The following is a 71,317-nucleotide window of genomic DNA, read 5'->3' on the forward strand; positions in this document are numbered from 1 at the left end:
ACGTAACTTGCACGAGGGAAAACCATAGTTACTTAGCTAATCAGATTTCATGTGGATTTGGAATAAAAACCAACCATAGTTACCATGAACAAATAAAAAGTAAAAGAAGAAGAAGAAGAAATGAGGAAGAAGATGAACCAAATCGTAGTATTTGCCAATGAATTTTTTCTTTGGTAATTGTTGTCGAACATTATCAACGAATTTGCCATTGGTAATTATTGACAAAACAAAAATCTGTCGATAAATTTTATCAATGACAATTTTACTAATTTTTTTTACCGTCGATAATTTCAATCTATAGACGAATTTTAAGCATTAACAGTGAATTCTAATTGTCGATAATATCAATTTTTCTTATAATAAATATGTAATAGTATTGTCATTTAATCATTAACACTTACAAATTAAGTTTCAATCATTAGTTTTAATAAACTAATTTAACATGTAAATATAATAATTTTTTATTTATTCAATCAAAAACATTAATTAATCAATTAAAAACTTAAAAATTATTTGTATGATTAAATATGGTCTTAATACTTATTTATACGTGTATATTATAAACAAATTTTAAAAAAAAAAAAATAAAACTAAAATAAAAGTGATGAGTTTAGCTGTAGCCCATCATCGTATTCTATAATGAGATGGGTTATAGTTTTTGTACAATTTTTTTGTGACAAACTAGTCTATCCTGACTACTTTTTTATTGACCAAAAGAGGATCATACCAAATCGGGTAGCACAAACCTATTTTGTCATCTCTACTCTCATAATACAATAAATATGTAAAACATTAAAGCAAAATTATTATTATTATTATTATTATTGTGTGAATTTGTTCATGGGTTGGCCCTCAAACCCCACGGGCCATTTATTCATTATACAAAACATATCAACAAAACTAGTTTACAATTCTTTTATGAGGAGAACTCAATTAGATCCCTTCTTTACATGTCAAATATAGGATGAATAAATTAAGAGAGATTATCCACCATTATCATTTCTATTTAAAATCAATTATCATTTTATATTAAATATAATATTATTTTATTAATAATAAAACGTTACCTATCCTAACATGAATAAACATAAAATAAAATAACCGTTATATAATTCAAATAAAAAAATATTTAAAAGAGAAACACCCAATTAAAAATTATAAAAAATTATGAGTACATGATATAAAATAAATTAATAAAAACTTAATTGAAAACCATAAATTATTTGAAAATTTTAAAATATAAATAAGCCAGAGGAAATAATATTTTTAAAAATGAAAAACATTAAATGTATTATTTATTACATGAAAATAAATTTATTAAGTATATTGCTTTTATAATTTAAACAGTAAATAATAATTAATGGTATTGAATATATAAATTAATACTTATCTATACTATTATATATAAAAATAATTATTTTTCGGACGTTTATTTTTCAATTTTTTCTTTTAATGTTTTTTTTAAATTAAAATAATTTTTTTACAAATTTTATAACCTCTCTGTTTAAATTTATAACTGTCTTTGTAAACTTAAATTACTTTGAAAATTAAAATAGTCATTATAATACAAAAATTACTTACAAAATAAATAAAAATTATTTATAAAAAACTTACAAAAAAAAATATATTTATTTTTTAATTATAATTTTATATTTTTAATAAACAAAAATTAAATACATATGAACATATTTTCTAGTTATCTTATGTTTTTACTGGTCATTGATAAAAGTGAGATGGTAATAATCTTGTAATTTTTTTGAAGTACTTTTTTTTTTTTACAAGTTTAAATATACGAACGAATAAAATAGTGATACATAGTTTATTTTCCAAAAAATTATTAAAAAAATAATTATTAACATTATTGGAAGTCTCGTATCGACTAGAGATGAAGCCATTTAAGTGTATATAAGTGGGTGCAAACCTCATCCTACAAAACGATTTTGTGGGGTTGAGTTAGACTTAAACTTCACTTCTAACATGGTATCAGAGTCATGATTGAAGCCTATCCTAACGATTTCTGTTGTCATTGGGCATGTTGTTTCACCCGCTATCGGGCCGTTATCGGACTATCCATTAAAAAATCTAAACCCACGTTTGAGATATATATATCTCGGCGTGAGGGGGTGTGTTAGAAATCTTACCTCAGCGTGAGGGGATATGTGGGGTTGAATTAGGCTTATAATCCACTTCTAACAAACATAATAATAAACTTTGTACTAAAACCTCTTCACCTACAAAACCAGAAAATCCTTATTGAGAAAAGGAAAAAGTTTGAAGAACCGAAACCAATTAATGTTAAATTAATTATTTTTTTCTGCAGCTCAGTACATCTGTTCTGTTCTTGAAGTTATTAATTATTTGCTTAGCTGTTCCTCCTCCGGCTGCTATATATTTGAGTAATGAACCTGACTCAAACCCTCAAGTGAACTCATTGAAACCGGCAACATTTGCACACAGATTTTCTTCTTCTTTGAAAGAAAATGACGTTGTACAACCCAATGATAGATAGCTGCAAGGGTCTGCCATCTCTGACGGATTCCTTGTCTGTAACGGAGACAGTGAATGGAACACACAATTTTGAGTTGAAGGGTTACTCTCTAACGAAGGGAATGGGCGTTGGAAAATTCATTGAAAGCGAGACATTCACAGTAGGAGGGCACCAGTGGGCCATATACTTCTACCCAGATGGCAAGATCCCCAGTGATAATGGTGTTTATGTTTCCATCTTTGTGGCCCTGGTTTCCGAGAGCACCGATGTTCGTGCGCTGTTCGAACTCAAGTTGCACGACCAAAGCGGCAAAGGGAATCATTTGGTTTATAGCCACTTTGGTCGCAGCCTCGAGAATGGCCCTTACACTATCAAAAGCCGTGGCTGCATTTGGTTAGATATATCTTTTTTCTTGTCTCTCAACCTTGTGATTTTTTGGATGTATATAATCAGGGAATCAATATTAACTATTAATGTTGTTTTATGAAGTAATGATGAATGTGATGCAGTGGTTTTTCTGTCTGTGTTAGGGGATATAAGCGGTTTTTCAAACGAAAAGACCTTGAGACATCAACTTTCATCAAGGAAGACTGCTTGAAGATCAGTTGCACTGTCGGTGTTCTGGTGATGTCTGATTCTTCTACGTTAAACGCAATTCATATTCCTGAATCTGATATAGGAACAGATCTGGGAATGCTGTTAGATCATGAGGACTTATGTGATGTCACTTTCTCCATTAACGGGGAAAGGTTTCGTGCACACAAGCTTATTTTGGGTGCTCGATCAACAGTGTTTGAAACCTGGTTTTCCGATGGGTTAGGGAAGGATAATAGGGAGATAGTTCTCAATGACATGGAGCCTAAAGTTTTCAAGGTATAGCATGTGCTACTTAATTCAGTTTTAATGTGTAATCTCATACCATTTTTCTTCATTATCTAATGATTCTCTTGCTTCTCTTAGGCTTTGCTTCACTTTATATACAAAGACACTCTGATGGAAGATCAAGAGCTGTTTTCGTGGCAATCATCATCGTATTCTTTGATACCAGAATCGTTTCCTGCAAAGTTGTTAGCTGCATCGAACAAGTTTGCCTTGCCAAGATTGAAGCTCATGTGTGAATCAATATTTTGTAGAGGCATATCTATATATTCTGTTCCATATATTCTGGTTCTTGCAGATCGTTATCATGCTACTGAGTTGAAGCCCATCTGTCAAAACTTTTGTGCAGAAAACTATGATGGTGAGATTTGCCACTTAACATAAGTCTCAAGTTCAGAATGTTTAATACATTATTTGTTAATGTTTGAAAGTTAATTCAAATGTTGTTTCATTATTGTCCGTTGCAGCTGTGGTGAAATCTGGTGGTTTGGAGTATATTAGGCAAAAATGTCCGTTTTTGCGAGCAGAACTGCAAACTATTGCTGCTGGTTTGGACAAATTCATTGTGCACTATGCTAGGAAAGAACCAAATTCAGAAAGAGGTGAAGAAGGTTCAAGCAGTCACATTTCTGATGCTGTTAACGAGAACAATGATCCATTAGGGATTAGTTTTAAGATTTGTAATGGTAAAGGAAATTAGTTGATTTCAAGATGAAGATGTACTCCTGAAATCAAAACAAAAGAGACATGTATGACATATCAGAAGACTTTTTAAATAAAATTTCACAATATTTCCTTTTCTTCAATCTATAATAATAGAATTAATATATAATATGAACTTTGTTTTCTAGGAGCATATTTTTAAACTAATCTATTTATTTGTAATCAAAATTTTGAATATTGTTCCTCCTTTAGTATTGTATTTCATAAAATAATTTCTCAAAGTTAAATGACCATTTTATATTATTGGTTTTACTCAGATTCTTGCTTCAAACAGACAATAAATTTAAGGAGTTGAAAACCAAATTTATTGATGTGGAGAAGATGCATTAAATTTTACATTCGCAGTTTAAAATTTTTCTTTTGAATAACATCACCCAGTTACGTTTTATTAAGTATATAGTGTGTGATCTTCAATGACATATTTGATTTAATTATCGTTAATAATTCAACTAAATAGATATTTCCATTAGAATAACAAGATTTTGCAAGAGATTAAAGATCTGGGCAGAAATAATGCACAATCACTAAAATGGTAGAATAGTAACTTGAAGATTAGCAAGGATCATAATGATATATTTTTAGATCGTTTTGATATACTGAATTATTCTAATAAATTGTGTTTTGATGCTAATAAATAGAATTAAATACCAGCTACCTATAGTTAGCAATATATAATACTTAAGTAAATGTTCTAACATGAACAAGAGTTGCCCACTCTTGTTTTATCTTCTTTCTGAACCACTGAAAAAATAACATAATTTGATTATGTATAGACATTAATATTTAAAATTTGATGTGCTTTATAATACGTGAAAAAAATATATTATTATCTTAATTCAATATTCACCAAATTCCTATTTGAATTATGATTTTTATCTAAAACATGACATAATAAACATAATTATATAATATTACAAAACTGTCACCAGCTATTGTCAAATGAGATGTGAACAATGTTTTTTGTGTTAGTGATTATATATATTAAGTTTGTGATTTCTTACTCACAAGATCTCATCCTAAGATAATTACCATAGTTAATCCATTTTAATAACATTACTAATACACTTTAGTTCCTTGACTTTTGTAATGGGAATAACATTATCTCAGCCTTGGTTGCTATATATGTCATAGACACTCATGAAATATGATGTAGCCGAGATACTCACTTCCTCATTTTGACGATGATTCTAACATCATAGACCTGATATCTTTCTTGAAATATGAGATGATCTCAAGCTTATCAAGTATATGTATAGATCATGTAACATTAACAAATTAACAAAGTAGTTTGTTATAATTATTTTGTATAAATAATAAAAAAGTAGATTACAATTTTTTTTTTATGAGTGAATATTTACTATTTTAGACAAAAAAAATTTCTGTAATATCTAAAATTCTTTTTCAAGAGAAAAAAATGTTATTAATAATAAATTTTCTTTATAAATTGTAGTTTATCAATATTTTAATCTAATTATGACATTGTTTTCTATTGTTTTTCATATTCTTGTGTTGGTGTTAGATATTATAATATATAGGAAACTTGAGAATAATTTCACACTAACAGGAATTACCTTTTTTTTTTGTGAATGTAAAAAAAATATAAGAAAATTGTTTAAACACATGATATTTTGCTATAAGAGTCTCTGAACAAAGTTAACACCATTTATATTAAATTGGATTTTATTCGCGCTGTACATATAAATTCTTTTGCTAGTTATTATTGTTTTACAAATTTTATTATATTTTTATTTTAATTTCAAAATTTATTTTGACTCTAGTAGATAAATTATTTAATAAGAATACTCTGATAATAACTTTTTGCAATGTAAATGTTTAAAGATTTTTTAATATTTAATTAAATATAAATTTTCATATAAAAATAATTTAATTATTTTATAAATCTTAATATTACCATATACTTTTATATTATTTTATCAATGAAATTATTCACCATTTATTTATTTAATGTAAACGCTCTATTTTTATCACTTTTTTTTTTTTCAATTCAAACATGACATGTAAGACAACTAATCAGATAAAGCCTAAAACATTACAACTGTTCTTTCTTGTGCTTTCAAATTACAATTAATTAATTAATTAATTCATTTACTACCGATATAGTAAATTACACGTTATAATCAGTATTATATACATTTTATATTATCTCTACAAACTATTTAATTTAATATAGATTATTAATATTATAATAATTATCATTATAACTCTCATTTTGAACAAACAAAACTCAATATACTGACTATTTATCTCAATTCTTACATGAGTTTGTTCTTTTTTTATATATAGATAAAAATTTTAAATACAGTAAATATAAAGAATAAATAAAATTTCCTGTCACATTGTAGAATTTCGTGAATATGATAAAATACTAATTTTATTATGATTGTGAAGCTTTCACTCACCTTTGGGATAAAAAGAAGCAAATTAAGGTAAAAAATATAATGAGTTCAAAAACAAATTTATTGATTTTGGGTAAAATAAACTAAATTTTACATTTATTTTCAATTTTTTTAATTTGAATAGTTGGTTTTCACTCTTATTATCATCCTATAATTACATACTTAATGCATTTATTAATAAGTAAAAAAAAGTATACAATTTTTCTACTATTAAATTTAAAATAAGTTAATAAACTTATTTATTATTATTATTAAACATCAACCCCTTTTTTAGAATTTTCTTAATCTTTTCATTTGCAATGAAAAAATAATGCTAACCTAAAATTTATATTTTCAATAAATTTATTTTTTCAGTCATTGTTTTTCTTTTAAAGGTGTTGATTTGAACTTTCTTGAACTTGACATACTCAAGAAAGAGAGCAACTGAAAATACATTTTTCCAATGAATCACTGAATGATATTTTTAAAATGACGTTATAATTAGAAAACAAATAGAAAAATGTTAAATATAAATAAGTTGTAAAATATTAACGCATATAAACTGGGACAAGGAGAATAAATATATATAACATGACAAAAACAGCTATCATATAAATTTTTTTAAAAAAAGAGACGTTCAATTAATTAAATTTTTACATGAAAATATTAATTTCTTTTATTTATTAATTATTTTTCTGAAAACGTTACTAGTTAGTGATAGACCATGCGTTTTTTATAGGTGTTCTGGTGTAGAGTTCAAGAAATGTAATAATAAATTATTTTTTGATTTTAGTAAAATATTTATTAAGTTTCCCATGTTATGTGTTTGGTTTCTACATCACAATAAATATAAATACATTAACTAATTAAATATTAAATGAATAAAAAAGTAATTAATGTTTTTTTGAATTTGAAAGATGATAATTAAATAAAAAATAGTAATGGAACTGAAAGAGTATTTATGTGAAGCTTGTAAGGAAGGTGAGCGAAAAATCCAGAATTATAATCTCCATTAGCAGAAGCACAGATCCAGTTACCATAAGCTAGAAAATGGCTGCTACGAAGAAAAACTCCACAAGTTCAGAATCAGTGACAGAAATGATAAAGGGTTCACATGAGTTCAAGCTGAAAGGTTATTCTCTGCTGAAGGGAATTGGAGTGGGAAAATTTATTGCAAGCGAGACGTTCAATGTTGGAGGGTATGAGTGGGCTATATACTTCTACCCTGACGGTGTAGACACCCAAGAACACGCCACAGTTTATGTCTCGGTTTTCGTTGTGCTCGTTTCCAATGCTAATGATGTTCGAGCGATGTTTGAATTCGCCATGCATGACCAAAGAGGACAAGAGGAACACTTTGTCCTTGGTCACTTTAATGACACCCTAGGGACTCAGCCTCACACTTTATCTAAGGGGGAAATGTGGTTTGTTTCATCTATTGTTGTTTTAACAGTGTTTTTTTCTGCATTATTATGATGTTGTATTATGATGTTGTGTTTGTTGTGTTTTAGGGGGATTCAACGTTTTTACAATCGCTTTCATCTTGAACACTCAATGTACCTCATAGATGATTGTCTACAAGTAAATTGCACTGTTGGGGTTTTGCCTACCATCCGAGATAATTCCATGACTATAGAACTTCCTGAATCTACCATTGCAACAAGTTTTGGGATGCTGTTTGAAGATGAACAATCATCTGATGTTACGTTTTGTGTCGGAGGAAACAAGTTTTATGCGCATAAGATTGTATTGGCGGCTCGGTCAAGTGTGTTTAAATCTCAGTTTTTCTGTGGAACTGACAAGGTTGATAGAGAGATACTTGTAAATGAGATGGAGCCTAAGGTTTTCAAGGTACTATGTTATTCATTTTGTATTTTCCATGATGTTTTATTCAGTGTTGCATATCATATCATATCATTGGTTTGGTTTGGTTATCTAATTTTACTCTTTGTCAAGGCATTACTTCACTTCATTTATAAGGATACTCTTATAGAAGATGAAGAACTCCATTTGTCAGTGTCTTCATCCATGGCTTCTATCTCAGAATGGTATGTAACAAAGTTGCTGGCTGCTGCACACAAGTACGATTTACCAAGGCTAAAGTTGATGTGTGAATCTGTACTTTGCAAACATATATCTATAGGTTCTGTTGCTGAGATTCTGGTTATTTCTGATTGTTATGATGCCACTGAATTGAAGTTCATATGTCTGCAATTTTCAGCAGAAAACCTTAATGGTGAGTGTTCTTGCTTAGTTGGTTGTTGTTTGACAAAATCATTTGATTGTGATGTGATTTCTGTCATTTTGTAGCTGTGCTGAAATCTAATGGTTTCAAGCATCTTAAGGAAAAGTGTCCACATCTTCAATTAGAACTGCTAGAGACTGTGGCAGCAGGAATTGGGTGTGTCAGTGTTGACAGTGATGCAACGACACCTGAGCCAAATGAAATAGAAGCTGAGAACACAAGTTATTATCCTTCCAGCGACGAGGAAAACCATCTGGGTTGGTAGTACAAACAAAACTAAAACACAGTAATGTTTGTCATTCTGCAATGTTGTAATGCTCAATTTATTTACTTACTTTTATAATTTTAATGTCGTTATTGTCTTATTTTATGTCTTTATCTTCTTTTATTTAAATTGGCAAAAATAAGACCTATGTTTCTTGTAATTTTCAGTTCAGAAAATATAACTTAAGTCTTTGGTTATTCATTTTAAGAAAATAGTTTACAAAACATTATTTCAAACAACACACACACACACTGATTATTGTATTTCCATTACTATTATTTTAAATAAATTGTTAAATAACACTAAATAGCTATAAAGTTCTTAATTTAGATTAGCACAATTTATAAAATCTATTTAAAGAAAATAGTAATAATAAATAATATACAGTATATCCCTTCTAGGGCTTAAATAAAGTTCTACTTTATTATAAAGTCGGTTGTTTAGATCAGAATTACTTAGTTGGAAATGGGAGGTTAATGATTTTTATTTTTACATTTCTATTAGGATTTAAGCAATAGAATTTGATAAAGAAGTAAAAGATTTAAGTCTTCTGACTGTTATGTTTTTCTCACTTTATGAATGGATTTAATAGTTTAAACTTGTATTTCTTTTCATTCAATTCACGGGTTCAGTATATCTATCATCATATCCAAAAGAGTTTTAGTCTTAGTTGTTTAAGAGAAACTTTCTTTTTGCCAAATTCTTGTATTTTAAATTCTTTATATGTAGCCATAAGTTCTTCGAAATTTTTTTATTATCAGTTCATAAAGATATTTGTAAATTTGTTGAAAATGAAAGTACTATGAGTAGAGCTCACAAGAGGACGAGAAATGTGTTTCTTTATTTTATGTATATTTCTAAAAGAAATTCATTTTTATTCCTATACTTAAATATAATGGATATAAAATTTTTATCTTATTTTTATTTTTATAAAGTAACGTTACGCACTCGTATTTATATTCATATTTTTTAGGGTTAAATATGTTTTTAGTCGCTATACTTTGAGGCAATTTTGGTTTTAGGTTTTAGTCCATTTTCAAACTATGATACAATTTAGTTCTTCAATTTTAGAAAACTCTGGTTTTAGTCTTTTTTACCAAAATTTTTTAACTTTATTTGTTGTTTCAAGCACGTTTTATTATAGTATTTGGATTGTTTACACTGTTTGACACATTTTTACTTCAATGTTAACTGAGAAATGCGTTTGAAATAAGTTAAAAAAATTTGGTAAAAAGGACTAAAACCAAAGTTTTCTAAAGTTGAAGGACTAAATTGTACCATAGTTTGAAAATGGACTAAAACCAAAATCGCCTCAAAGTATAGGGACTAAAAACATATTTAACCCTATTTTTTATTATTTCTTTAGATATATTATTTTTATCTTTTATCTTTAGTTAGTTTGTTATTATTTCTTGTTTATATTTTGGACTTAGTTCATATTTCTTCTATTATAAATAGAGTATTCATGTATATTCAACATAAGGGGAATTAATTTTATACATAGTTTTGACTATATTCAACATGGTATCTAGAGCTTAGGATTTTTTTGAGGAAAATTTTTTATTGCTTCTGCAATTACACTGGTCGTTGCCCGTGACGACACTATCTATTGTTGTTGGCAACACTATCTATCATTGTCGGCGGTGTCGTCGCTTATCGTCGTTGTCTACCATTGTCACAACTGAAATTTCAGTTTCGAACAATGATCACACATTTTTCATTAGAGCTCATGCACGCTTTCAGCACCTTTTAAAGTTGTAGATTTGCTCTGAAACCAAGAAATTTTCTCGCAGCCACTCTGAAAATGCATTTGTTCGGGTTCAGATTCATTATGTACTTGTGGACCTTCTCAAATACTTTGGATGGGTCCTTAACATGGTCTCAACTGAGCGGCTTCAGACGATCATTATCGTCAACATAAACATCCATGCACTTCTCTATTTGCTGACGGAAGACTTTGTCCATTAATCGTTGGTATGTGGCACCTACATTCTTAAGTCTGAGCGACATAACATCATAGTAGTAATTTTCTCGTTCGGTTATGAGAATCGTTTTCTTGCAATCGGGAAGGAACATGGGAATCTGGTTGTAACCAAAATAAGCATCCAGGAAACTAAGTACTTAGTAGCCGGAGGCCCTATCCACTAGGCCATCTATACTTGAGAGAGGGTAGGCGTCCTTGGGGTACGTCTTGTTGAGGTCCGTGAAGTCCATGCACATTCTCCATTGGTTATTCGCCTTTTTCACCATCACTATGTTGGCTAACCTAGTAGTATACGTAACTTCGCGAATAAAGTTGACCTACAAGAGCTTTTTGACTTCAATGTCCATCGCACATCCCTTTTCTTTACCCAACCTCCTCTTCTTTTGCACCACCAAACGTGCTTCTTTGAATAAAGCTAGTTTATGTGACATTACGTTGGGATGTATGCTAGGCATGTCAGCGGCAATCCATTCAAACATATTAGTATTGGCTATTAACACTTTGTCCAAAGCGCACTCCTGGTTATCTATTAAGCTTATCCCAATGGACGTTATTTGTCTTTCCGTCCTTCCTAGACTGAATGATTTTACCTCCTCGAAGGGTTCATCTGGTCCTCAGTATTGGTATGAGGGTCTAGGTCATCATTGGTACCTCCAAGCGCCTGATCTTTCGGTGGGGGATGAAGGGTTCAAATTTCAACCCCTCCATGTAACATTCTCTGGCTATCTTCTGATCAGCCTGTATGGTACAGATTGTTCCCCTATCAGATGGAAATTTCATGGCTAGATGAGAGGTTAAGACGATCGCCCCCAAAGAATTCAAACACGGTCGATCGATCAAGACGTTGTAGGAAGTGTTTGCTTCTACCACGATGTACCTTACCCTCAACTCTTTCGCATCCCTGTCTGTCCCCGATTGTTTCTTCAAATCAACATATCCTCGAGTATCTACCCACTCGCCCATAAACCAGATAATTTGCTCGCTATACGGGACGATCAGATCATTTGACAAATCCATCTTCTGGAAAGTTTTCTAGTAGAGGATGTTAACGAAGCTTCCTTGGTCAGTAAGTACCTTGCTTACACTCTATCGGGCTATTTCCACAATTATAACCATCGAGTCATCTTGATCGGGATCTGGGACATGGAAATCCCTACTCGTGAAGGTAATCAGAAGCATTGATCGTTGTTTCTTATCCACAAGGTGGACGGTCTTCAGGCCTCTTAGGTGTCGTTTGCGGGCGGACGAGGATGACCCTCCACTGGAAAATCTCCCAGAGATTGTGTTTATATGGTCACACAATAGGCAGTCACAACTTTGACTTCGGCTCCAGCTTCAGCGTCGATTATCGTATCGACGTTCGTCATGCCTTTAGAGTCAATCAGGGCTTGTTCTACGCCCAGGCTTCTTACGACACGTTCAGACTTAACATACTTTTGTAGATGCCCTGCCCGGATGAGGTCTTCTATCTTGTCTTAGAGTGTGGAGCATTCCTCAATTGTGTGCCTGAGGTTCTAATGATACTTATAGTGTTTCTTACAGTCGACATTTCTCGTGGATGGCATCTTCTTGAGAGAGGGAAGGAGGTCAACGTTTAATGCTTCTTCTATAATTCTAACCCGTTGAGCGTTCAAAGGATTGTATTGATTGGATTTAGAAGCCCAGTCAAGAACTTTTGGTTTCGATCCTCCTCCTTTGTCATCCCCACTAAGCCGTTTTTTGTCGTCCTTCATGTCTCCTCTAATAAAATGAGGCTAAAGTCCTCTTGTTGTTTTTTTTTCGAAAGGTGTGGATCTCTTTTATATGCATGAACTCAACTACTTTCTCTTGTAACTCATCCATGATCTTTAACAGCCTTGCACACAAACTAACTCAGACAAAAACACAACTAAGCCAAATCGGTTCAACCAACACGACTAGTACAGCCAACACAATTATCACCATTGGATTATTCTAATATATAATTTACTAATATATAGTTTTAATAGAAAAACAAAATAAGCAGTCCTATATTCTATTAGTTTATTAAAATAAAAATAAAATAAATTGTTATTGTGTTATATAAGTGATATATTTTAAATATATATTTACAAACATTAATTAATATAGATATGTTGTGCGCGTGTACGCGAACCATAACCTAGTCCTATTTTTCACATGGGGTGTTAGGATTTTTCTTTGTCTGTCTATGGAAGATATGATCGTCCCAATCCACTTGTGGGATATGTTAAAATTGTTGGAGTGCAAACAAAGTTCCACATCGAGTAGAAGAAGGGCTGGTCAAAGGTTTATATGCACATAGATACCTCCAATGATAAGAGACCTTTTGGAGTGGTGCCAAAAGCAAACCGTGAGGGCTTGGCCCAAAGCGGACAATGTCTTACCATGTGTGGAGATCTATGTGTGTGTCGAACCTCCCCAACAGTGGTATCAGAGCCCATGTTTCGGGTCTGGTGACCGGGCTCAAACGAGTACGCCCTCCCATGATCAGGTGAGCCAGGCAGGTAGCCAGTGGCGGATCGTCGAATGAATCATGAGAGGTGGGGAGAGCAAGAAATGCTCAAGTGTTGTGACCATGGATCGTGAAAGAGGGCAAAAGAGAAATGCTCCGCATTGACCATGGTGTACTCGGGATGAAAAGACCATAAAACTTCCGCAGCGAGGGAGGAAGGAGACCATAGTCCTTTGTTTGAGGGAGGATGTTGGAGTGCAAACAAATTTCCACATCGAGTAGAACTTCTGCAACGAGGGAGGAAGGAGACCATAGTCCTTTGTTTGAGGGATGATGTTGGAGTACAAACAAATTCTCACATCGAGTAGAAGAAGGGCTGGTCAAGGGTTTATATACACATAGATACCTTCAATGGTAAGAGGCCTTTTGGAGTGGTGCCAAAAGCAAAACCGTGAGGACTTGACCCAAAACGGACAATGTCTTACCATGTGTGAAGATCTATGTGTATGTCGAACCTCCCAACAAAAATAAGGGTATATTAATTTATTGTCATTATTCCTAATTAATATTTGTTATAACATTCTGTCTTTCAATAGTTTAGGTTATTTTTATTTTTTGGTGTGAGACTATAATCTCGTTTTAATTTTCAAAATAAATTTCGCAGTGAATAAAAATATTTTTGTTCAAATTTCCTAAAATTTGGTATAATTATCATTAAGTAAATAAGTGCCAGTTCTTAAAAGAATGTTATTTTTTTCATTTTAAAATTTTAAGATAATATTTTTTCTATTATACTTCTAAATTTAATTAATATAAAGAAAAGGAAAAGTTAGTAGTAATGTAATAGAAAAAGGTTTTAAATATGTTCGTTGTTCTTAAACTTTGATAAGAATTCCTTCTAAACTTAATTTCCAAATTATTAAAATCAATAAATATAATTCTTTTAACCCAAAGATATATTAGTTATTTTATTTGTTAAATAATATTTTAATTAATATTTAAATTAAAATCTATTAAATAATATAAACAACTGAAATGATAATTTAAAATATTATTTGACATGTAAAAATATATAAAACAATTAATTTAAAATAATTATATCTATTCAATTTTGAAACTAGAAAAAGAAAATTATATCAAAATTTTAAAAAAAATTAAATTCATACCAAAATTTAGAAACTAAAACATATTTATCCATAAATAAATACAATAACTCATAAATATACACTAGAGTTATAAAACTGAAATAAAGTATAATAAATAACTTTCTTACTTACTTGTATAAATAAACAAATTTTGATTTGTGAAGAATACATTGAATGAAAGACTATATAACTCACCCGTTTCAGAATACAATCAATAAATAACTAATTGCATTAGATACGTTATGCTAGACTTAATTCTTAATAATAAATTCCATTTATGATTTAAACAATGAATAATAATTAAAATCATTTCATGTTATGTATGATTTTGAAATTTAGGCAACGTTTATGTGGCACAATAGGAATTAATAGAAGTTATTGTTCAGTGTCAGTTTTTCATACAAGAGAATTATATTTAAAGAACATTAAGTTTAACTTTTAATTTTATTTTTAACCCTCTTTTCTCATTATTTAATCTATTATAATTTCTAGTTAGTTGATTGTCAAAAAATGTAAAAATGTATACAAATTAAATTTTATAAAAGTACTTTACTGAATATGTATATTAAGAATTTAAAATATTATGCAGGTCTAAAAACATATATTACTTTTAGTAAGCTAAATTCATCAAGATTAAGGTATACAAGTTTTCTCAAAATTCAAATTCATCATACATAATTAATTGATATTACTTTTAGTAAGCTAAATTCATGATGAAATTGTTGCACTAGTCTAACTAGATTAGTCTAACATGAAATTTTACAACAATGGTAAAATATGTCCATTAAAAGAAGAGTCGTAATCTAAAGTTTGTTAATAAGAATAAGAATTATTTTAAAATGCGGGAGTTTATTATATATGAACATAACACAAAAGTTTAAAATACATGCTAAGAATTGGTGGCAATAATTAATTTTACTTTTATAGTGTATACACTCTTGATTTATTCTTTTATCACTAATTGGTCAACTAGGAACTATTTGGAAGTGTGGCAACTCTACCATATGAGGGAATCCAAGCAATTAAAAGCTCAACAAAGTCAACCAATCATTTTTGTATCTCATTTTATTGTTTTTCTTATATAAATAGATTTATTTTTTTTTTCTTATTTAATGTCCATTTTATCTAATTTATAATGTAACATATAAGGAAATTTCTAATCTATAGAGGGTAAGAAAGAGGGTTGTATACTTTTTGAGAAGTGTATCTCTCTTTAACCGTAATAAATAGGTAAAATGAGAGAGATGACTTAATAATTAATTTCTTAATTGAGTATTAAATAATTCATAAATTTGAGTATTTTTAATTACATTTTTATTAATTTTTGTTTATTAAATACTTAAATTTTTTCTATTTTTCAACTGAGCTTCTATCCTTTAATTTTTCAGTTAAATAAATAATGTAACTGTTGTTTTATTTTATCATTTTCCTCAATTGTAAAATGTGATATTTTATAATTAATATAATACCATATTATAATTAATGAAAAATAAAAAGTATTTTTTATTATTTTTATAAAAACATGTTTGATAAGCAAGGATTATCGTTGTCACTTATATAAATAATAATATTAGTTCTATTAAAATGGGTTAAAACCCGTAAGTCAATCTGGCTTACCACGAGTTTAGATTGTATTTAGTTGAAAAAAAAATTAAAATTTTAATACAGACTAGTTTTAAACTTGATTTACTAAGAACCATACTCATCTAGATTGAACTTGTGGTGAGCTAAGTTGACTCAGTAACTCACATAATTTTTCTAATAAGTACTTTTTGTTAGGTTAGTCATTTAACAAAATATTGAAAGAGAGACTCATTTGAAACTATTTTTATATGAAATAATTAGACAAGAAAAATTTATAAATATATACTTACTAACTCAATTTTTATGCACAAACAAATTTGAATCGCTATGAAGTCAATAAAATTTTTGTTGATTAGACTTTTTGATATCTTTGTGTGAATGAAATCTTATGTTTGTTTGATCATAAATCTAATTTAAGACTTTTCCCTTTTATTTATATTTGAATTAGAAAATTTTTGTTAGTTTTTTTAAATAGAAAAAGAAAAACGTGTAATTAAGTCAGTCAATTTGTTTAACCCATCAATCCGTAGTGGAATGAATCAAATTCATATTTTTTTAGTTCGCTAATAAGTAAATTGAGTTAGGTTGGTTCACTAAATAGCTAAGTCATGATAGATCGAGTCGGGTCGGGCCGAATGACCATAGTTCTAAACAACGTAATGAAGATCTCTTAATTATTATAAGTGATGATGTAAAATATATAAAAAGCATGTTATGTGAAAATGAAGGAAAAACATGAAAAAAGAATGAAGTATTTGTATGTCAAAAGAAATACTAAAGAAGTTATACATGGAGAATTGCAAAAGCATTTATACACCAATAAACAAAAGTAAAAATTGAGCAAAGATTATGGAGCCAATAAGGTGGATGAATATTATTATATAAGTACAATTGGTTAATATAATCTTTTATGTAAGCATTTTTTTTTTAAATTTTATGCAGTGTACTAGTAAGGTCCAATTTAAAGTTCTCAAACTGATTGTGATATATTTTAAGAGAACTACAAAATCATGGCATTAAGTTCACGCACTCTCAAAATTTTCAGTTTCAAAAAGATATTTTAATAGTGACTGGGTTACCACTCTTAAAAAGGCATAAAAATACTATTTTCCAAATGGGGGAGTGTTTTTCCTTGCACCTTCCTACATTTCTCCATGCACTACCACATTTAAAAAATAACCTAATAAAATAAAAAAAAAAATTTCAATGAATTTCAAAATTCGTTGAAGAAAAAAATCGTTTAACGAATTTCAAAATTTGTTGAAATTTTTTTTAAAGTTTCAACAGATTTCGAAATTTGTTGAAGATTTGAAAAATCCTTCAATGGATTTCGAAATCCATTGAAAAATTTTTTCTTCAACGAATTTCAAAATCCGTTGAAGAAAAGAAGTGGGGTGTAGGGTCTTTTGAAATATACATGATAGTTTTGAAATTTTTAAAAAATGTGGGAGTGCAAGGAGAAATGTTCAAGGAAAAATGTGGGGTGGTGTAGGGAGAGAAACACTCCCAAATGGGTTGGAATCTGTGAATCAATCAGACTCACCACAAGTTCAGACCAGGTTGTGTTGAAAAAAAAAATTAAAATTTCGATAAGGGCCAATTTTGAACACACCTTATTTTGGTTGACCTAGGTTGAACCCATGGTGAGTCGAGTTGGCTCACCAACCCACTTAATTTTTCTAATAAATACTTTTTGTTGGATTAGTCATTTTAAAAAATATTGAAAGAGAGACTTGCATGAAATTATTTTTATACGAAAATAATTAGGCAACATGAAAATTCACAAATCTATATTTATTAACTCAATTTTTATGCAGAAAAAAATTTGAATTACTATAAAGCCATTAAAAAAAGTTGAAGAGATTTTGTAATATCTTTGTGTGAATGAAATTTTATGTTTGATTAATCATAAATCTAATTTAAGACCATTTTCCTTTATTTAGATTTAAATTAGAAAAGTTTTGTTATTTTTTTTTTAATTAAAAAATAGTTGTAATTATCAAATTATTTTTTTAATTAAAAATACTTGTTAGCGAACTCATTTATCCCATCAATGATGAGACAATTAAGTTCAATTTTTTTTTTTGATTCACTAATAAGTAAATCGAATTGGATTAACTCACTAAGTATCAAATTCATGATAAGTCAGATGATCCATTTTGACATCACTTTATAAAAAACACACTAGCTTATAGTTTTAGCTTTGGTACAAATATATTCTCTTGGTTTTAAAAGAAACAAGGCATTGTGGATCAAAGCACAATGAAGACATAATGTGAATCAAGCTACTTGGTTAAGGCATATATACTTCCTAATTTACATAAATATAAAATAGAAAGATTTTAGTGAATAATCGAGCGACTATTCCCATTTCAAATAATTTTGATTTTCCGGATTAAACATTTTAAGATCAAATTGTCTTTTTGAAGAGAAGCACAAAGAAAGGGTAAAGTCAAATTACTTTACTAGATAACTGAATATCAAAGTGCGTGTATTTTAACAAAAGTCCTCCCAAAGTCAGATTTTAAGTTTTAGAAGTAAGTTATTACAGTTATTTAGGTAAAGAAGATATTTGTTAAAATTGTGCCTAATAACAACAATTATTCAATTTGTTTTTATATTCCACTGTTTGGATTCGTCAATTGTTCATGATTTATTAAAACTTAATTATGTCTAGAAACATGAGATATTATGATAAAGCATAAATGAAAAAAAAAATAAACGAAGCATGAATTATTCTCTCCAAACATAATTTTGCACGCCCTTTCTTTAATTTATTTAGTGTTATTTCAACCAAAATAACAAATTACACATATTTCAACAAGCATAAAATATACAACGCACTCATTTCTTATTAGAACTAATCATCTACCTTCACATCAACCAACAAAATTTGTTAATTGAATAAATTTTATTTCGAATAAAAATAAAACAAATAAAAATAACAATTTATAATATATAAATAAATACACGAAGTTAATTAGATTTAAAATTTACTTATTAATATAATTATGAATTTAAGTTTATCTTATCAAGATTTTTTTTTATTGAATATAGGGTTAAATATGTTTTTAGTCCTTATACTTTGGAACAATTTTGGTTTTAGTCTACTAAGGTACAATTTAGTCCTAACTTTAGAAAACTATGGTTTTAGTCTTTTTTACAAAAAAATTTTAACTTTATTTGCGGTTTCAAACGCGTTTCTCAATTATCATTGAAATAAAAATGTGTCAAACAGTGTAAACAATCCAAATGCTATAATGAAAGGTGCTTGAAACAATAAATAAAGTTAAAAAAATTGGTAAAAAAATCTAAAACCAGAGTTTTCTAAAGTTGAAAGACTAAATTGTACCTTAATTTGAAAGAATGACTAAAACCAAAATCGTCCCAAAATATAGAGACTAAAAATATATTTAACCATATTGTATTTTAAATAAAATATAAATTTGAACGGTGTAGATGAATCAAGCAAATAAGGACAAGATGAAAAAAAAAAGTATTGAATGAATTAATAAATAAGGTATTTAATACCAATTAATATCTCTTTCAAAACGAACACAAAACATTAAACTTTGCTATTAAATCATTAATTTAAATCATTAATTATCTGCTCCTTCTTATCATTTTGTGGGCATTACTTAATTGAATGAAGGTTGAGAATGAGAAGACAGTGAGAGATCTTGCAGAGAATAGGAAGATGATGACGGGAGAGCGTAGGAGAAGTGTGAATTCATGGAGCAGTTCTGAATCGGTGACAGAGACAGTGTTAGGGACTCACATGTTTGAAATAAAAGGGTACTCTTTGACAAAGGGAATGGGCATTGGAAAATGCATTGCGAGCAAGAAGTTCACCATTGGAGGCTACGAGTGGGGCATACAGTTCTACCCAGATGGCAAATACTCCAAAGATAACTCCTCTTATGTTTCTCTCTTCATCACACTCTATTCCAACGCCATTGATGTTTCCACCTTTTATCAGATCATCTTGCTCGATCAGACACCAAAACGAAAACGCCATGCTGCTACCCATTACGATCACTCTTTCGAATGTGGACCCTGCGTTTTCAAAACCCGTGGCAGCATGTGGTTTGTTTCTCTCTCTTCTTTCTCTTCTTTCTTGCATTTTGGATTCATCAATAATCATGCACTGCTTTTGTTTTCTGTGTTAGGGGTTATAACCGCTTCTGCAATCGGAAAGATCTTGAGGCTTCAGGTTTTCTCAAGGATGACTGCTTGAAGATTGAGTGCACTATTGGTGTTGTGGTGACATCCTGCAGTGATTCTTCCAAGTTAAAAAAAATACACGTTCCTGATTCTGGTGATATGAGGGAACACTTCGGGATGCTGTTAGATTCTAGGGCTTATTCTGATATTACTTTCTCAGTTAGAGGACACAAGTTTCATGCTCATAAGCTTGTATTGGCTGCTCGCTCAAAACTCTTTCTAACTGAGTTTGTTAATGGGAGGGAGAAGGATGAACATGGTCACATACTTGTTAATGACATTGAACCTAGGGTTTTCAAGGTAACAACACATTGCTTAAAATATATTAAACTACATATAAACATTATATTTTTTTTCCAAATACATATACATCATTTATATTTGGAAGAAGTTTTTCAAAAACTAAAATTATTTAAATCATATCTAAATATGTATGGGATGAGTTAACAAATATTGTCTATCCAGAGTAAAATATTAATTTCAATTTTTTAATTATAAAACTCTAATAAATAATTTTCTAGCTTAAAACATTAAAAAATGAAATAAAAATTATTAACCTACATTACCATAATTTTTATATTAATTTTTATTGAAGACCTCCAAAATTGTTAGATATAACCTATTTACAGTATCATTTGCTTGGTTATCTAATGTTTCTTGTGACATTGTTGAACAGGCTTTGCTTCATTTTATTTATAGAGACTCTCTAATACATGATAAAGAGCTTTATAAGTCACGTTGGTCACCGTATTCTTCGGTATCTGAAACTTTTGCTGCAAAGTTGTTAGCAGCTGCAGAAAAGTTTGATTTATCAAGACTTAAGCTGATGTGTGAATCTGTACTGTGCAATGATATATCTACAGATACTGTTGTCAATATTCTACTTCTTGCTGATCGTAATCATGCAACTGAATTGAAGTTCGCCTGTCTAAAATTTGCTGTTCAAAACCTTCATGGTGAGTTTTCCTACTCAACTCTACATTATAGAGTTTATAAACAAGTTTTTAGGTTGTGCTATATTTTAATCATTTTTTGGCAGTGGTTTTGACAGCACTTCAGATGTATAACAGTTGATGCTCATATAGTTTTTTCATTATTTTGGCTGTTGCAGCTGTCATGCAATCTGACTGTTTCAAATATCTTACTCAAGAGAATCCACTGTTGCAAGTTGAACTGCTCAAAACTTGGGTAGAATGCAAGGAACCATTTATTGGAAAACGAAAATATGAAACTTTGAAGACCCAGTCTCCAGATGATGATCATTAAGGGCATATCAATGTAATACAACAAACTTTGGAAAATTAGTCCTAGGATGTGAAAGTTTGATATTGGATGTGAAAGGTTGATATTGTGTTTGGATGAAAAATGTTTAAAGCATAATTTACTTTTAAATATTTTATGATGAATTAAATATTTTATGATGAAATGTTAACTCAAGATTGTTTAAGGATTTTTTATTTTGAAGTTTAACAAAAACATTTAATAAAATAATATATATCAATAAGATCGTTTAAGACATCGCACTAATTAATGCAATATATGTTTACACAATATCTTAAACTCAATATATTATAAATGTTAAAGAGAACACACTAGCATAAATATTGTATTAAGCTGGACTACGTTAGATGTTATGATAAATCTTTAACATTTTAATCGTAATATACCAATACTATTTTTTATTTACTCTGTAGTTTTTCTTTACATATGTAGATCCTTCAAGGACAATATATTTTACTTCTATGCTGATTTAGAAGAACATTAAGAGTTACGAAGACATTATAGGAATGTTTGTTTCATGCTTTCTAATAGATCAATCCGTACAACGACTTAGTATCCTCCACAAAAACAAAGTAGTATTTGACCTCGTTACCAAGGCTATAACACCTTTTTCAAAATTAATGTTTCAAAGTAACAAATCTATTTCGAAGATGTCTATATATAGAAAAATGTATGAAAAAGAGAAGAATAACAATCACATAACACTTCATCCTTGTAGCTTCCTAAGGAGAAATTGATTAGGAGTTGTTTATTGACATTTATTTCTCCCCCTTACTTGTCCAAGTAAGCTTATAAGGTTTGGCATGAGGAATGGTTTCTAGCTACGTTTGCACTACTTCCTCCATCAATAACTAAAGAGCAAACTTTATTGCTAATGAGGCATCTAGTATAGAAAATGTTTTCTCTGAGTTGGTTCAAGCTCCTTTGAAACTTAACCTAGCATGCGCATCACTACCAAAAGATCTCCCTCAAAAGGTTTAGTATCAATTTTACTTGAGTAAGAAGAGTCTTCTCTTGAAAGAGAAGGGAGAGATGAGTGTTCACTATTTACCTCACCATTTATCTTTAAGGGAATGGTCCTCTTGGTTGGGCAATTCAAAGCAATGTGCCCATATCCTAAATGCTTAAAACATTTTATGGAACTTGACTTTTGAGAAGTGGAATGATGAGTGTAACCACTTGGTGACTTATTTCTAGATGCTAATTCTTGGTGAGGGACTTGGATGGGGATTTATCATGTTTCTCTTTATCTTTTCGCTTCCATGATTGACTATACTAGTAGTTGGGTGAGTAACTCCTCCTTGCCCCTCCTTTTCTTTTCAATTGAATTCAATCCTTAGGGCAAGGTGTAAAACATTTTTAAGAGTGAAGTAATCATACAAATTTACTTGGTCTTGCATGTATTCCTTTAAACCACTTACAAACATAATTATTTTCTCTATTAGATTCTTCTAATTCAACCTTATGCATTAGAGACTCTAACTCTTTAAAGTACTCATTCACACATATATATGCCTTTGGTGAAGCCTTTGGAGCTTCAAAAGGAGTTCTCTCCTATAGTAGGAAGGAACTTATCTAACATGCATTTAAACCTTAATGTCCATCCAAGAGGCCGTGGTGACCTTTGGTAACTGTCCTTACAAACTTTATGCCACCAAGTCATGGCATAATCCTCAAATCCTACCATTACTAGATCATCTTGTGCTCTTTACATGATTTATATTTAAAATTTGTTCAACTTTAACTTCCCAATCAAGGTAGACTTTGGGGTCAATTTCACCATAGAACTTAGTAATCTTTGGAGCTTGCTTAGAGTTCCTTTTATCTCCATGGTAGCTCCGTTCTTCTTGTGAGATATTGGGTGAATAAGATCTTTTCCTTCTTCTCCTAGCTTCTTCTCTAGCTTCTTTGTGTTGCCTCTCTAATCCAAGTCTTTGGATGGCGTCCTTTAGTTGTCGTTCACTTTCATGCATTGCCTCTCTTATTTGTCTTTCACTTTTTTTACTTGACACCTCTATTTCCTTGAGAATTTGTGCTAAGGTTTTTGTCACCAATGTCTTGTCTTTGCTTGGAGTATGTGCATTTGATGATCTTACCATCACTAGTGCAAAAACGTTGTTTAACGTCACCCATCAGACGTTGGTTTCGTGATAAACCGACGTCTATTATTGCACGGTGGCATTATCGTAAATATATTGGTAAACTAGACGTCCGTTTCGATGTTAGGCGACGTCTATAACATGATAGACGTCGCACCTGCCTCAAACCGACGTCAAATTGCCTGAGGTATGTGATAAGACAGACAATTCGACGTCATCTAGAAAAGGGCACCGACGTTCCAGTCTCTGACAGGAAATCAAACGTCAAACGGTTCAGCTTCAGACGAGGAATAGACGTCGGATCCCCTGAACAAGCGACGTCGACTGGGGCTACAATTAATGCTATTCACCAAATTCCTAGGCGCTTAGACGTCACGTAGTCAAACGGCAACGTCTAAGGCCTATCTGGAAGGCGGGAAGACAAAAATCCTTCAATTTAGACGTCAGTTCGGAACATAATCGATGTCTACATTCCTGTAATTGATTATTTTCACCAAATTTGAGGGTTTTAGTCGTCGGCTAGGAGGGGCACCGACGTGAATTATCCTGACAGGAAATCAAGCGTCAATCTTTTCAGTTTCTTTAAGAAGAATAGACGTCGGATCCCGATCAAACACTAACGTCTATAGACGTCGGTTTCTGGCGCAACCGACGCCCAATTTCATTTTAAATAAACCGCAAACCCTTCTAACCACTCAGCTTCTGATCACGTCTTCATCTCTTCTCCTTTTACTCTGGTTCTCCTCTTCTTTTACTCCCTTGCGCACCTCTACTTTTTATCTCTTCCGGCATTGCATTGTATTTTGTCATAACGTCATTGTCTTCGTCCTCTCCTTTTTCTCTCTTCATCCCAGGTGCGTGGTTTTTCTTATGCTTACCGTTTAAACTTTCTTTAGTTTTTTATCGATTATCTTGTCGTTCAACTGATTAATATTTTTTTTGTGTTGTGTTTTAGTGCAGTTTTGATCCACTCTTTCGGTAACATAGTGCAACATTCTCCCTTTGCTAGTTTCCTCACTAAAAGAGTGGCGATCTTTTGAGTTTTCTAGTTCTTCCGACCCCAAAATGGAACTTGGGTCCTTGTCTACTTCTCGACACCGTAATTTTTTTCTGTTGCGGTTGAATAATTGGAAGTAGCCATGGACCCAGGTTCGGTTTTGGGTTGAAAGCACTAGAAGATTCAAAAGACGCAAGCTTTTTTTGTGGGGAAACTAGCGAGAGGAGAGTGTTGCACAATGCTACCGAAAGTCTGGATCAAAACTGCACTAAAACACAAAGTCATTGTTAGACATCGGTTAAATCCATGACCGACGTTTATAACAACATAGACGTCGGTTAGTGTCATTTTAAACCTCTTTATATATTCAAGTTGACGTCAGTTTAATCATAGGTGGACGTCTATATAGAGTAATTTGACGTCAGTGTGAGTATAAGCAGACGTCTATATAGATGTCGGTGGATATCGTTAACTGATGTTTATATGGACGTCGGTTCTGACGAATTTCGACGTCCCATAGACGTCACCCGTTTAGACGTCGGTTGTGAAAGTGACGTTCAAAGCCCAAATTAACCGACGTTAAACAACGTTTTTGCACTAGTGCATGAAGCCTACAACCAAAACCAAAAATTGAGACAAAATAAAAGTCAAAACATATTGGTTAGTTAGAAATTGGGAGAAAATAAACACCAAAACAATACCCTCAAAACATTTGGATTTCCGTGCACATGTAATAAGCTAGGTTATCACTCAATCTTTCCTAAAAGAGTGTAGACTCCTCTAGGCCCTAAGAATTCAAGTGACTAGCAAACATATGTGAATGTGAACCAAACACAAAGAGTTTCAAGGAAAAGAAAACATCAACTGACAAAACTAAGAAACTTAATAAGAAGCAAGAAAAGCATAAAAACAAGGAAAGTTAAACTCTAAAGAAGGAAAAATTCATGTGACAGAACTAGCAACAAGACTAATACAATAAAAGCTTAAAATAAGACTTAATAGGAAATAATCAATCATGTAAGTAAAATTCCATCCAACATGCACATACCAAGGTGATTAGGATCCTACAATATGGGAACTAATTTACCATATTCATCAATTTAACTTAAAGGGTTCAACTCTAGAATCAAAGCAACATGTAACTTTGACAATTTCTATTTTTCAAGTAGTGTTCTAAAGCTCTTGGCCAAGCAATATGTTTTTTACTCCAAAGGTGCTTAGAAACTCATGCCCAAGACAATCTAGGTACTAAAAACAGTTTTGAAATTGATTTAAAATTGTTAACTAGCTGCTAGATGTTTATGAACACTTAGCTCTTATGTATGGCTAAACCAATCCAACCAAGAGACATACACACTAAGCTACGAATTTTATCAAACATACACACTAAGTGGGCTAGGTTGAAAATTGTCCATATAAAAAATAATATTTTTTTCAAACTCAACCCAATCCGAACCCGCGATAGGCCGAATTAGTCTAGAGATTTCAACCCATTTTGACAGTAATACTCTTAAAGATGTAAAGGGTGTTGCTCCCTCCACCACCCCAAGTGCTCCTGCACCTCCCCACTATTTTCATTTATTCCAAAAATATTTTACACCTCCCCACTATTTTCTTTTATTTCAAAAATACCCTACACCTCCCCATTATCCTCAACAATCTTTCTATTTCTCTCTCTATATTAATGAAGTATTCACATGGTTCAGATTTAAATTTGTGATATATTGCAAAATATAAAATTCAGAGAAAACTTCAATATTAGTGCTTCTACCACTTTCATTTTATATTCATAGTAAATAATAATAATATGTTATTATTATTATATACTAACTTTATAATGACAAAAAAACTAAATAAATTCCAAATCTTTAACAAATAACTTTTCTTTTATATTTTAAGTGTTTAATAATATTTTTATATTATTTATCTAATAAATTAAATACTTTATTCAAGTTATTTGAGTTGAACATGTCTGTAAGTTAAAACATAATATAATATTACAAATTATAGATGTTAAATGTAAAAAAAAACACAGACACATATATAAACATTTTTCTAGAAATTTAGAACAAAATTTTACCATTTATTAAGTAATTTGAAGAAAAAAAATATATTGAACAACACAAATAACATTGAATCAAATTTATTTAAGGAAATATATCACAAGTTCAAATCTGAGTGATGTAAATGCTCCATTAATGAGCCTTGCAAATGCTCTGTTAATGTAGGGAGAGAAAGAGAAAAATTATTGAGGATAGTGAGGAGGTGTAGGGTATTTTTGAAATAAAAGAAAATAGTGAAAGATATAGAATATTTTTAAAATAAATAAAAATAGTGAAGAAGTACAGGAGCACTTGGAGTGGTGGAGGAAGCAACACCCTTATGTATATGCACATGTTAGTATGGCCAATACGATGAGAAGTTACTCAGATAAACCATCTCCTTTCCCTCAACAAAATAAACTTTAAAAATGAAGTGTTAACATAAATTCATACTTCTTTAAGAAGAGTTTTGATTTCATGATGTCTATAGATATAAGTTGCACAACGTATGAAAGTTATTGATGGAACCAATGTAAATACAGGTGTAATTTTATTTATTTATTTATTTATTTATTTTCATTTTTAGCTTTTAATAGCAAAAGATGTCTCATAAAGGTACAGAAAGAGAGACACTCTCTAATAAATATTTTCCTATTGTGAAGTTGTTTTAAAGTAAGGAAAGGTTTATATTTCATATTCTCTTTGTTTAAATATAAATTTTATATGAACAATTATTTTGTTGTATAACTTGAAGAGAATTTATTTATTTATTTATTATTGAGTAAAACCTTTTTATCGTTGGCATTGTAGAGGTGAAGGTAACATTTATTGTTGAGTAAAACCTTTTTATTGTTGGCATTGTAGAAGTGAATGTAACCAAGATTAAGGATGAAATTGCAAAAATAAATTACTCGTTATTTATTTGTTTGTATTACATGTGCAATCCCTCTTGACCAGCATAAAATATTCTTAAACCTCTTTATAAAACCATTAACCAACCCATTATTAACCTTTAATAGGCTTAATTGCAAAAAAAAAATTAAAAGATAATTTAAACTTTGTTCAAATCCTATGCCTAACATTTATTACAATACTATCAATAAAAGTAATTAACATTGAAACAAAATAGTAAAATGAGAAAATGTTTAAAAGAATTTAGAAAAAAAGTTATTAAAACTATATTAAAAAAATCATTTCAATCGTATTCGTTTTATACATGAAAGATAAAATGTGTAGCTCTTTCATTGTTTGTTTTAGATCACATTCCAAAAATATGATATTTAAATTAATAAATATGTTTTTGAATAAGAATTGATACGTAAATTGTTCCAACTTACTTCTTCCGTAACCATTTCTTAATACTACTAAATAATCATTTCCAAAATACTCCACAACACATCTTCTATAATCGTTTCTGAATGTACTACTACTACGAATAGGCATTCAAAAAGTATACAGTTTTTGTTACATTATAGACATTACATAAGCACAATATCTTGTTACAAAATAGGCATATATAATTTAATCTTATTTTAAATATTTAATTTTATAAATTATGTTATTTAAATAAAATAATTTAAATTTAACAAGTTTAATTTTTATTTAAATAACTATGTTAATTATTGTCAAATATAAAAAATTATTTAAATATGAAATAATTAGTATTAATTTAAAATTATTAATATTGACAACATTTTTAATCTATTTTAATTAATATTATTTTATAATTAAATTTTATAACTACATTTAAAACATTGTTGTCGATATTAACGGAAATAATGCCAGGACACATTTGCTTCTGCTCACATTCTACTAAATAACTTCATGAAAAACATTAAGTATTACATACAGGCTGATATGTTTCTACTAGATATCTAAAGATTTTTGCACCACTAGAGTTACCATAGAAAAGTACTTTCACAAGAGTCTTACTGTAAGACCTTTGAGTGCTAGTTTACAACTGACTTTGTAAACTACAAGACATTGTCGAATTTCAAATCATTAGGAACTATTAATGTAGAAGCTCACTAATACTGTGGCAAACATTAACTAAATGTAAATAAATTTATTACCTGTCAGATATCTTAAATGTCAAATTGGAGTTCTACACAGGCGGTGTGAAGTATTATCAAGGACATGAGAACATCAGTGGTAGGAACCCATAAACTCATCGTTTGCTATTCTCATCCCCTAGGTATTTCATTTTTGCCAAAAGAAACGGCAGAAACACAGATTTGAAAGATGGGAAGGAAACTGTAAGAAAAGGAAGCTAACAAAAGACTAACGTTGGAATTCTACATCCGTGTCCCCACTGCTGCCAAGAATCAACTAATAAAAACATAATGAATCATACATGCTAGCTATAAAATGCTTCAGTGCAGCAGCGTTAGCCCCAAAGATACAAAAGGCAGTTACTTAGATTTCTTTTGTATTTCAGAAACTCTTTGGCCCATAATTTTACAAACAGCTTCATCTTTTGACTGAAGAAGTTTTAAAGCAGGGTGAACTTTGAGATCTCCCATTACTATTTTCTGGCCCACATCCAACTCACTTAAATCGACGTCAATATATGGGGGAATAATGTCTGCAGGGCACAAGAACTTAACAGTCCTTTTGATGGTATTCAAAGAAGCACCTGCCAAATTTGTAAAGTGATTAATAATATTCAACAAACATCATACACACAACACAACAACGAACCACACAAAATATTATGAGAAGTAGGTGTCAGGCAATAAGCAAAAAATGTTGAATAATGAATTAACAACCATTCGCTTTGCATCAACTAATCTTACATTTGAATCATTTGACCAGACTGGTGTTCTACCATTCTGATAATAACTATCATATCAGGCACTTCAGTAAGGCAATAATAAACAAACTAGTTGGTTAAATCTACAAGTTTTCGAAATATATTATGAGTTGCCAAATCACTGTCCATGAAATAATAACTATCACATCAGGCACTTTAATAAGACAATAAACTAAGTCAATTGGTCATTTTTATAAATTTACAAGTTAAACAAGTATCCCGTGAGTCTCAAAATCATATTCTCAGCCAGTCTTTCCGGTAGTTCTTCAAAAAAATTCAATAAATACTCATAAATTACAATTTCCCGGAGGATCCAAATGGTTCTTAAACTGAGTGAGTAAATATTTATACAAGTATACAACAGTTGACCACAACTGACAAGGCAGTAACAGCAGATTTATTAAGAAAACAACTCAATTGAATTATAATAAAGGAGAAGAACAGGGGGAAAAAAAAAAAAAAAAAAAAAAACAACGCATAAATAGAAGATCTAGTAGTGTGATCATAAANAAAACAACTCAATTGAATTATAATAAAGGAGAAGAACAGGGAAAAAAAAAAAAAAAAAAAAAAAACAGACGCATAAATAGAAGATCTAGTAGTGTGATCATAAACTTGCTCAAGATGAATTTTCAAGATAGAAAAACGAGAGCTGGCGTTCAAGATCACTCGGACTATAAAACAATACATGATGAAATACCAAATGCCCATATCTTAACTACAAGCAACTATCAGTCAGATTAAAATAGCACGCACTACAAAGAATAAAATTATGTAAAAAGCATCCATTTTACCCTACACAGACATTATAAAGGAAAAGCTTCAAAAACTGACTTGTTAATAGGAGGTTATTCTTCATAAAGACCATTACATCAATAAAAGTAGGGTTACTTGATAGCTAATGAACTAGTAGCCGTTGCTTTAATGGTTACAATAACAAAAACAGCCCCTCAACTCAGCCTTCCAATCGTGGGAGCCTCTTACACTTGACCATAATAAAACTAAGCCTTAAGACATTTATCTACCAACACCAACTACCATAAGCAAAAAGATTATCCATGTTCCACAGCACTTAGCCACACTTTGGTATACATCCCACATGAAGAGACATCAGAACTCAAAATTATTAACGAAAAAAGTCCATCACATTCACCCCTTAGCATGAAGCGTACTACAAATAAATTCAAAATATCCAATGCCATAGATTTTACTAGCCAAATAGATAGAGTTTGGTCATGATAATTAGGTGTACAAATAAACTATGAAACTGTAACCTTAGCTCAAGCTTCTCTCCTGGCCTAAAAAAATTATGATACAGTATAGACAATTCGATAGAGTAATTTACAAATACAACAAAAATGTTGATAAAACTTATTAAGGGATGATTCAAACTGTATGTGAAAATCATAAAGTTTTCCATATTTTGGTAAGGGTCTCCGTAAACAGTTATAAAAATACAAAAGTAAGATAAAATAAATTCAAGTTTTTCACCAACTTATGTTAGATGGAAAAAACTTCACATGAGCTGGGTTCAACTAATGGGAGAATCTAAATTAATTTTAGATTTCTACTTACTACCACAGAAAAAATTATCCACACAGACCTTAATCTGTAAGAAAATTACGTGCGATGACAATAGAGCTTACCTTTCTTGAGTCCAGGTGATACATCATCTCCTATGAAGACGAGAGGAACATTAACTTTCAACAAGGCGCGCGACGGAGCCCTTATAAAGGTCACATTCAACGGCGCGTCTGTGCCAGCTTTCAAATGAATCTGCGAAATTCTCAAATGTTCAATACAATCCATAATCAATTTTAACGCGTTCATTGCATGAGGAAATTCACAATCACAAATTCAGAAGCACAGGATCAGTTATCAAATAAAAACGATGAATATAATACAACTAGAGAGAGAGAGAGAGAGAGAACATGGCGAGGCAAGACGCGAACGCTCTCAACGACGTCATCAGAGTCGAACTGCGCGCGGACTTCTAGGTGAAAGAGGCGGGAGAGGAAGAAGGACCGGCCGAGGTGGTTGACGAGTTTTCTGATCTGGTCGGTGCGGACGGAGATGAGGCGTTTGTTGCCACCGTGCTGGCCATCTTCCTGTTCGAAGATGATGCTCGGCAAGCGCCCGGCGCGTCGCTCCTTCGCCGAAATGTTCTTGCCGGAGTCCGCGCGGGGAACAGCGAAGATCGTCTCATCGTGCTTGGGATCCGGGCGAGGAAAGCCGTCGAGGTAGGTGAGCGGCTCCGGCTCCGGCGGGTGGAGAACGGCAGCGGCCGCGGATTGGGAGAAGTGGCGGCGGTGCGGAGAGAGTTTGGTGAAGATGTGGCGGGGTAGATACATAGTTTGGAGTGAATGAATAAAGGGTTTAGAAGGGTTTTGTTTTCGGTTGTGACGCTAAGTGGCTGCGGAGCCTCTCTTGGCGATTCACTCACTAGCTAGCATCTGAACCGAATGTGGTGATTCTCACGTGAGATACACGTGATCTCGAATCAAATACTAACCATCTTTTTCTTATAAACATACTACTTGTAAAACATAATATACATCAAACTTAATTAATGACCGTTTATTTTAATCCCAAAGAAAAAATAAATGATAGCTTAGATTTGGTTACTTGCAGGAAATGAATCTCAGAAAATGAAAATTAGCACCCTGAAGTTTGAATAATGTAAGATTTAATCTCTAACATGAAAGCAAGAGTTTATAGTCTTACAATTTATTAAAAAATATGTTAACTTTTAAAATATAATATAAGTTTAAAAAGTACATTTAGCTTTGCATTCATACAACTTTTCACCATGCATAAAATATGAATGCACAACTTCAAATTCAAAAAGTTAAACTTGATAATTTACTTTTTCGTAAATAACATGAAAATTTGTTATTTTCCATCTTTAGTTTTAAACCTAAATTTATGTAAATCAATTACGTACATTTTCACCATAACTATTGAATATAATCCTCTTGTCTAAAAATACGTAAGTAATATATCTATAATAAAAATTTATACAAGTATACATGGCAACTAAAATAAATAGAAGATATTACTAAAAACGATATATACCAATATCAAATAATAGAAAAAAGTTTATATTTTCTTAATTACTATAAAATATATTATATCGAACATTTTTTTCTTAAGTTAGTGTATATAAACAATATCTATCAAGTTTGTTATAAATATATCAATTCATGATCTTCTGAAAGACTTAGTAAAAATATTTGTTAATTGATAATTTGAGTTAACGAACTCGATCTTTATATCTCTAAATAAATTTTTTCATAAATGAAATGACAATCAATCTTAATATGTTTGGCAATTTCATAAAGGATAATGATATTTAGACAACATTTTTTTGACAACATTTGAACATTGATTACGTGTCAATCTGTGATTGGTAAAAAATCACTCCACAATAATGTTTATGATTATTATTATTGTGGAGTGATTTTTTACCAATCACAGATTGACACGTAATCAATGTTCAAATGTTGTCAAAAAAATGTTGTCTAAATATCATTATCCTTTCATAAAAGTCAGAATCATAACTTACATAAAAAGTCGATTGATTGTCACATACAGGTGTCATTTGAGTGGCATCTCTAAATTGTAACTCTTTAAGCAAGTTCACAATTGGTTGAAGTCATAGCTTTATATTTCCCTTCTACACTAGATCTTGCCACAACACTTTGATTCTTGTTCTTCCAAGAAATCAAGTTACCATCAATGAAAAAACATTACTCTGAGGTAGATCTTCTATCTGAATGACAAACAATTTTTGTATGGTTATTGGAACCATATAACAAACATTTTTTAAGAGATCCTTTAATGTAATATAATATACGAATGATTGTTCCAGTGATATTCACATGGGAAATTGAGAAATTGGCTCACTACATTAATTGCCAAGGAAATGTTAGGACAAGTAATTGTAAGGTAATTTAACTTCTCAACCAATCTTCTATGTTGCTCAAGATCTGAAATAGGCTCCCCTAATTTGATAGAAGTTTGGTATTAGGATTCGTGGGTGTGTCAATAGGTTTGAATTCATCAACTTAGTTTCCTTCAAAATATTCAATGCATACTTCATTTGAGATATAACAATATCATTGTTGGATTGTGCTACTTCAATACCCAAAAAGTATATGAGTTTATCAAGATCTTTAGCTTGAAAATGATGGCAATGGTGTACTTTGACATACCAAATTGTTGAATCACGCTGCTAAATATTCAAAATTAGGCCTTAGGAGATTGTTTCAGGCCATATGAAGATTTGCAAAGATAACATACAATCCAAAAGACTTCACCTTGAGCAACAAATCCGAGAGGTTGCTCCATATAAATTTCTTCCTACAAATCTCTATTGAGGAAAGCATTTTCTATATCGAATTGATAAAGAGGTCATTATTGAAGAGCGACCACACCATAAATAAACTAACAAAAGTCATTTTTTTCTATTAGAAATGAGAGGCCTTATATCTCAACCCAAGAGCGGGGTTGAATTGCATTTTACCCTTTTTCAAAATCTTTTCCAAATATTTATGGCTCTTGGATCTTGAAATCAATAATCAAAGAATTATAAATCAACTAAGCAAAGAAGGAAAAGAAAAAGATCAAGACACAATAATCTATAATGGTTCGACTATCACAAGCCTACATTCAGTCCTTCTTCAACAACCTTAGTTGAAGGGAATCCATTAATAATGATTTGAGATTACAAGAATACAATGACAACCCTCAATTGCTCTCTTCACACCACTCAAATCAAAATAGCAAAAACAAGAGATGAAACACGCAATCTCTTACAAAACACAAGAGTAATCTCAGTTTTCCAACCTGGCTATCCTCACACAAGTATTCAATACATAGATTGATGATGAACCTGATCATAAATACACTCTCCAAAGTGCAGATTGAATCAGAAACAATGAAATCCAATGTCTTGAATGAAATCTTGTTGTGTAATCACTAAGGAAGCTTTGATTCCTCCAAGAACGAGTCTTTAAGAGCACATGTATTCAAAACTCAAAAAAATTGTTAGTATATGAAAATTAGAACGTTATAAAATCAAGTCTCAAGTCAAGTATATATAGAAATTCAAATCCTGACGCTGAATAATCGATTATGTTATTTACATAATCTATTATGTTTTAACTGATTATCTAATGTGTATAATTGATTATTTAAAATCTTATGCCTATGACTGCTTCTTCTAACAGTCTTAACAAATTAGGCTTATTCTGTAATGGATTAGACTATGCTCTCTATTTTAATCGATTATCAAACTTATGTAATCGATTATATTGAAACTTAGCCATATTAGTCACTCATTTACCTTTCTTAACAGATTTTATCACTTATGTATCAGATTATGGCTTTCTCTATGTTTTAATCGGTTATGTAACTTATATAACATATTATAATAGAATGGTTTGTCCCTGTTTAGTTTTCTAAGTGTTCTGGCTAAATCCAACATATTATTCAACTTATGTAACAAACTATCTATACCAGAAACTAGATTTCTAATATGTTTTAGGCTTGATTCACTTATCATCAAACATCCACCACTAACATGTTAAAGATATAAACATTTGTTATGTCATTTTTTTTGTGCAAGAAACCATTGGTAATCATTTAACCATTCATCTTCAAAAACTAAGATATAAAGAAGTTAAGCTCCCCTTGTCAAGGTTTTCCACTGGAAAAAAAGTATCTCCATAATCCAATCCAAAAATTTGTGTATAGCCCTTGGCTATAAGTAGAGCTTTGAGGTTATCAAAAGTACCATCAGAACCAACTTTAATAACAAAAATCCATTTGTGATCAACAATAGATATCCTATATGGTGATTAAGTGAGCTCTCATGGTCCACTATTTTGAAGAGCACATAGTTCATCTAGCATGGTCTGATGCTAATCGGGATAAGCTAAGACATCCCTGACAAATTTAGGAATGGACACAAAATAAATAAACGAAAGGCATGTATAAAAAGATGAAAATAATATACGGTAACTCAAAGCAATATAATGTGGGGAGGGATTATAAGTAGAACGTATACTTTTATGAAGGCATTTGGAAGGTGTTGTCGGAGTCGAAGAAGACAAAATAGTTGGCACTTGAAGTGAGTCACTTGGTGGTTATTGGAAACGATGTCTCCGACTATAAACCTAAAGTAGAGGTGGGAGAGGAGAATCTGATAGTGGACTAGGCACCACTAGAGGATCACAAACAAAAGGAATATTAAATATAGTAGACGGAGACACACAAGAAGAAGAAGGATCCTTAAAATGAAAGGAGGACTTATTGAAGGTGGCATCTGCGGAAATAATATAAAGATTAAAAAAAGTAAAGAAACACTTATCCTTTTTGTGATCGAGTAAATCCTAAAAAAAACACAATTATGTGATCTAGGAGATAACTTATCAAGACTAGGAATAAAATTATGAACAAAACATGTAGACCTAAAAACTTTATATAGGTAAAGGATAAAAAGGTGCATGAGAAAATAAAATAGACTGAGAAAATTTTGTTATTTAAAATCGAAGATGGCATGCAGTTAACAACATAACATGCAATAAGAATAATATCACCCAAAAAATGTTGAGAACCTTACCGTGAATTTAAAGTGTGTGAGTTGTTTCAACAAGATATTTATTCTTATGTCAGCCACCCCATTTTTTAAGGTGTATAAGCACATGAAATGTGGTGAAGAATGCCATGAGAAGTCATAAAATGTTTAAAAGAATAGGAAAAGTATTCACGAGCATTATCACTTCCCAAAATTCAAATAGAAATCTCAAACTGAGTTTTTAATTTCATTATAAAAGGATTGTGTTAGATATATTATCTTTATCTTATCTTTATCTTCTATCTTTAGTTAGTTTGTTATTATTTCTTATTTGTATTTTGAGGTTAGTCCATATTTCTTCTATTATAAATAAAGGACCCTATGTGAAAATTCAAGACAAGAAACATTAATCTCATACATAGTTTTTCACTATATTTAGCAGGTTGAAATATTGAAAATAACTGAGATCAATTTTTCATTAAAAGCAACCAAGTGAATATGGAATAACCACAATAAAAGTAGCAAAATATTGAAAATCTAATTAGACTTGACACAACTAAGTCCCTAAATGTCATAATGAACTAATGCAAAAGGTGACCCAACATGTTGTGAGACACTACAACGAAAGAAACTACGACTATATTTCTCTAATTGACACGACTCACATAGCAAATTAGATAAAATGGACAAACTTTGAACAAACACCTACAATTTGGCAAGACTGTGATGACCTAACTGAACATGAAGAAGAGATGGAGACTCCATAGCTATGTCAACATGTATCGAAGGGCAAAGATGATAAAGGTCATGAGACTCACATTTGGATAATAAGTTAAAGGGGGACCCAAGAACATAAAGAACATTATCAATGGTTAAAGGGTGAAAAAGAGTAACACTTTTAATGTCATAAGATAAAACCCTAGACCCATCAATCATTTTAACTGTAGGAAAATTATCCGAAGAGGATAAAGAAGAAAACAAAGATTTGTTACCATTAATATGATTGTGGCACCTGAGTTAAGAACACAAGATCCAAGAGAAGAAGGTTGAGTTAGGATAACAAAAGATAAACTTGTGTGTGCAATGGAATTAGTGGAACTAAAGTTCTGGTGATCTCATAACAATTGAGAAATTCATTGAAAAGAGAACATTGGCATGTGTTATTAGAAAAAGCAACGGAAGAAGCCGTGTAGATAGAACAACCCTAAAATACTAAGATTATTCAATCAAGAGAACACATATCCTCAAATAGAAGAAAAAGGAAAGTTCAACGTAATTGATTGTTACCTAATGATATAATCTTATCTAGAAAAGAATAAACTCGTTTTGATATTTGATTCCTCATACAGCATAAATAGAAAATAAAAAAATATATAAAATTAAGACAAATTAAGATGTTACAATCTAGCATACCAATAAGTTAATGAAATTTTTTCATAAAAATATCAATATATGATAAGAACTAAAATAATATTTCTCAATAAATTCAAAATTTAAATATCCACTATAGAAACCATATTAAATATAATAAAACTAAATATAAGATTATTTTTCTATTATGTTTAAAACATACATAAGATAATATATTTATAATAAAAAATAATAAAATACATATAACAACCAAACATAAATATAATAAATAAAAGATGTTAAAAATAATATCCCCAATATATATCAATATCAAACATTAACAAAAAGATATGTATAAAACAAAATATATTTAATAATTATTATTTTTATTCAATATATTATCTTTATTTTATATCTATCTTTTATTAATTTATTATTATTTGTATTTTAGATTTTGTTCATATTTCTTCTTTCAAAGTATATAGTTATTAGTGTGAAATAAAAAAACTAGTGAAAAAAAATTATGAACATTATACCACATCAATACCAGTCTATTAAAAGTTTAAAACTGTCCAAGAATTCATTTACCAATACAATTCACTAAAGTATAGATTTAATTTCTTTTAAAATAAGAATCTGCTTATGACTTTTTGATTGTGACGTTTCCTATAAATAGGAGGAAAATACAGAATGTGTTTAAGTCCTTCAACACATTACACATGCCTACACTTCTACCCGAAGACATTTGATAAAAGCAATTAAAATACAGCTAATAAAGAAAAAGTGAAACAGGCATTGCACACTACTACAAACTTAGAATAAAAAGCACGTTACAACGAACTAAGAATATATATGTATATATATTCTGAAAACAATAAAAGGGAAAGATTGCCCAGGCTTTGCAGTTTGAAAAATCCAGGCAAACTAATAAAACTATCTACGGTGTTGCGCTGGTCAGCAAAGGATCCTAAATTCCTACCTAGATCACTATTGTCATTGCTCCCTAACTCACTGTTTCTGCTGGTTAGTACATTATAATCCATTCTCCAGTCACTTCTAATTATAAAACGGAAATCCACTTCCACTTCCTACATCCGTTGAATCCGATTCACTTCCCATTTCCTCGTCTGAGCTCTCACTTGGAAGGACTTTGATCCGGTCTGCATGTTTAACCATCCAATCGACGACTTCGGGAGAAGCAGCCCATCCTGCTAGAGCCTGCTTAGTGGATTTTCTTGTGAACTCATCCCACTCTTCCTTTGTGAACTTCTTTCTGTTCCGGGTCTTGTGAAAGGTTGAATAATAATCCTTCCCCATATGAGTCCCCGGAGATTGTGATGAAATCCCAGAAGATGGTGTTACAACGCCTGCAATAGAGAAATTAATCAAATAACATATTCATAGCAATTTTGTTGAAACCAAAATATATATCCAGAAACCTCAGGTGTTTGAATAATAGTACCCACCAAAATTCATAATAAGAATGGAGCCAAAAAGAAGTACACAAAAATGATAAGCAAGCAAAGTATGTTCATTCTTTTGGAATTTAGACTGAGGGCCAATTTGAAAACACAACTCAGTGCTGAAAATGAAAATAAAAAATCCAGCACTGACTTATTTTGTGGTATTTGTTTAATTCATTCCAAAAAAGAAATCACTGAAGGGGAAAAAGAAAAAGGAAATTTCCAACATGACTTAAAGATCATCTTCACAAACAACTAAGTGCAAGAAATTTCCAAAATATTCGTAAGTAGAAAAAAAAAATCAGAAGATTGGACAATATGTAGCAATCACACATATAAGAAGACTGCAACAAGAAACAATACCTCTCATGGGAGAGTCAGTCCGTGCCAAACTTCTAGGGCTACCCCACATTTTTCTTTTAGGGGTTGACTTGCTAAGGAATTCTGCACGACCTCGTCTTCCATTCACCCATTGCAGGGAATAGTCATCATATCCTGAAGTTTCATACCTACATGAAATCGTAAAAGCATACATAGAAGTGAATAGCTTTCAACTTGTCATCGATGACAGGCAATGACAGGAAAAAAAGATGCAAGTAAAATAAGTCCAGCATACGTTAATTGATCCCACTTTCTCCTAGTTCCTTTTGTTGGTTCAATAGACAGTAATGAATCTTGAATCTAAGACCTCTACAATGTTCAACCTTCTAAATCAGTGATCATTTCCAACAATATGATTAAATTTTATTAAATTCTTCAAAAAGAAAAATATAAAAAAATGCATGAAAAAATCCAAAATGCCTTATTAGCAAATGGGCAGCATTGTGAAAATCCTCCAATCTAATGTTCCTCGGACAAAACTACCATGACCAATCAAAAGCAGAACATACAAAAACTATCCTTGCTTTAAAAGTGAAAGACGAATCATGCAAATATGGCCAACATGTCCAGCAGACAATATTCTACACCAATAAAAAAAATAAAGCAGCAAGAGAAGTCATACTTACCATGCATGAAGCCATTTTGTGGCAGAAAAAAGTTTGCAAATAATTCCGCAAGAGAGCAAAGCTCCAATAGCTAGAAGAGGATCAAGAGAGCTCTGAAAGAGAAATGAAAATCAGAATAAACAGGGAAATGAACATTATCCATCGGTGTATGTGGCCAACCAAAATGGTCAAATATCACTACAAGAGGGTTTTAATTATCAATAAGTTAAATTTCAACACAGATAAATATAACCATCTCATCGCAATCTGAAGTAGTCATGGATTCAACAGAATTTAGTATGCAAATCAGGTGAAAACAGACCATTTTGCAGTTTATATTATATATTCAATTTTTTATATTTTGTGTTTTTACTTAAAATATTTTGTATCTTTAACTGTATTCTACCTGAATGAACATATAAAATTATTCCAAAAGTCAAATATTGTATCTTTAATTGATCTGTTAAGCTTAATTTATGTTGTAAATTTAAAGTATACCAAACTATGACTCCTTTAAAAGCTATTTTCAAAGATAAATAGCAGAAATTAGAATACTTTATGCAAACCTTGTATTCTACCTGAATGAACATATAAAATTATTCCAGAAGCCAAATATTGTATCTCTTATTGATTTGTCAAGCTTAATTTATGCTATAAATTTGAAGTATACCAAAATATGACTCCTTTAAAAAAAATTAGAATACTTGATGCAGACCTGTAAAATAAAAGTGGATCCAATAATGCGCATTGCCCATTTCACAAACTGAGCAACCCCAGCATCCACACCACCATCTTCTTTTGAAATTACAAACCTCCTAACAATCCAGTAGCCTAAACCAGCTCCAGCTAAGATGATGCCCAGGATTACAAAAATAGCAACCTGAAAAGCATCAAAGAAAATTAGTTAACGAGAAAATTGAAGATGTCTGATATACAGGCATTCATTAAAAAGATGGCAAACATTTGATAATATATGTTCAACAGACAAGCAAAGCTGGCTAGCATTCCATAAATCATTAAAAAGCATGCTACCAAAAAGGGAAAGAGAGTGTGTGAAAAGGGATAGGTAAAGGGGAAGTGAGTAACTATAGATCAGGGACTAACCATTAGTGTTTGGTGATTGATGGTTCGCACACCAGGATAACAAGGATATATAAAAATGATTATACAGTCCCAGAAAACTAAATTATTATACTAGAAAAGACAAAGCCATTTCCACCTCTTTAGTAGCTATTTTCTGTTGACCAAAGCTTTTTTAGCTAAGCGAAAGAGAAATAAATATGTACCAAAAGTTATTCTGATGGACAAAAAGATAGCACAACGTATTGTAAAGATCATAATCAATGTCTGGAACAATTTAAAAGAATAATTCATTTAAAGTGAAAACAAAATGTTTCAAATGAGTTCCAAAATGTTAGCTTATCATTCCTTAGAAATATACGTGTAGGTCTGAAAATAAATCTAACAAAAAGGATCAGAAATAAAGACTACAAAGTAGTGGTTAGTTTTCAAGATGTGTTGTCTAATGAACCGATCTATATAAAGTAGAAACGGACTATATACTTACTGGATTGTACATCTCTTCACTCATTCCAAGACTCTGAAAAATAGAATTTAAGATCAAAGAGAATTGGTGCAAAAGGAATGATCCAGCTCCAACCTGAAACAACACAGGTAATAATGTCAAGACCAATAATCTTGCCATGAAACATGAAAATCTGCAAGTGAACAATGGCCACAAATTAAATCAAACTCACCACTGATCCATAGATGGTAAGGTAAAAGATATTTTTCCTTCCAGTCGGCATTAATTTCATGCCCTACATTATAATAAGATATTAGTTAAAAACATGTCAAACAATCAAGGAAAATTTGGAAGCATAAAATGGAATTCAAATATGATATGAGAGTAATTTATATAATTACATACCTGAAAAAGAAGGATAATAATGACAAGAAAGATCCCTATAGCCATCGAAGTGCTATAATAAAACGGAACCCAACTGCTAACAATTGGAGCCAACAACAGCAGTATCAATCCCACTGCAAGACAAACCAGGCGCCATTGCTGAAAATCTGCAACATATTTTAAAACCATACAAAATTTAGCACCAAAAGTATAACAAAAAAAAAACAAAGAGAAGACACAACAAAAGAACAATCCCCCTAACCCCACCTGCCCAAGTTTTTAAGGTGGAACAAACTAACCTTCTTCAAGAGCAACCGTAACCGATTCCAATATTTCTCCATTGATCTTCACATCAACATATCTAGTTTCAAAAGGTGACATAACAGCATTCCAGACCCCTTTCTGTACACTCCTCCACTCATCTTTCTCACATTGACACCACCCAAGCGTATTATTCCTGAACATAGTAAGTAAATTAGAAATGGGAACCTTCATAGATTAGCTGAAACAACAATAGCAAAAGTGTGCGTACGTGCACTTGAGCGAAGTAGATACAGCCACAACAAAAAAACCAAGGTATAATTGCATTTTCCTCCCCCATTCACGGTTTCATGAATTCCGTCTCCCCATTTTTTGTGTATTTAATCCTCCAAGTATTGTAATCATACAATTGTGATTGACCTATAACACGACATCCAATAATTAAAGAAATATTGACACATGACACGACACTAATTTGCACTGTCACGACAAAGATATTGTGCACCAGATTAAAGTAACGGAATCAAATGAGGGACGAAATTCGCAAAATCGACGAAGTATAGGATAGAAAATGCAATCAAGCAGCCAATAAATAAATAAAAAATCCTCGAATCCAATGTTTGTTCTTACCTGTGAAAACAAACCTGAATTTTGCCATGCAACTTTTCCGGGATCGATGCGGAGGGAGCCAAAGTAACATGCAAAGAATTAGCAAAGCTCCCAAGTTTCACTCTGGAGATGCCGGAAACTCGAACACGCTCGCATCGCAAAGCATCTTTAGAACCTCGAGAACCCAAAAGCACGGAAGGCGAAAACTCCAAAACCGGCTTTTCAACATCCACACCTGCAGTAATGACAACCAGTAAGAACCGGCATTTGGAAAATGAAGCGAAGAATTCATAAAACGAAGGTTTTGCAGTGGAATTTGAAAGGGGCAGAAGAAACCCTAAGAAGTATCACTATGTGTTTGTGAAAACGATGTTCGAGAGAGGGTGGTTCTGACCTTTGAGTGTGAGAGGGTCATTCTGGGGATTGGAGAGTGAAGAAGAGAAGAAGAAAAAGAAAAGGAAAAGGAGAAAAAGGAGGGAAGAGAAGAACGATCCCATAGAAATGTGATTGGAGCCTCTGAAGCATTCAATTCTTGCTTCCTCTGCTGTTAGTCACAAGACATGGTTTCGTTGATTTGGGTCTCCTTCATTCTGTTTATATATTAAATATATTATTATCTATTAATTAGTATCTTGTGAGACAAAATTGATGGTTATTTCTATAAAGTGATTTATAATTTTTATTAAATATTAAATATTATGAATATGTGAGTTCTTATTATTAAATAGGTAGACAATTTCAGAAGTGATGAAAATAATTTTTTTAAACTGAAAAATATTATTTTTTTAAAATACTGAAATCAATTGAATAATTACTTTTATTGTCACCTGTGAATAAATTAAAAAAAATGAAATATATATATATATATATATATATATATATATATATATATATATATAACCAGAGAAATTTATTTTCTCAGCGTTGCGTTGTTTTGAGGCGACAAGGGTTTTCGCTTACGCGGGGAACTGATTTTGGAGATGCGTAGAGGATACGTAACGTTAAGGTACTATACCGCTACAAACACAGGTCTTGCTCCTTTCAAAATTTGCAAAGAAAATTACCACCTCCTTCCTTATCAAGTTTTTCTTAAGAAATATAATAGATTTATTTAATTGTTGTAAAATTTTATAATTTTTTATATCATATAATATGAATGTATAAATTGAAGATTGGATAAAAAGCAAAGTTAATTGTTAGAGATATAAGGTATCTTAAATAAATATTTTATATTCATTATTTATTATAGTTATTTTATTATTATTTTTTATTTATATTTTAGATTTATTTATATCATATAAAATATTGAACATTGGATAAAAAACATGCATAATAACTTAAAATAAAATGATATATTTGGATATATTAGATATTTTAAATAAATATTTTATGTTTACTTTTTTATTTTAAGTTAGTTTAATACAATTTTTTATTTTTATTTTAGACTAATTTTATATTTTTATTATTATAAACCGAGTATTATATATATATATAGATATATATATATATTTAATTTAAGAAAAATTAATCTCAGTATATAATTTTTATTATACTGAATAAATATAAAAAATTAAAATTTATTTAAACAGTTAAAGAAAAAAGAAAAGTCTTTTACAGTGTAACCTTTTAGTAAAAACGACAATAATAAAATTAAAATTAGGTTAAAATATTAATGATAATTATAGTTCTTCGATATTTTAATTTATTTTAATTAAATCTCTATATTTGAAAATACATAACAATAAGTATTAAACATGTGTCACCTGTTAGACATAATTTTTTCTATTTTCTTATTTTTATTTATAACAGTCCTTTTAACTTTTACTTTTTTACTTTTACTTTTCTAAAGAATAAATATTATTTATCAAATCAATGTCATGGTAGATATCAAGTCATTATGTGAATCTGATTCTTAAATTTGTTATTTTAATTTAAATTAGTTTTATTTTATTTATTTAAACTAAAAAATTATATTTTCTATAAATGTAATAATGATACTTTTACTAAAATTAATATTTTTATTAAATATTTTTTAAAATATTAAATATATTTAAATTTATATTTTAAACTAAAATTTATTTTAATTTTTTTATCTAATTGTTTTAAAATTTTATATTTAAATTAAAATTAATATTTTTAAACCAACTCTAATATTTGTATACAAGTTAATGTATAATGTTATACAAATATTTGAAAAAAAAATTATAAATCTATATAAATTTATATATAACTTTTTGATAAGTAAGAGAAGATTTACTTTAAAGAAATCCATTTTTGATAAGAATAAAAGTTTTATTATGGAGGACTCTCTTGTCCAATGCAAAAAAGAAAGAATCTTTAATTAATATCAATTTTAGAATAAATTCTCTTCAAGAAGGAATATATGATGGAGAACTATCTTCTAATTTAATACAAAAAGAACTTGAGGATGAACTTTTACAATTTAAAAAACTTGAAGAATAAAGATCATGGCTTGGAAAATTATAAAATAAATTTTAAGCAACTAAAGCATTTGTAATTTATTTTAATTTTATAAGTTCACTAAGAAAGTTATCTATCTCTCTTAGTGAGAATGTCGAGTAGTCACTAGGCAAGAAAGATGTTTTGTTGAGTGAATAATTAGCTTATGTTTTTGAATTTTCAAGTTATTTTTTTACTCAATTTCTTTGGATTTTCTTTTAGGATTTCTTAGTTGTCTTAAGCATTTTTGCTATATATAGGATACTAAATAGGATGGTCATTATATGAAACGAGTTTTTCATTGAGAGAGGATTCTCTTTGATATTGTCATAGAACTTTGGTGCTTATCAAATATTGAATTCTTTGTGACGAATCTTCATTGATTTATCAATATGTTAGATTGTGGTATCTTCAATTATAGTTCTTATCAAAGATGACAATATTTAAAGCGAATCTTCATTGACTTATGAATCTACTAGATTGTGAAGTTTTTATTTCTATCTTATTTAGTGTTCTTCTCTGACTTATTTTTATTTGCGTCTCTTAAAGAATCAAATTCAAAATGATCATACTCTTTCCTATATAGGATTGTATCATCTGACATTAGAATGTATCATCTGGTATCATATTATATCACTGATGTTTCTTAAATGTTTGTAAACAATAATAATGAAAACATTTTAGATAGGATTTAATCATTAAGTTAATTTTCTCATCATCAAAATGTCTTTAGGTGATGACTCTTCAGATATCATGGTCTTGACCTTGATCAACAAATAATCAATAAAGGAATTCAACACAACTATTTTTTTTTTCTTCCTTTTGATTCTCTCGTACAAAGCTTTATTCATGCTACCATTGACACAACTTAATTCATGTTTAATGAACATGAAGTTCATCATCTTATACAAATGGAGCAAATGACAACTTATTTGATTGAGAATATGTGTTAAAACACATTAGCCTTCATGAATATTCAACTAGCTTCACATTACCACTTTTACCCTTTTCACCCTCCTTATCACCATAACTAATTTCATCTTTCGTCCTTGCACCTTCTCATGTGTTTTTTGGAAAGTGGATAGATTTATCATTTCAAAAACGTGTCAAAGGAACCAAAACTTATAAAAAAAGAGAGGGAGTAATTAAAGAAACCCCATGATTCCAAGTAGAAAAAACAGGACATTACAAATGGAAATAGGAAATGGATTAAGACCATGAAAGGATTAAGAATACCCACTTTTGAAAAAATTTTCAATGGGTGCAAGGAGAATTCACCACTTAAAGAAACTCTTTAAGATAATACCACTAGAAGAGCTTCTCACACTCAAAGTATTCTTAGAAAGAGAATTTACATTCAATGTTCAAGTGTAAATTGTACAAGGGAGGAACTTATATTTACCATAAGTATTAAGATATTTATTGTTAAGTCAAGATCCTCTAGAAACTAAACTGCCTAATAACTCAAGGTTTGAAGTTTAACAAAAAACATTAAACAAAATATTGTTTTGAATGAAATATCGTTTTAGAGAAAATAGTCTAAGAGAAAAATATTTTGGAACATCTTTTATAGATGAAAATAAGCTTACAATAACGTTTTCTAGATTATATTGTCTGATGGACAAAGTTTCATAAACAACGTCTAATGAAAGGAAATGTCTTTATTAAAGAATCATTTCTTAAACGATATATGTTACAAATAGTGTTTTACAAACAATGTCTGAACATCTAAACCAACATCATTTTACAAGCAAGTGCCTTGCGAACAGAAATGACTATCTCAATGCCAACATTGAAGTTTAAAATATGTTTTATCCAAACAATGTTATTTAAGCAAGTGTCTTATGAAATGTATTGTCTAACAAAGGCCCACTAAACATTGTGTATCTCAAATAGTTTTTGAAAACACATATAATGTTTTAAACCTTCTAATGATTATATGTTGAATGTTTTACTAAATTATGCATTTATTAATGAGTTGACAAATGATAAAATATTTTGAATACACAATACAACTTAATGTTAAAAATATTTAATGCATGTATGATAGAGTGTTTCGATGATTGTATACCTTATTCTTAATATTTGTGCAGATAAAAAAAAGTACAAAGACTTGATCAAAAACATTGCACACAAGATAAAAGACATTGAGAAATACGAATAACATTATGGGAACATCGTACAAGCTACGTTTTGATACACTAGTACAAAAAAGGACTTTAAGGTCTCACGTTCAACATCAAAATATGAAAAACCAACTTTAAAAATGAGCAGTAATATTTTTGTAAATAAATGTTCAATTTAGATGTCGAAATTTATACTTTTCCGACGTCATATGTTCATTAGACATCGAAATTCTCAATTTTCGACATCATATTGGGTAAATTTCATGAAAATGTTTGGTGCGAAGGTGAAAATGATGTCGAGTGTCCTAGCTTCAGACATCAAAGAGCTATAAGACATCAAAATATCACTTTTTAGATGTTATATGTTAGTGAATTCATTAAAAATTTGGGCATGAGGATGCAAATTTATTCACTTTATCTTTGCACAAAACCTTCTTTTATGCTCAAACCCTTTTCAAATGAAGCTTTCGATGACCAACACATGTAATATTTCTTTTATTTTACACAAATTCATGTTGTTTAACTACTCTAGGTATATTTTTTTTTTGTTTTAACCGATTGGTTTCGTGCATAGGTACTCTTTGGAGCATAAACACTTTCTTCTTTCTCCCTCAGAAGCAACACTATTATGGAGACGAATCCACCTTCAAGAAGGTTAGTTTCATTTTTGTTTTCGTATTTTATGGGCTACAAATTGGTTGAACTTGTTGATATTGTTGAACTTGTTTGTTGTTCATACATCGTATACATCGAAACTTAGGGTAAAACTAAAAAGTATATTAAAAAAAATCTAAATGACCTAAAAATTTGTTCAAAGTACCAAAAAATCATGAGAAACCCCTACAAAAACAAACTTAGATCAAAATTCAAAGTTTAAGTATGTGAAATATTTTTATAATTTGAAAAAAAAAACAAAATAAATTGACGAAAAATAAAAAACAGTCTTTTTTTTTAAATCTAGGAGGATCAGCCGGCTAGGCTCATTACCATGGATTTGAAATTTTTTTCTACCTTAAATCATTATATAACAATTGACTTTCTAAATAATTTTTAAACTTCAAAAGTAAGGGCTCCTGTTTTTTTTTTTCTCTTAAGTAAGGGTTTCAAAGAGTGGTAATTTTTTTTTTAACCAAAAATAATAACTATAGCTATCAAATCCAAAAATCACAAATAAAGAGTTAGTATACACTACCAATCACTTGTGATACTTTAGTTTATAGTTTATAGTTCATAAAAAATTGAAAATGAGTTCTAGAAATATGAAATGCCAAAATTGGGTTACTTTTGCTAATGAGGTTTGATAAAACTGTAAAAATGGATCATTATTTATCAAAAAAACAAAGGAGGAGGAATGTCCAAAAATGACCATTTTCGACATCAATTAACATTGGAAAATGGCAATGTTCGACGTCAATTAATGTCGAAAAATGATCATTTCTGATATCAATTAATGTTTTTTTTCTTCCGACATCAATCAACATCTTTCGCTATGACGTCAGTATTTTTATATACATTAAAGGTTGAAAATAACAAACGTCTAAACCCTTTATTCCACTAGTGATAAAGGCTATAACAAAGAGTTTTATCTCTACAAAGTAGACCAAGTTTGAATTCCCACCTGAAAAGATTACCAACTCTACATAAAATCAACCTTTTTATTTATATGATTTATAAAGAAAAACTATAAATAGACCTTTGAAAGAAAAACATAAAAAAAAGGATAATATAAACTTTTCAACGCTCATACAAACTTCTTACTACTCTGTTTATATACTGAAAGCTATATTCTCTAAGAGAACAAATCTTAACAAAATCTGATATTTCATTTTATTATTTTTATCTTTTCTTTAAGAATTACCAACAGAGTCATAATTAACTAGCTCACTACTACTAACATCCTGTGTCAGGGGGTTGGGTTTCGAGTTCTTTATCGAGGCATTGGAAACGGGAGCTTTTATCAAACTGATTAGATCGTGCAGAGACAATGCTTACCAAGTTCGTGACTAAAAGTAATAGAGTGAAGGAACTCAATTTCCACTGGAAGAGATCCTGAATCCTTGTGATTCTTCACAGTGGCGTGATCCAACTATGGGATTACTAAATGAAGACTCCCTTATTCACAAATTTAACAAGCATGATTGTTTGGTCATGGAGGAAGAAGATAAAGAATTCAAATAAAGGAAGAAGCCTATGGCAATAACATGTAACCAGTACAAAAACCACATTAGAACCCCATTTGACACATACGAGAAAACCATACAAAAATAAAGTTTGGAACAAAGGACGAATTATAATTGAAAGAAAAAATATATTTAACTATTTTTTTATATGTATGAATTTTGCAATACATGTGACACGAAAGCAAACAATTTTCATACGTTGTTTCGATTTCAAAACTTGATTAGCCAACATCAGATTGTAGTACAATATCTCAGTACTTAAGTAGAAGCAATTGGTAGCGGAAAGCTAGAGTTAGTTTATGGATGGGTGTGATAAAAGAAGAAAGAAAAAGGAAGATATTTTCATTACGCAAACAAAAAAACACATTTTCTCAATTTTTCTGCAAAAGATATTTATATTAATAGTATTTTTATTCAAAGGCTGCAGCAACCCGCAACCACATCCAAATCAAAATCCTTGAACAACACTACAGTGCTCATCGGAAGCCTCGCTCACTCATGCGTCTCATACTTTCCATGCCATTCTGAAACGCTTCTTTCTTCAAACGACCGTCCTTTCGTTGTTCCGCTCCCAAATGGGGACTCTAACGAGTTGCAGTTTCATGCCTCTGAACTCGGAGTTCCGCTCCAACCCGGTTCGCCGTGCCTTCAGGGAGAGGATTCAGTGCCACAAACTCACGCGCCTGAGGGGCACCTCTTGCTTCTTCTCACGCGCGCGAGTACCCAAATGGGGCAAGTTCAAGCACGCCAATTCGGGCATCCGTATGTGTTTTGGTACTAATGACAGCGACAGTGACAAGGACAACGTTGGTGCTGTAGAAGAAAGTGGTGGCGATGAATCCAAATCTAACGTTACAACGACGATGCCTGAAGAAGAGAGAGGATTCAGTTCGGAGAAATCAACGCCTCCTTCTACTTCTCATAGGGTGCGCCTTCATTTGCAAATAATTTGATTTATGAATTCGTTGCGAAGATTAGTTGAAGTTAGCTGTTAAGATGTTGTGTTTAGGTAGCTTCAATTTAAGTTATTTAGTTTAATGTCGATTCGTGTTGTGTAACACCTAAAGTTTGTTTAAAGATTGATATTTGCTAATGTATATGTAGATAAAACCCAGAGAGAAATTTGTAGCAAGAAGTAGGCACTTTAGTTCTCAAATTAGACTTAACATTAGTCCTTCATTGAAGACCTCAGTGGAGTTGTTGGAGGACTAAACTTAGATATGTAGTTCCTTAGGTGTTTGTGGTTTTCTTCTCCTATTTAAATTGGAATTTTACTTTTGTAATCCATTTAATAAAGGTTTGTGTTAAAGGTTAACATGGTGTTTTACTTTAGTAATTCATGTAATAAAGGCTTGTGTTACAGGTTAACATAGATTATTAAGCTAAAACTCCAATTCTGATTGGAGAACATATATCCTGTTGATGGAGAAGTTTTAGTGCTAATTTTTTTTTTCAGTAACATATATTCTGTTGCATTAAGTGCACGTGAATTATCTGTTGTGATTGCTAATTCTCGTGTTTGCATCATTTACTTGTTTAGTCATCTTTGTCGTCGCTTGGACCAGCATACAGCACTTTTCAAGTTGATTCTTTCAAACTTATTGAGCTCCTTGGGCCTGAGAAGGTTGATCCTGCTGATGTAAAGCTGATTAAGGATAAGCTTTTTGGGTATTCAACTTTTTGGGTGACGAAAGAGGAACCTTTCGGAGACTTGGGAGAAGGCATTCTTTTCCTTGGGAATTTAAGGGGGAATAGAGAAGATGTTTTTGCAAAACTCCAGAATCAGCTAGTTGAGGTCACAGGTGATAAATACAACCTTTTTATGGTGGAGGAACCCAATTCAGAGAGTCCTGATCCACGTGGTGGGCCGCGTGTTAGCTTTGGTTTGTTGAGGAAGGAGGTTTCTGATCCCGGGCCAACAACGCTTTGGCAATATGTCATTGCATTGTTGTTGTTTCTCCTAACTATTGGTTCCTCAGTGGAGCTAGGTATTGCATCTCAGGTAGGCTAGTTATTGATAATATTTGAACATCTGGTGATGATTGGTAAATCTTTGTGAACATGTTTCAATAGCCTTTCTCTCAAGATGTCAGAGTTTCATTGATGTCTTGCCCTTCTCGATATTTTGTTGATGCCATGCTTTTTGGTTAACCAGATCAACAGACTCCCCCCAGAAATTGTGAAATATTTTACAGATCCAGATGTGGTTGAAGCTCCAGATATGGAGCTGCTATTTCCATTTGTTGACTCAGCTTTACCTTTAGCATATGGTGTCTTGGGGGTTCTTCTCTTTCATGTAAGCTAATCATATTTTTGTTTTGGTCTTTTTTAATATAATTTCAAGAAAATTGAAATCTCTTCAGTTATCTTTCTGTATTACAGAAAATTGGTATGTGTTTTATTTAGATTATCTTCTGGGATTGGTCTTTTTGGTTTTATCAGACCTAGTTTCTATTATAGAAATGTGGGATCTGAATGACCTAAATAAACTTAGTACTTTTTAGACTATTGTCTTCAACAAGTAAACTTTATTTTGATGCAAGTGACCCCGGTGCTGTGATGAAGATGGTGCCTATAATAATGAATTATAAAAAAATCATATCCTATAGTTCTTAGTCTCTCCTTTTCTCCTCCTTTTCCTAACTCTATAATTTCCACAATACTGTTTTGCAATCTGTCATAAGAATCTATCAACTAATCTAGTTTCTATCGTATGTCCAATGGCCCAACCCTTACTTCCTATCTTATTTGTTTAATTTGTTTCTACATATTGTTACTAAATTGCTTAAATTACCCTTATTGCTTTTTGGTTCTCTGTATTCATGATAGATATGGGTATGTGCAGGAGGTTGGGCACTTTCTAGCAGCATTTCCTAAACAAGTAAAATTAAGCATTCCTTTCTTCATTCCGAATATCACACTTGGCAGCTTTGGTGCTATTACTCAGGTGAGACCATCTAATTTTTCTTACAACTCACTTTTGCATTGAATTTGCGGCGTTGGCTAAACTTTTATAATATCAAGCATCTATTGACCATCCAAATAGTCATCTGTAGCATCTTTTAACTCTCTAACTTTATGACATGCTATAACATTTTAGTTAGACCGAGGTTCATAGTTTTAATATGCACTTAAATGCTGATCCATGGTTATTTACACTCCATTGTAGTTTAAATCCATCCTTCCTGATAGAAGTACAAAAGTAGACATATCACTTGCGGGTCCCTTTGCTGGTGCTGTATTGTCGTTTTCAATGTTTGCTGTTGGCCTTCTTCTCTCATCGAATCCAGATACAGCAGGAGATTTAGTGCAAGTTCCTAGCTTGTTGTTTCAAGGTTCCTTGCTTCTTGGATTGATCAGTAGAGCAACGCTTGGTTATGCGTATGTCCCCTTCCTTCCAAGTATTTTTAATGGATTGAGAATATAATTAGCTAAACATAGGTTCAATGCTTGTGATTTTTTGTCATTAATTTAGTTAATATACACTATTTGGATGGATAAAACGGATAATTACATGTAGGGCATTTTCCACATTAAGTTGTTTCTAAGTGTATGGCTTGATTGCAACCCATGGTTTTAAGTAGTATTTGGCCGTTTTTTTAGAGCTTAAAAGCTGTTTAAGGTCAAAGTTGAAATTAAGTACTTTAGCTTTAACGATAAAATTGTTGGTAATTTAATGAGTTACTTTAAACTTTAGTAGTGTGTTTGGATGGAGAATTTTTAGAGTGTTTAATTTCTAAAGAGAATTTGAAAGCTTTATGATAACATATGTTGTTTGGATTGAAATTCTAGAAATTTATGAGTACTTTTATTACTTAAAATTGGAGAATTTAAATTTAACCTAAAAAGTAAGAATTTAAAGTTCTCCATACTCTATTACTCACATCTATGTCTCTTCTCTTCGTGCACTATCTGACTTGGCCTCAACCTTGTCCATGCAACCTCGACCTCGGTCGAGACATAGTTTAGCTTGGTCTTGGTTGTGGCATTGTTAGCTTCACTTCAGTCAAGACATCATTGATTCAGCCTATCAAGATGTTGTCAACTCAGTCTTGACAGGGTTTTGTTGATTAAACATTTTTTATTGATGTCAGACGAGGTTTCTTCTAAATTGAAGTTGATCGAGGATGTCTTTTGGCCGATGTAAATTAGGGTTAAACACAAAATTTTGAGTGGATATCAAACACAGTTTCTTTAGTTGATGTCAATTAGGTTTAATTTTCTAATGTTGATTGGGGACTTTCAGCCAACCTCTACTAGGGATTTTTTTGCAGGAAATGGTAGTCAGGGGGATTTTGTAGTTGACCTTAGTGGGAAAGTTGGCAAAAAATAACATTGACAAAACACGTCAATGTAAGTTGAAATTATTGTGATCGGTAATAATAAAAAGTAACCTTGAAAGATGTCAATCGAGAAAAAGTGTTTTGATGTTAGTAGAAAAACTCTTGGTGGACTTTTGGAAAAAGTAGTATCCTCGACCAGTGTGAACTTAAAATCACAACCGACCGATTTTTTTGAATCATTAAATATTTTTAAATAATTAAATGAAATTTTATAATATTGAAATACTCTATCCAAATAATAAAATTGAAATTCAATAACTTTGAACTGTTTTATCTAAAGAAAGCATTTAAAAATGGATTGAAAGCAATTTAAATTTAATGTATTTTAATTTCCTATCAAAACATAAGGTAAAGTTCAAATTTGTTTGGTATGTCTTCTTGGATCTTGAGTTTTTAACCAAATAGGCCAATGAAGGAAAAGGGGGAGTAAAAGTCAAAATCTTCCAAAACTAGCTTTTTAACGAGCTCTTTTATTTTTTTTTCATAGTTTTCTATATTAAAAGAAGCTACTTATTCTTAAAAATTGGCCCAACTTTTCCTTTTAAAGAGAGAATCCAACATAACTTGGACTAAGCATTATCTTAGTATCTAGATTGGTATTGAGGCTTATGTAAGGAATTTTTTATTTTGGTCTCAGTTAACGTGATACATTGCTATTTGTTAATGTCAACGTGCAGAGCGATGCATGCTGCAACAGTTCCGATTCATCCTCTTGTGATTGCTGGCTGGTACTTTTCCTCCTGTAATCTAATTTACTTTCATTGTAAATGAAATTTATTTGAGAAACTTGTGCTTCCAGACATGCTCTTAATCATTAATGTTCCGTAGCACACTTGCTTATTTATTTATTACGATTTTTCAGGTGTGGCTTAACAATACAAGCTTTTAACATGCTTCCAGTGGGGTGCCTTGATGGTGGAAGAGCAATACAGGTATCTGGTTCACCTTTCAAGCTTTAGCTGGTGAAAAATACATTGCTTATTCTGTAATTTTTTAAAGTAATTTGGGACAATATTTGAGTAAGGGAAGATGTTGAGTGATTATTTTCAGTTTTGAACTAAAATGAAAAATATTCTCCACATCATCAATTCCAATTAAGATAATAGGTAAAGCAACATAAATCCAATGGTCATGTAGGGCCTTAAGCTTCAATTGAGGGTAATGCTTTGAGAGCATTTTGAAATTTTGTAGTTGATGCCATGCTGAATGCTCATTTCATCGTCCTTTATTGTTAGCAATTAATAGAAAAATGACCAAACACATATCACATAATTATTTAGCTAAGAACCTTGTTTGCTAGATTTGTTTGTTTAAATTGGCACTTGGGACATTTTGCCAAGTTTTAATTTTTTTTTATATCATTACAGATCCTAATTCTAATATTAATTATCAATTTGTATACTTTCTGACTGTTATTAATGCAGTCAATGGGTTAAAAAACTCAGAACTTAGTTTGCTAAGTTGGGTGGATGGAATTAAGGAGAAGAAGCTCGTTGAATGACTTGTCTGGGAAGTGAAATCAGGAGTCAGAAAATAAGAGGATGGACCATTTTTTCTGACACTGGCAGGAAAAACCAAAGTTAGGCTTCGACATATTCTCGGTGCCTCTTGATGTCATGGCCTTTTAGGAACAGGTTGGAATGCAGTGAATATTTTAGTTATAAACATCATGATAACCACAACTTGTGTTGGCCATTTTGGTAGGGTGAGCTAATGTTTTTCTAAGTAACCAACATTGGGGAATTTGTCGGAAATAAGGAATTTTTCTAGGGCAAAATGCTGAGAATTAAAAGGGATGACACTGTTATGACATGACTTTCCCCATTTTTTTTTTTGTAATGAGTAAAGTGGGGGGACATACATGTAACAGGAGTGATTTGAAGTGAGGAACTAGAATGACATAATAATTAGTCAAATACTTTTTGCAAGGATCCACGGACCCTTTTATAACATTATTATCGTAGTTTGGTGTAAGGTAAAGTCTTTGGAGAATTAAACTCTATGTAAGATTCATGGCTCCTTGGTTACTAATGATGATTGATGACGGTTTACCTTCTCTGTTCCCAGGGGTCGCATAAATTCAAAATTCATATTTGTATGTATTTTTAATGATCTATGATAATTCTCTTATGTTAAAAAGGTGATAATGTATTAACCTTGGGTATAAACTTTAAAACCCATGACATGGACATGATAACTTTTATTGATGATATGATATGAATTTGTACTTTTTGGTTTGGCTCCTATGTGTCTTCCTAGGGGTCACGTAACTCCAAAATTCAAACCAGCTTTAGTTCATATTTCAAATATATTGATTACTTATGATAGTGATCTGATGTTTAAAGTTGATATATTATATTGAGGATAGGGACAAAATTTACAACCTAGGACATGGAAATATATATATATATATATATATATATATATATATATATATATATATATTTTTTTTTTTTTTTATTGGAAGATGTGAATAGAACTCACACATGAGTATCCTCCTCTCATTCATATGATTAGGTATCTTAATATTTCTTGCACATGAAAAACATATTTTTTTAGTTTTTCTGAACTATCTAATGTGAGCATTATAATTTAGGTTTTCAGTGTCGTAAAAAGCATATGCTAATTCTGCTGCATGTTTTTGCAGGGTGCTTATGGAAAAAATGCGCTAGTTGGCTTTGGTTTAACCACTTATACATTGCTTGGACTAGGAGTGGTGAGTCTGATCTTTCTTTTAGATTAAACAAATCAAACGTGTGGCTGTTCAATAAAATTGTTAAAAGTTCAACAATTACATGATTTGGTTGCACACGTAGTTAGCCTTTTCCGCATTTTTTTAGTTTACTTACTCCCCAAAAGGAAACAGGACAAATGTGCTCTAAAAACAGTTGGTGTCCTTAGTTCCTCATTTTTCTCGATTTATTATAGTATTTTTTTTAACATTATTAAAAGTTAAATTGCACTTTTGTTTTCTTTTACTCCTTTAACAGCTTGGTGGACCTCTTTCACTTCCTTGGGGGCTTTATGTTTTGATATGTCAGGTATGCAAATACTTGTCTTGAATATGAAAGGGAATGATGAAACTGTAGTTAATTGTTTTTTGCAATTATATCTGATTTTTACTTATTTATTTGTAATTTTTTTAATCAGAGGGCACCGGAGAAACCATGCTTGAATGATGTGACAGAAGCTGGGACATGGAGAAAGGCACTTGTAGCAGTTGCTATTTTTCTTGTTGTCTTGACTCTTGTTCCTGTTGGAGATGAGCTTGCAGAAGAACTTGGTATAGGTCTTGTAACTGCATTTTGATGCTTATGCTACACTAAGGCCATTTTTAATTAAAAGAGTAGTGAAAATATATAGGTAATATATTTACCAAAGCCAAGTTCAATTCAGTTCTAATTTATATATACGACCCCTCCTAAGAAAACCTTCACTTTGTTGGGCAAAAATTATAGACTAAAATCAGAAAAAAATCTTGATAGAAAAATGTGAAAATCCATTTTTATTATCCTTTCCTTCGAAAAGAAGATTGAAAATTATCATGAACTTGTTGGGGGAAATTGTATTTTGCACAAGGTTGTTTTATGTTGCAAGAGGGGCAAAATAAATGCTTAATATTTTCTTGAAATCTAAATTTTCATCTAAGACTACTTTCCCATGCTTAACATTGTAAACCATCTACCTCAAGCAGCCTTCCTTAAAGCTTATCAAACTTTAGTATTTTACATGACCATATGTTGGCTTAGGTGACATGCATGAAATAATTAATATGTTGGCTTAGTGTTGAAAAACAAAACTAAATATAAAATATGATTGTGCTTCACATGTAAGGCGATAATTTTAGTTTAATAATAGTCTATTTTAAGACATAAGTTCATCTAATAGACTACAACAATATGCAATCTTATTTTATCTAATGGCAAAGAATAGATATGCTTAGACAATACATGCACATACTTAAGCTAATCTTGTACTACAAGAAGATCTATTAGTTTATTTTATGTTGGACTAAATATCCATTACCTTTGTCAAGATCTGTTTACAATTATAAATTACATCAAATGATTTATTGGGACATGAAGAAAGTTGCTTTTTTCTCAACTATTATCTAATATAACATTCTTAGCTCTCAAAGACTATTTGTTTCATATGACTTTGCACTTTAGAAAACAATTTCAACCAAAGACACATTGTAAAGAAAAAAATACATTGTAAAAAAATAGTACGTTTAGTTATTAAGATGTTATACAAAAGAAGAACATTTAATGCTACATATACTTAGTGCATATGTCTTGCATTGAAATGTGTGTAAAATCATGAGTGGTTATGTTTTTGTTTTGATAAAATGTTTTGAATTAGAATATGATCATGAGTTGAGTCAAAAGGTTAGTTGAAAGATATGATGTTTATATTGTTTACTTGTAAATAATGATTGTAATGTTATATTATATTTTTATATGGAAACAAATGATCATATATTTGAAAAAGATGCACAACACTAGGAAAGTGACTAATATTAGGAGATATTTGAAATAGTTTTTAGTGTTAAGTTTTTTTCCCTTTTCAATAAAGTTGGTTTGTAAAATAATATACAATTATGTTTATTGAGATTTTCAATAAAATAATAATGAAGTTTATTTTAGATTGTGTAATTTGTGTTAGTTATAGATTGTAGTAAACTAAAAGTTGCGTATTAGACTTACACCAATTTTTTAAAACAATAAATTAAAGATATACACTTTAACCATGACATGAATTCGTAAAAAATGTTTAAAACTTAGTTTATTTTGAAAATAAATAAATAGTTAGTTTTTTAACGTTGTTTAGACACATTTTAATCATCATTAAAAGTTTATTTTTAACTTATTTTGAACATATTTATGTCAAATGACTTATATAAAATATTAATTTTTTCTATACCATTTTTTATTTTTACTTCTATTCTTTTATGATTTCTAATTATTCACTCATTTAATTGTTTACAAAAATATATTTTAATTTAATTTTTTAAAATATTATTATATTAAAAGAATAATATATATTTATTAATAATACAAATTGTTTACATTGCTATGTAAAAAACACCATCATTTAATAATTTTTTTATTAAAAATGTCAATGAAAAGTTACATTATAACGTTTATATTAAATTATAATACAAATGTTTTATAAAAATATTTTTCATATTTTTTAGTATATAAAAATAAATTGATAAAAATTAAAAATAATCATCTGTACATAAAACTCAGGTTTTTTAATAATTATATTTATAACAAAACAAATCAAAAGACACTACTTAATAGTCTATTTCAAATATTTAAAATATATGTTTGTAACAAAAGAAAAAACAACATTTCATAATATCATAAAATTTATTTTATATTCTTTGAATTTAATTTTTACTTCAAAATGTAAGAACTTATGAGTAAAATTCGAAACATAGATAAAAATTAACAAATTAATTGTCTTAAAATATATCACTAACATATTATCATCGAATATTTTTAAGAATATGCATTAGATGTGTATTGATTTTGAGTCTAACAATATACTCAAATGTGTATTGATTTCAAGTCTAACAAAATACTAGATGAGTATAATAAAAACCAATAATGAGTCCTGTATTCATATTAGACGAGTTTGTATTAAACGAGTATAACACAAAACATTATACAAGTTTAACAATACATATTAAATGAGTCTTTCCACACACTAATTACATGAGTATATAAAAAACGTTTGAATAGTTTTTTCATAAATTGATTAGACGAGTCTAGGAATACATTAATTAACTGATTATAGCAAAAAATATTAAATGAGTTTATCAATGCACTAATTAGATAAGTCCATCAATACACATTAGATGAGTCTGTCTACATACTCATTAGAAGAACATAACAAAAAATATTACATGAATCACTTCCTAGATTGATTAGACGAGTCTGTTCATATAGTGATTAAACAAATCTAACAACAAATACTAGAGGTATAACAATATACATTAGATAAGTATGTCTATACACATATTGGACAAGTCTATTAACACACATATATTTATTAAACGAGTTTAACAACAAACACTAAACGAGTCTATTTACATTGGTTAGATGAGTCTAACAACATACATTAGACAAGTTTATCCATTCATAAATTAGATGATTCTATTAATATACATTAGACGAGTTTGTTCACTTACTAATTAGATGAGTCTTGCAACACATATTATACAAGTTTGTCTATATACTGATTAGAAAAATTTACCAAAAAAACATTAGACACGTCGTTCTATACACTGATTAAATGACATAAAAATGCACATTAGACGAATTTGTCCATAGATTAATTATATGAATATCTTAACACACATTAGACGAGTTTGTTTATGCATTGACTAAATAAGTCTAATAATATACATTAAATAAGTTTGTTCATACACATTATTAGGAAAGTCTATTAATACACATTAGATAACTTTATCCATTATCTAATTATACAAGTCTTGCAATACATATTAGACAAGTTTGTTCATACATTGATTAGGTGAGTCTAACAATACACACTAGACACATGTGCCTATATACTGATTATATGACTCTAACAACACATATTAGACGAATTTTTAATATACCGACTAGACGAATCTAATAATACACATCAAACCAATCTGTCTTTACACTAATTTGTATTTTTAACAAATTTACTTTACATATTTATGTATAATTTATTCTTTATACTTTTAAAGAGTTTATACTATATTTTTCCCATGCTCTACATTTATATTTCTTATAAAGTTTATTATTTTATACTTCTAAATACATATTAAATTTCAAAACTTATAAATAATTTTTTACAATATAATTCTATTTAATACTTAATTATAAATTTAAAAATATTTATTATTTATTTTCTCAACTTCTAAATCTCTTTCAATATAACATGTATTCACCAACATAAAAAAACACAAACAAATTCAACCTTGTTAATCATAGCCACATGTTTAAACTTAGTTTAATATAAAATACAATAATAATTCTTTAGAATATTATTATTAATTTGTTTATTATTATTAGAGCCGTCAAAATGGGTCACAATCCGCGAGCCAAGCCGGCTCACCACGGGTTCGGGCCGGGTTGGGTTTGAAAAAATTGAATTAATTTATTTGGGTCAGATTTCAACCCGGCTCATTTAAACCCGGCTCATGCATCGTGGTGGGTCGGGTTGGCCCGCCAATCCACCTACCTAATGTTATTTTTTTAATTTATTATTTTATTTATGAAACCCTAAAAAAATAAAATACTTTCTTCATTGTATACAAAAAAGGTAACTTCTGTTCTCAAAAATCACTCTCACGGAACTTGCTTTCATTTATGGTGCTGTCAATCTCACTTCTTCACTGAAATTCTTCAAGGAGCAGGTTTTTTTGTATGTTTTTTTTGGATGAATTTGGATTATATGGTACTTTTTATTATTATTTTGAATTGTCTTCAGTTTAACATAATTTTTTGGGAGTGAAATTTGTTTAAATTTGAATATAGAAAATTTGTAATTTTTTTTTATTTAAAGAAACTCTAATTAAATGGGTTAGTGAGCCAACTCGTTTACCCATCAACTCGTGGTATGTCGAACCGAGTTTAGATTTTTCTGACTCGCTAATAAATGAGCCTGGTTGGGTTAGTTCACTAAGGGTGTGTTTACTTCGGGGTGATTGGAGGTGATCGGGGGAGAGTGATTGAGTGGATTTAAGGGTAGTTTTTTTGTTGTTTATTTGAGTGAATTTGAAGGTAAACGAGAGTGAATTTTGAAATAAAGTTTTTTGAGAATTGATGTAGGATTTAGTTTATATGACAAATTAAAAAAAATTATTTCAAAATTCATTCTTGTTTACCTCTAAATTCACTCAAATAAACAACAAAAAAATATTATCCTCAAATCCACTCAATCACTCTCATCCAATCACCTTCGATCACCTCCAACTGAACACACCCTAAATGACCAACCCATGATAGACCGGGCCGGGTCAAGTCGAGTCCGTTTTGGCAGCTCTAATTATTATTTAGGATTATTTTTGCTTAAAACAATCTCAATTTAAAATACTTCAACATTTCAACGTAAGACAGGATTCTGTTGCCGCCACACAGTGTTTCTTCGCTCTCACCAATGATCAACTTTGGGTCGTAACCTCGTCCTTGTCGAATCTTTTTTTCGCTGTTCCTTCTTCGTCACCTGCTTAATAACGCGTGCACAAGCGTCACTCCTCTACATACCCAAAAGGTATTTTGATTGCCCACAGTTGTTGCTGCTGATTTTGCATGGTACATTTGATATTTGGAACTGTGCTTATGATTTTAGATTCTGTTTATATTTTTTGGGTTTGTCCTTCTGATATTGATTTTCTGCAAATGTTGCTATTGATTTTGGGACTAAGCTTCTGATTTTCGTTTCCCACAATTGAAAAATTGTGCTTTTGTTATCTGGGTTTTCTGGTCTTTGTTATCTTTTTTATATTCCGAAGAACTTGTTTGTATAAACAACCCCATTGGAGTTTCTCTAAAAAGGATTCTTATTTTGGGTCTGGTTTACTTGTGTGCTTTCACTCGATAACCTTTTGTTTTTTCTTGGCTTTCTTATTGCCAATAGTTACTAATTGATGTGAGTTTCTTTGTTATGCAGTGGGAGTTTAGACAAGGTTCTTGACACAGCGCTGTCTTGAAGATCGTAATTGTGTTGTTTCATTTGGCCCCTTCAATAAGCTTTACCTATCCCTTACCTTAACTTTTCAACCTCGTCAACAGCATCAAATACTATAATAGATTTCTCTTTACATTAATTTTTCCATGGAAGCTCAACAGATTATTTCCAGATTTTGCCCAAAATCATCACTAGCTCCATCAATTCCAATGGTGAAGCAACCCTTCTCTTTAAATTTCCCTCATCTACACTCTTTATCGTCATACCCTTTTCTCCAGTCTCAGAATCTTGGCGTCCCTACTGGAGCTTTACATGCTATCAGCTTTGTGAACAAAGAAGTTTATCCTAGTTCTTGGAGAATATGGTGTAGCAAGAGTAGTAGTAGTACTGCAGAACCAGAGGAGGGCCATGAGGTGAGGGCTCAGGTCACAGTGAGAAGGAAAAAGCTAGCAGTTTTCGTGTCTGGCGGAGGATCCAACTTCAGATCAATTCACGAGGCCTCTAAAAGGGGATCGCTTCATGGAGATGTTACTGTATTGGTCACAAATAAAAGAGGTAATTCTCTATCTTAATATCCATTTACTTTCATTTTTGCCCTTTTTTGTCATCATAGAAGTGTATCCATCTCCTTCAATCTTAGCTTATAATAGTCACTGGATAACTGGATTAGGATTGCATGCCTGCTAAACTTCCTTGTGCCGCATGGGATGTTTGTTTGGACTATTTTTTGATCTCCCTTTTATTTTGAGCCGTGGTCTACTAAAATTTGTTTTTTGTTTCATGTAATACCAGACTGTGGAGGTGCACAGTATGCAAGAAATAATGGTATCCCAGTTATATTGTTCCCTAAAGCAAAGGATGAACCTGAAGGATTATCTCCTAGTGACCTTGTTGATACACTAAGGTTTGATGCTTCTTTTATTGATTTCCTGCAATTGTTTTTAACTTTAGACTTCGGGGTCTTTATTCATTTCATGAATCTGAGGTGTAAATTCTTTGCAAAGCTGAAACGCAAATAAAAAAACCTGTATAACTCAAATATGGGAAAATCCGTGAAAACGGACAAAGGATGATTTTCACTCTGCTTCATGGAGTGGTTACATTATTAACATATAATACATTTTTAATCAGGAAATTTGAGGTGGATTTTGTTCTTTTAGCTGGATACCTCAAATTGATACCTGTGGAATTGATCCGAGCTTATGAAAGATCTATATACAACATTCATCCATCACTTCTTCCAGCTTTTGGAGGCAAGGGCTACTATGGCATGAAGGTTCATAAAGCAGTAATTGCTTCTGGAGCAAGGTATAATTCTCATGAAATATCACACTTTGTGAAACATTATTGTACTTGGTTCTTGATACCATGTCTGTGCTTCATTTTTCTGTGTTGGTCAGGTTTTCAGGTCCTACCATTCATTTTGTTGACGAACACTATGACACAGGGCGTATCCTTGCACAGCGTGTGGTCCCTGTGCTTGCTAATGATACTGCAGAAGAGTTGGCTGCAAGGGTTCTCAATGAGGTAATGGCAGACTATGTATTTTAAACTATTGAACAGTTTTAATCCTGAATGGAGTTCAACAAATATATTTGTTAGGGATGAATTTAGGGAACATCTAAAATGGAAAAAACTATATAGGATTATCATAGAAAGAAAAATAGGGGAAAGGGTCAAATTGTAAATAATAGTTGACTGGGTCAAGTTGTTAGTTATTTCTGTTAAGTCTGTTGGAAGTCTTTTAAACGAGACTTTTTCCTGTTCGGGGAATTTTTTTTCAGAGTGTTTTTGATAGAAATTGAGTATGTCATTTATCCATCAAGATCAAAACATTATTATCCAAGGAGGTCCTAGTTTGTCTACGCTATGGGTGGTTGAGAATGATCATGTAACCAGGAAAGAATTGACAAGTGACAAAGAAAAGCAAGTGTAGAAGGTACGAACAGAATTTTCCAAACCTTTTATGAACCAAAAGGGTTGTCACTAGCAAGAGAAGTTGATCAGCAGATTCCAATTAAGGTTGGGATAGATCCAGTAAATGTGAAACCTTGTAGATATTCTCATTTACATAGAAATGAAATCAAGACAGAAATAGCTTGAATTTTGGGTCAGGAATCGTTATGCAGAGCAATAGCCCATATTCTAGCCTTGTCATTTCTGTTAAAAAGAAGGATGGAAGTTAGGGTTTTTGCATAGACTATTGAACTCTAAACAAGGCCAGTTCTAGAAGAACTGCTGGATGAATGAAATGGAGCCAAGGAGCATATAAACTGGAGCAAAACCTCTACAAGTTTATTAAAGAAAGAAAAATAGGGAAAAGGACCAAATTGTAAATAATAGTTGACTCGGTCAAGTTTTTTGTTATTTCTGTTAAGTCTGTTGGAAGTCTTTTATACATAGGACTTTTTCCTTGTCGGGGAATTTATTTTTCAGTGTTTTCGTCATACTAGTTTTCCATTTTTAAAAGGAAGGTGCTTCTTGTCTACTTTGTATACCTTTGTTCTTGAAAGAGTCTTGCTGATAGTCATTGCAAAGGTTGTATACACTTCTTTTTATCTCTTGTTGTGTCTTTGTATTGTTCTTTGGTAGGAATTCTGTTATGTTCTTTTTCTTTTTGATTCAAGAGATTAAAACATTCATGAACATCGACATTTATGCAATCGACAGATTAGAAACTTAGCAGACTGCGAATGATAGGATGGGCGTAAAAGGCCCAAAAGAAGGAAAATTAAATGGCTCAGATATTTTATAAGATGGTCTTAGAATGTTAGAAATAATATTTAGTTTATATTTTAATTCCTTAAAATGAGGTGATGCACTTGTAGGGTCATCATTTAGTTGTTGGTGTCTCTTTGGTTATACAAGTGTCTTCCTCTCATCTACAAAAGGAATGAGAAAAATCGATGTTTATGTGTATCTTATTTATAGCTTTTAATGCGAGATTGTCGAGTAGTTTAGTTATTTGCTTCCTGTCAGTCAAGTTGGACCAATTGATTACTGTTTACTTATTTTTTTTTTTCAATTTAGGAGCACCAATTATATGTTGAGGTGGTGGAGGCTTTATGTGAAGAGCGTGTCGTTTGGAGGGAAGATGGTGTTCCTCTCATCCAAAGCAAAGAAAACCCCAATGAGTTTTGGTGATTATCATTAATATGGTATGATCTCTTTCACATATCTTTGAGTGCTGTAAAAGGTTTTTGTACCCATCTTTTTACTATGATGAAGTCTTGCATCTGATGGGACTTTTGTTTCTGTTATACTGGATTTTGGGTGTGAAAACTTCACATTTACCCCAAAGCTGTTGTAGCTAATGAGTTGTAACCATTGGGTTGGTAATTTCCGGGCACTGATATCATATCTCTAAGGCAACATATAATAAACAAGAAGTCACAAACTTATCTTCTGATCCGATCTGCATAAACTGTTATATGCTCTTGGTAGATTTTAATATCAGGTCACGGAGCATATTTTTGGAGTCCATCTTTCCCTGCACAGGTTTCCATTAACATATCATGAAATTTCTCCTTAATAAAGAAATTGTCTACTATACTATTTGGATAAGAAATTTGATGTGCCATAAGATATTTTGTAATTTATAAATATTTAGTCTGTGATTGAACTGTGTCTGAATGCCAAAGCTTTTACTGCTATGCATCAGTTCTATGCTCTACCCATTTATTTAGAAGTATTCTCCTGCTACTTCAATTATTGAGCATACTTGATTTGTAGACTGTTAAAGGTATCCCAAATTAAAATTTGATTAATATTACTGTGGATGATTGTCATATAATGTTATTGAAAGATAAAAATGCTAAATATAAGTAACACTATTAAATTAAATCCAGAATAGCCAAAAATAAACATTAACCGTTAAGAAATGAATTTTAAGTCTAACTCAATCTTACAAAACTAGTATGAGAGGTTTGTACCTTTATATATACTCTAAATTGGTTTATCTCTACTTAATGTGAAATTTCCAATACACTTTCCTCACAGATATATACAATACACTCTCCTCACGTTTAGGTATATGCATCTTGAGCATAAGACTACACACTAATGAGTGATCTGATAGTAGTCTGATAACATATGGAACAATAAACTCAACTAACATCCAATCTCGTTAGGATAGGTTCAAACTTATGGTTCTGATAACATGTTAGGAAGTAGACTTAAAACTTAACCTCACAAAACCAGGTTGTAAAGTGATGTTTGTATCTGTATATACTCTAAATTGATCTTATTTCTAGTTAATGTGAAACTTTCAATAGTAACCTATTTGGATTATAACTGAGCACAAGAAGGAAGTTAGGAAATATTAAAAGAATACTTGTAGAAGCTTTGGAACTTAGAAAAGTTGGTTTTCCAAGGGGGATTTAGATCTAAAGGAACCTTTTTTTTTTCATCTGTAGAAGGATTTTGAATGTTGATCTTGGCAAAGAAAGGATTTATATAATTGATTGTGGGAAAATCACATTTGCTGCTTGAAGAAAATTCCTGGTCTATTGAGAAAACTAAATTACCAAACATTTCTGGGTTGAACTTTATTTTATTCAACGCAACCAATGTGTTATAATTTATAATTCTATTTGTAATATTTGATCAACAAATAGTAATTTATTATTGCCGTTACTACAAAAATGTTACGATCTGTGGAGGTTAAAAATGCAGACACTAGTATTTTTCTGACGATCATAAACTCTAATTTTAATTGTGTTTTCATACTTTTATGTTTGAAACTTTATTGAGAATTTAAAACTTTGGAAATGATACAAATTTCTAGAGTTATCACGGTAAGAATTCAATATAGAAAAAAGAAAATGCCAAAGAGTGCCAGTTGATGGAGGAAGCAAGTTCTTCATGTACCTCCATACATTTTTCACTGCATTTCCACATGAGGTGAAAATACATTTTTTCCTTTATCTTCTTTCATCTTTTTCCTCCACAGGCGCACATCTCTCTCCCTTCTTCCACCACCTCCATTGTGCCATCTTCACTGCCATTGGCATCCCATGAACACTTCTATTTTCTTCTTCTACCTCCACCAGAGCCTCTTCGTCTGCTTTCATTGGCGTTGCTTCTTCATGTGGCGCAAGAGGTAAAGGATGCACAATGAGGATTCCTCTGGTTGATAGTGGCAGAACCATGACCTCTGATTCCTTTGTGTTCTTTATATTTAAAGCAACTTCTGGATTGTTTCCAGATTACAGTTAGAAATACTAATTTGGTGCTAAAAGTTGACTTCTGAACTGTGCATTTCATAATATAATTTGGACTTCTGAATTATATAATTTTAAATACTAATTTATGTTAAGAATTGATCTCTAGATTGTGTAATTCAGAGGCTAATTTTAATATCATAATATTTTAGATTGTAATCTAGAATATTTCTTCAAGTTCTAAATTCAAATTGCACAATTAAATTGAATACTTTGAGAAAAAAAAAAAAAAAACTAGAACAGGCATTTTGAAATTGATTGGGTGTAGGAAAAAAAAATTCTCCTATAAAAGATAGGTTGTGTTTGGATGGAAAATTTTGATAGTGCAATTCGTTTTTTATTTTATAAAATTTTAAATGTTTCATATCAAAATATGTTATTTGGATAAGAAATTTTAAAAGAAATTGAAATTTGAAAATTGAATTATTCATAGTTAACAAATTTCAAATATTACACAAACTAGTAATAATTTGAAATGTATCACATGTGTTTGAGTATATCTGAATCATTTGTGTTTAGATGTACTTGGTCCTTATACATACTATGATGGTCTGATTGACTACATATTGACTAAGGCAATCTTCGTGACAAATGTTGACTGTATTGATCATATTAGCATCAATATTAAGACATCATTAATATAATTGTTTAACTAAAAATTAATCAAGGTGATTGATTACATGGATCGGATCCAGGTAAAAAAATTCACAAACATGGTATAAATAGCACAATATATAAACTAAATTAATCACACTCATTATTATAGCATTGACTACTATATGATGATTTGGCTAACTTGGACATCAAAGGATCTTCTACAAATATACTTCCTCTTGGTCTTGAAGAGATTTGGACCTAAAACATCTCGGGGGTATGAAGTTGGAAGTACACACCTTCTCCGTTTGAAGCTACATTCAAGTCTTGGAACTTTACAATAAGAGTAACATTTCTTTTTTAAAAGAAGTTTGAAGGGTCTTTATAGGATGTATTAAGCCTTGTAAAAACAATTAATACCATGAAATCAACTTAAATTTTGTGAAGAGAAACATTTATGGTGTCTACTAAAAGTCAGATGACAAGTACAAGAAAAGTTGGAAATCCCTCTAGTGAGATGGCCATGCTAATGGCAATGCAAAAGGACTTCCTTGCCATCTTGATCTTTAATTCTCATCCTTACCATCTCATCCTCAAAGTTCTCATCCTTACCATTTCACCCTCAAAGTTCTCATCCTTACCATCTAGGCCTTGGGTTCTCGTCCTTGCCATATCGATCTCAACCTCGCTATCCCAACATCTCGATCTTTACTTGTCAGCCTCAACCTCTTGACATCTACATGTTGACCATAACTTCTCAGTCTTAACATGTTGGCCTTTACCTATTGGCCTTGACCACTTTGTCTTTTAAGTTGACTTATTAAGACTTATCTATATTAAACAAACATAAGACATACCTATTATGATGGTTATAACTATAATTGACGTAATAAAGTTGAAGTTTATTACAAAAATTTCACCATACCTCTTATTAATGACAAGTAGGTTACAGTTATCATAGTAAGTCTACTACAAGAAAAATGTGATTTACATACAGATTATTATATACAAATCTTGATACGTAAGTAAGGGACTATGGATTTACATACGAATATTGAAAAATTGAATTACATTAAAAAAAAAATTCGGTAGGTAATGAGAAAAAAATTACATACGAATTTTTCCAAGTCTTGTGATTTGTTCTACAAGTGGTTTTTAACATAACAAAAAAATCAGACATCCCAAGTCTTTGTAATTTGTTACTGCGAGTGCTGAAAAGGAGAAATTAGTTGAAACTCAACCAAAACAATATGTACTAACTTATTAAAAGGAGCTAACACATTGGAGCACTGTTAGTATTAAGAAATTCTAGGTTTTATTTATTACTACGTTTGAAAATCTTTCACTCATACTACATTACTAGAGATTTATATTTTATAATGTTTGGATTATAATCTTTTTATGTATAAATATTATTGTATGTTGATATTTTTTGTTTAATGACTATTATTGTATGTTGATATTTTATTTATGAATTTTTGTTGGTAGGTACTAGATAGATAACATTATTTTGTCTATGAATTTTTGGTCTTTCCTACAGATTTTTGCTATAGATAATAAACTTTTTTTCTTGTAATGCTTATCATTGTTTCTTATTTTTTACTAATATATATATATATATATATATATATATATATATATATATATATATATATATATAACATTTTTACTCGCTTACTCGAAGCAAAAAATTAGAGACTTAAGTGACTTATTCTTTTTATAGATTTTTTTACAGTTGTTGCTATTGTCACAAAAATTGTCATTGATTGTTTTTCATATAATTTGTAAAACATTTTGTGACTAATATTGTTCAAGATATTGGAATCATCACAATTTTGTTTTGTCACTGGCTAGTTCAATTTTTTTTTATTTTTTTATTTTTTTTTATGGTGGAGTGGTATTAACATACCATCATCAAAAATTGTGTCACAATTATGTATTAATTTACACTTGTCACAAACATCAAAATTACGCAAACAAAATTTTCATGATTTGATTTTTTTTTTTTGAGAAATAATTTCAATAAAAGACTTATCTGATAGCCTTATAATAGTGATACATAAAACTATCACTACAAAATTTATCATAATCATGTATTAATCAACGCTTGTCACAAAGTTAAAATTATATAGTGTAATTATATAGTGTACTATATGAAATATATCGATTTGAGTTAATAATCATTTATGAACATTTAACAAGTATATTAGTAGGTATTAATGACTAAATTGTCTTAGACTTTACAAATATAAGATATTAATAATTGATTATTGGGTTTGATTGTCTAAAAATATACTGTATTAATGGTTAATCAAGGAATTTGGCTGCCACAAGTCCTGTGAATATAGAATTGATGTCCATGTAAAGATATCATTTTCTAACCTTGATAAAACCTTGATCTATCTTAATAAAATCGAGACATCTTTTGACTTGAACGTCGAAGTGTATTATGCAGGTCAAATCTTAGTGAATTACGGAAAAAATTAAACGATAAAAAGATAGCAAGAATAAGGAATGATGACCAACCTTCAAAACACATAGCAATTTGTCATGGTTTGTATAGAATTCATTGTTGTCCAAAATTGTCATTAAAAAAGAAAGGTTTTCCAAATAGTATTATAACAAAGTGATGTAGCCAGAAAAACATTCTGATGACATACATATTAATTATAGTACTATAAATTTATTTTGTAGGAAAAGGAAGGCAAAGTAAAACTTATGGAAAGAAATACTGAGGAGGGTCCATGTTGACTGTTGAAGGTGTTGTCTGCATTGAAAGGTGATCAAAAGCTGGGTTGAAGTAGCTCATGTTCATAACATTATTTGCAGAAGGTTGCACAACTACATTGATGTTTGGTTGTTGTTGGTGATATGTCCTTTGAAGAAGACTTTCATATAAATTTTGTGTATTAATCAATTGATTTTGA

General features: G+C 30.7%; 8 protein-coding genes across 10 annotated transcripts in view; 5 read left to right on the plus strand and 3 right to left on the minus strand.

Moving 5' to 3' along the window:
* Positions 1-2,444: 2,444 nt before the first annotated feature.
* Positions 2,445-4,148, plus strand: LOC106753725 (BTB/POZ and MATH domain-containing protein 4-like). The gene is made up of 4 exons (XM_014635578.2): positions 2,445-2,881; positions 3,019-3,361; positions 3,449-3,728; positions 3,835-4,148. Exons 1-4 carry the CDS (start codon positions 2,481-2,483, stop codon positions 4,065-4,067), a joined length of 1,257 nt encoding a protein of 418 aa, XP_014491064.1. The 5' UTR covers positions 2,445-2,480; the 3' UTR covers positions 4,068-4,148.
* A 3,388-nt stretch (positions 4,149-7,536) lies between these two features.
* LOC106753726 (BTB/POZ and MATH domain-containing protein 4-like) lies at positions 7,537-8,996 on the plus strand. The gene is made up of 4 exons (XM_014635579.1): positions 7,537-7,910; positions 7,998-8,337; positions 8,443-8,722; positions 8,797-8,996. The coding sequence occupies exons 1-4, from the start codon at positions 7,537-7,539 to the stop codon at positions 8,994-8,996; spliced, it is 1,194 nt and encodes a 397-aa protein (XP_014491065.1).
* Positions 8,997-19,852: 10,856 nt separating this feature from the next.
* LOC106753727 (BTB/POZ and MATH domain-containing protein 4-like) lies at positions 19,853-21,651 on the plus strand. Its single transcript, XM_014635580.2, has 4 exons — positions 19,853-20,247; positions 20,331-20,685; positions 21,062-21,341; positions 21,497-21,651. The coding sequence occupies exons 1-4, from the start codon at positions 19,859-19,861 to the stop codon at positions 21,649-21,651; spliced, it is 1,179 nt and encodes a 392-aa protein (XP_014491066.2). The 5' UTR covers positions 19,853-19,858.
* A 7,198-nt stretch (positions 21,652-28,849) lies between these two features.
* LOC106753806 (50S ribosomal protein L25) lies at positions 28,850-32,079 on the minus strand. The gene is made up of 3 exons (XM_014635662.2): positions 31,548-32,079; positions 31,263-31,392; positions 28,850-29,439 (listed from the first exon to the last, which is right to left on the minus strand). The coding sequence occupies exons 1-3, from the start codon at positions 31,965-31,967 to the stop codon at positions 29,216-29,218; spliced, it is 774 nt and encodes a 257-aa protein (XP_014491148.1). The 5' UTR covers positions 31,968-32,079; the 3' UTR covers positions 28,850-29,215.
* Positions 32,080-38,316: 6,237 nt separating this feature from the next.
* LOC106753655 lies at positions 38,317-43,357 on the minus strand. 2 transcript variants are annotated; one of them, XM_014635497.2, is made up of 10 exons: positions 43,169-43,357; positions 42,796-43,009; positions 42,204-42,361; positions 41,926-42,071; positions 41,753-41,815; positions 41,563-41,655; positions 40,711-40,875; positions 40,017-40,108; positions 39,373-39,518; positions 38,317-38,913 (listed from the first exon to the last, which is right to left on the minus strand). In XM_014635497.2, exons 1-10 carry the CDS (start codon positions 43,269-43,271, stop codon positions 38,603-38,605), a joined length of 1,491 nt encoding a protein of 496 aa, XP_014490983.1. In that variant the 5' UTR covers positions 43,272-43,357; the 3' UTR covers positions 38,317-38,602. The 2 variants fall into 2 exon arrangements, with proteins under 2 accessions (XP_014490983.1, XP_014490984.1); XM_014635498.2 differs by lacking the exon at positions 43,169-43,357 and adding an exon at positions 42,437-42,585 and having other exon boundaries at positions 42,796-42,922.
* A 6,494-nt stretch (positions 43,358-49,851) lies between these two features.
* Positions 49,852-57,293, plus strand: LOC106754001 (probable zinc metalloprotease EGY1, chloroplastic). Its single transcript, XM_014635933.2, has 10 exons — positions 49,852-50,466; positions 51,081-51,542; positions 51,696-51,836; positions 52,386-52,487; positions 52,710-52,921; positions 54,561-54,611; positions 54,746-54,815; positions 56,531-56,599; positions 56,874-56,924; positions 57,034-57,293. Exons 1-10 carry the CDS (start codon positions 50,116-50,118, stop codon positions 57,190-57,192), a joined length of 1,668 nt encoding a protein of 555 aa, XP_014491419.1. The 5' UTR covers positions 49,852-50,115; the 3' UTR covers positions 57,193-57,293.
* Positions 57,294-61,973: 4,680 nt separating this feature from the next.
* LOC106753776 (phosphoribosylglycinamide formyltransferase, chloroplastic) lies at positions 61,974-71,219 on the plus strand. Of its 2 annotated transcripts, none has more exons than XM_014635626.2 (7): positions 61,974-62,157; positions 62,557-63,129; positions 63,367-63,478; positions 63,706-63,882; positions 63,975-64,101; positions 65,605-65,732; positions 71,085-71,219. In XM_014635626.2, the coding sequence occupies exons 2-6, from the start codon at positions 62,721-62,723 to the stop codon at positions 65,716-65,718; spliced, it is 939 nt and encodes a 312-aa protein (XP_014491112.1). In that variant the 5' UTR covers positions 61,974-62,157; positions 62,557-62,720; the 3' UTR covers positions 65,719-65,732; positions 71,085-71,219. The 2 variants fall into 2 exon arrangements, with proteins under 2 accessions (XP_014491112.1, XP_014491111.1); XM_014635625.2 differs by lacking the exon at positions 71,085-71,219 and adding an exon at positions 67,526-67,896.
* The window catches only part of LOC106753728 (LOB domain-containing protein 20), a 1,272-nt gene continuing 1,043 nt past the window's right edge, over positions 71,089-71,317 (minus strand). The window contains exon 2 of the mRNA XM_014635581.2: positions 71,089-71,317. This exon is cut by the window's right edge and continues 32 nt beyond it. Within this exon, the coding sequence (XP_014491067.1) occupies positions 71,107-71,317 (211 nt within the window). The 3' untranslated portion in view covers positions 71,089-71,106.

Source organism: Vigna radiata, unplaced genomic scaffold (genome assembly GCF_000741045.1).
Source record: "Vigna radiata var. radiata cultivar VC1973A unplaced genomic scaffold, Vradiata_ver6 scaffold_7, whole genome shotgun sequence".
NCBI classification, from domain to species: domain Eukaryota; kingdom Viridiplantae; phylum Streptophyta; class Magnoliopsida; order Fabales; family Fabaceae; genus Vigna; species Vigna radiata.

Bases quoted from the DNA above. Each gene is read 5' to 3' on its own strand.
- LOC106753776 (XM_014635626.2), top strand. From the start codon at position 62,721: ATGGAAGCTCAACAGATTATTTCCAGATTTTGCCCAAAATCATCACTA. The intron at 63,130-63,366 runs GTAATTCTCTAT...ATGTAATACCAG, and splicing joins ATTGGTCACAAATAAAAGAG to ACTGTGGAGGTGCACAGTAT. The intron at 63,883-63,974 runs GTATAATTCTCA...TGTGTTGGTCAG, and splicing joins GTAATTGCTTCTGGAGCAAG to GTTTTCAGGTCCTACCATTC.
- LOC106753655 (XM_014635497.2), bottom strand. From the start codon at position 43,271: ATGGGATCGTTCTTCTCTTCCCTCCTTTTTCTCCTTTTCCTTTTCTTT. The intron at 41,656-41,752 runs GTGAGTTTGATT...GTGTTGTTTCAG, and splicing joins TTACCATCTATGGATCAGTG to GTTGGAGCTGGATCATTCCT. The intron at 39,519-40,016 runs GTAAGTATGACT...GATTTCATGTAG, and splicing joins ACAAAATGGCTTCATGCATG to GTATGAAACTTCAGGATATG.
- LOC106754001 (XM_014635933.2), top strand. From the start codon at position 50,116: ATGGGGACTCTAACGAGTTGCAGTTTCATGCCTCTGAACTCGGAGTTC. The intron at 52,488-52,709 runs GTGAGACCATCT...ACTCCATTGTAG, and splicing joins GCTTTGGTGCTATTACTCAG to TTTAAATCCATCCTTCCTGA. The intron at 54,816-56,530 runs GTATCTGGTTCA...ATGTTTTTGCAG, and splicing joins ATGGTGGAAGAGCAATACAG to GGTGCTTATGGAAAAAATGC.
- LOC106753725 (XM_014635578.2), top strand. From the start codon at position 2,481: ATGACGTTGTACAACCCAATGATAGATAGCTGCAAGGGTCTGCCATCT. The intron at 2,882-3,018 runs GTTAGATATATC...TGTCTGTGTTAG, and splicing joins AAAAGCCGTGGCTGCATTTG to GGGATATAAGCGGTTTTTCA. The intron at 3,729-3,834 runs GTGAGATTTGCC...TGTCCGTTGCAG, and splicing joins TTGTGCAGAAAACTATGATG to CTGTGGTGAAATCTGGTGGT.
- LOC106753806 (XM_014635662.2), bottom strand. From the start codon at position 31,967: ATGTATCTACCCCGCCACATCTTCACCAAACTCTCTCCGCACCGCCGC. The intron at 31,393-31,547 runs GTTCTCTCTCTC...AGAATTTCGCAG, and splicing joins TTCGCGTCTTGCCTCGCCAT to ATTCATTTGAAAGCTGGCAC. The intron at 29,440-31,262 runs GTAAGCTCTATT...CAAATTTGGCAG, and splicing joins ATCACCTGGACTCAAGAAAG to GTGCTTCTTTGAATACCATC.
- LOC106753726 (XM_014635579.1), top strand. From the start codon at position 7,537: ATGGCTGCTACGAAGAAAAACTCCACAAGTTCAGAATCAGTGACAGAA. The intron at 7,911-7,997 runs GTTTGTTTCATC...GTTGTGTTTTAG, and splicing joins TTATCTAAGGGGGAAATGTG to GGGGATTCAACGTTTTTACA. The intron at 8,723-8,796 runs GTGAGTGTTCTT...GTCATTTTGTAG, and splicing joins TTCAGCAGAAAACCTTAATG to CTGTGCTGAAATCTAATGGT.
- LOC106753727 (XM_014635580.2), top strand. From the start codon at position 19,859: ATGATGACGGGAGAGCGTAGGAGAAGTGTGAATTCATGGAGCAGTTCT. The intron at 20,248-20,330 runs GTTTGTTTCTCT...TTTCTGTGTTAG, and splicing joins AAAACCCGTGGCAGCATGTG to GGGTTATAACCGCTTCTGCA. The intron at 20,686-21,061 runs GTAACAACACAT...ATTGTTGAACAG, and splicing joins TTGAACCTAGGGTTTTCAAG to GCTTTGCTTCATTTTATTTA.